The sequence below is a fragment of the Hirundo rustica genome, chromosome 9 (genome assembly GCF_015227805.2).
Source record: "Hirundo rustica isolate bHirRus1 chromosome 9, bHirRus1.pri.v3, whole genome shotgun sequence".
Classification (NCBI taxonomy): Eukaryota; Metazoa; Chordata; class Aves; order Passeriformes; family Hirundinidae; genus Hirundo; species Hirundo rustica.
Genome location: NC_053458.1, coordinates 26,759,358 through 26,820,305, shown reverse-complemented (window position 1 = coordinate 26,820,305; position 60,948 = coordinate 26,759,358). Strand labels below are relative to the sequence as shown.

Sequence of the window (60,948 nt, the reverse complement as noted above, 5' to 3'; positions counted from 1 at the left end):
GATGTTTCTTTGACCTCAGCTGCAGGACAGCTCTCTGCCTCCTGCCCTTCACTGCAAAGCTGGTGATGGAGAGCCTTTTCACTGGGCATCACTGCCACATGGGTACCCCTGCCCGTGCTGCCTGCCGGCTGCCTGGCACCTGGCAGCAGCCACACATGCAGGGCACAGATAAGGGTTTGCCAAACAGGATGTGTGGGCCATAGATAACACTAACATTATCTCACTGCTTGAGCGACAGGGCATAAACAAGTGACTCTGCCCACCTGGGGAATCCCAGGCGGCACCTCTGCCCTGCCAGCCAGCCAGGGTGGGTACAGGGTGCTGGGGTGCAGCTGCACAGATGTGCCATATCCAGAGGCAGCCCTAAGTGACAGCCAAACCACCCAGCCTACAGCTCCTAGGAACTGTGATTGCTCCACTTGCGCCCTGCCTGGCTCTCCATGGCACTGTGCATCGCTGGAATGCTGAGAGAAGCCTGGCCCTGACCCAGTAGAACCCATCCTCCTGTCAGGACAGCGGTGCCAGCCACATGGCTTGGTGTGGGGGCAGCCCAGGCACAGGAGGCATTGGCAGCCAATGGACCAGGCCACCCTTACCCTGGACACCAGCAGTGCTTTTGTCACATGTCTGGTTTAATGCAGAGATTTCAACCTTCTCCTGTCTCACACAGCACACCCAGAGCCAGATTCCTCTGCCTGTCACCTCTGTCACCTACTGTGGACTATTGCCTGCTCCCCTCCCTGAGCAGCACCAAGATCCATGTCTCTAGCCAGGGCAAAAGATGCCCCCTGCAGAGCAAAAGATGTCATCTCCTCTGGCTAGGAAACCCTGTGGCATCTCCTCCAGCAGCCACAGAGCCCAGCTGTGTTTCACACGAGACAGAAGTAACTTTGATGACATTCTTCGCCTTCTGGCAGGCCAGGGCTGAGCTTTCCTCCTCTAGAAGTTCCTTTCTCTTTCTCACCTCCCTGCTTCAGTACACGGCCTGTCTGGCTTGGCTGCTGCCAGCGATGCAAGAGGCACCCTCCCAGGTGATGATTTCTCCCTGGGATCCTGGTTACCTTTCTGCTCCAAGGAGTTACTGTGTTGTCTATTTAGATTAGTGATTTATTACCTGCAGGTAGGGCAGGCACTGGCACAGCATGTTTTAATGTAGTTTTTATGTCTCAACCACCTTGCTTTTGTGGATCTACAAACTGCCCTGTCTGCACTGCCCCAGCTGTTGCAAACTGCTGGGCTCTGCCCAGTGCAGCATCCCTTCGTGTGTGACCCCACGGACAGGGTAGCCCCATTTGAAACGCTGCCTCTGTGGCCATCCAGATCTCCATGCATGGGGTGGGTGGCCCTTGCTGAAGCTGGCTCTGCCTGAGTCCTGACTTTTGGGGCAAGCCCCTGCAAGAAAGAAAACAAAAGCTAAAATAATGTCGGGAGGGATGTTCCTAACCACTTGTTGTCACCTTTGAAATTAATTCTTACTCCTGTGACCTCTTGCAGCTCTGCTTTAAGAACAAGATGGTCACAGACAACAATTTAACTGTGCTTCATCCACGGACAGAGGGGTACAGGCTTCTTCACATATAAGCAGCCAAAGCAAAAGGGTTTTTTCTCCACTTTTATGACAGGAAATGGCAAGGCAACATAGGCAGTGCTTTCCTAGCTTCCTTTTATTTTTATTTACCCTTAAGAAAAAGAACTATTTTGCAGAGAGACATTTTGGGAGGACTCACTGGCCCGACAGGAGGTGAGGCGGGACCTACCCCCACCCACCCCTGCTGCCCCGTGGGACTCAGGTAGCCCAGTCCCGCACCGGCACCGTACCTGGCTCCTCAAGGCAGGGCGCAGCTCCCCGGGCTGCCCGGCAGCCGGCCCTCCTCCGCCGCCTCTGCGGCTGTCACACCATCGTCACGCGAAGGCTTCCCGGTGCTCTGCAAGCCCTAGAAAGCCGCTTTTGCCCTCCAGGCACTGAGGTCCTTCGGCAGAGGCGCGGGGCCGGGAGCAGCGTCCTGACCGAGGGACAGCGGCGCGGGCGGCGCGCAGAGCTGTGCCGACTGCGGCGTCTGTCCGCTCTGCCGCGGGGGTGTCGGCACGGTACCGTGGGGGTGCCGGGGGCCGCCGTGCCGTGTCCATTGGCCCGCGGGCCGTTACTCTCCACGATGAGCCGGAGAAGGCCTGCGCCAGGGAAATCCATGATGACCACCCCCCAGCGCACGGGCTGCCCGGCCCGGCGCCGCAGGTGCTGGCAGCAGCGGGGGTTCACAAAGCGGGCCACCTCCTCGGGGCAGGTGAAGAGCCCGTTGCCGGAGCAGAAGGTGAGGTACATGGTGGCGGGGTCTCCACCGGCCGCGTTCTCCAGGTGCCGCCGCACCCGGGCCCACTTGCCCTCCAGTGAGAGCACGTTCCAGGCGTCGCTGATGCTCAGCTGCTCGTAGGGGATGCCCAGCACCTCTCGCGCCAGCGCCTCTAGCACCACTATCTTCCCGCGCACCTGCCCCAGCATCGGCACTTCCTCCCGGCACCACACGCAGCCCTGTCCCTCTTCCAGCAGGCAGCGGTGGAGCTGGGCAGCGAAGCCGGGCCGGGAGAAGATGGGCAGCTCCTCCTTGATGCGCATAAGCACGGCCTCGCCGGGGTGGGCGCGGAGGAAGCGCAGGGTGCGGCGCAGGACGCCCCGCAGGCTGGCCCGCTGGAAGGTGCAGAGGTGGTAGATGCGGAGCTCGCCCCGCGACAGCTTGCAGCGCACATCCAGGAAGCGTATACCGGCCGCCAGCTGGGCCTCCAGGCCCCAGCTCTGGCACCGCAGGCGCCGGCCGCCGAACAGGCTGAGGGAGTCGTGGGTGCCGGGGATGGAGAGGCGGGAGAGGGGCAGGGCGTCGGGGAGCTCTGCCATCCAGTCAGGGCAGCAGGCTGCCGGCTGGGGCACGCAGTCGAAGGCAGCGCTGCGCCGGGACCATGTCTCCATGCCAGCAGGAGAATGGGCACCCCGGCACCTGGCTGGGCCCCCGGAGCCCTGCTGTGGAGGGGAAGCAGACCATGAGCGGTGGGAACATGGCTCCCGTGCGTCCCGATCCCACGCTCCCCAGTGGCATCCCCACCGTACCATGAAACCCTAGAGCACACCATAACCTATAACGTACCACATGCGCCACACACACGTTGCTGCCTGTATTTCTGTCGCATTCTACTGCTCCCTTACCACCCTAAAGGACTCGTCCCAGTACCCCAGAGCCCTGGTACACCCCAGCCTCCCCCTCGTTCACCCACCTGGGTTTGCCTGTGGCTGTGGAGCAGAGCCCGACGGGCAGGGCGGCCGTGGGTGCCGGCGGCACACTGGCAGGTGGAGCGGGATGCCAGCCATTATCCCGGTGACAGTCGTGACGCGCGTCCTGCCGCGCAAATGGCACGTGCACCTGGGATTCATCCTCAGCCCTCGGCAAAGGAGAGCACTTGACACACCAGGCTGAAAAACCGCCTGGCTGATCCCGACAGCAGCCATTCAGGCCTCTGCACCTCCCACCCCAGGAATCAGGACAAACGGGATCGTGGTGCCGCGGGGCCCCTTGATGCTGCCCGTGGGAGTGGCTGTGCAGAGCCGCGGGATGCCCGCAAGCCTGCTCCAGAGTTATATCCAGGTGGGACCTGGACCACCCCGGTGATGACTGGAATCGTCCCTGTCAGAGGGACAACGCACAGACAGTACCCGGAGCAGGGGTCTGGGCCTGCCAGCACACTCCAGGACCTGCTCAGCAAGAGTTCCCAAAGAAGTGGGCTTCATCTCCTTACTCCTCAGGCACCAGGGACTGCTTCACACTGGAGTCACTGCAAGGCTGTTCGACGTGGCGGGGGGGGGGTAACCTCCCCCTGGCCAGGGGACACAGCTGCCGGGCACCCCGGTTGGCAGCACACACTGAACCCAGCGGGGTTTGGAGAGGAGCCGCCGGACAGGTCACAGACGCCTCCGAGCATCCCTCCAGCTCACATCCCCTCCGCCTGAGCGGGGCGGGCACAGGGATCCTCGGGGTGCCTTGCCACTGCAGGAACAGCCCGCGGGCACAGGCCAAGGGGCACCTTCCCTGCACGCTGTGCGCAGCGGTCAGGCTGAGCGGGGGTCCCTGGGGCCGCCCCCGCCCCGGACAACCCCGCCCGGCGCCGGGAACGGCTCCGCCTCGCGTCCGTCCGCGGCTGCCGGGGCACGGAGCGCCCAAGCCGCGGAGCCGCAGCGCGGCGGCACAGCCGCGCACGTCCGGGCCTGCCCTGGCCCAGGCCCGGCCCCGGCCCCGTCACAGGCCCTGCCCCCGGCCCGGCCCGGCCCCGCCCGCTGCTCTCGGCATGGCGACGGCGGCGAGCGGCGGCGGCAGGAGCTGCTTCGTGCTGGGCGCCTCTGGACAGACGGGCCGGGAGCTGCTGCGGGAGCTGCTGGCCCGGCGGGCCTTCACCCGGGTCACGCTGATCGGGCGGCGCCGGCTGAGCCTGGGCGAAGCGGAGGCGGCCGTGGTGCGCGGGCCGGGGACAGGGCTGCCGTGCTGGCGGGGTCGGGGCGGCGGCGCTGACCCTCGGCTTCCCCGCAGGAGCAGGCGGTGGTGGACTTCGAGCGGCTGGGCGAGCACGCCGCCGCCTTTCAGGGACACGACGTGGGCTTCTGCTGCCTGGGCACCACCAGGGCCAAGGCTGGCGCAGTGAGTGGGGACCCGCCTGACCCCCGGGCGAGCAGGGGTCCCGCCTGACCCCTCCCCTGCCTGCCTGTTCCCCGTCCCGCTGACCCTGCTTTCCCCCCGCAGGACGGCTTTGTCCGTGTGGATCGGGATTACGTGGCGCAGGCAGCGGAGCTGGCGCGGGCGGGGGGCTGCAAACACTTTGTCCTGCAGTCCTCCCAGGGGGCAAACGCACAGAGCCGCTTCCTTTACCTCCGTGTGAAGGTGAGGGGGCAGCTGGGGTGGGCCTCTGCTGCTCGTGCAGGAATCACAGGATGCTGGGATGCTCGGAAAGGAAGCAGGAGCTGAGGACTTGAGATGCAGATGGCTCTGGGGGTCCTCCTGCTGCTGCGGGCCAAAGGAAGGGGCTGGCTGGTATGCACAGCTATGCAACTGGCTGCTTATAAAGCAGAACAACACCTGCATGCAGCGTCTGTCTCCCTGCTCAAATTCCAGAAACATATGCTGGGGTCTCTATCCCAGTAACAGGTCGCCAACCTTAAGCTGGGATGGCTTCAGCTATATGGGGAGGCTCAGGGATTTGTCCAGGTGAGACATGAACTATCCCGTGATAGAAAGCCCAAAGGCTACCCAGGGAGGGCCACACCCATCGCAGAAGCTTTTTTCTCTGTATTTTGTGCGCTGCAGCTCCCAACACCTGCTGGACTGAGAGCTGCCGGCCAGCGTCTTTTGCCTGCTGGTTCCATCGCTGGGCTGGATGTTGAGTCCAGATGCTCTCCGGAGCAGCCTGTTGCAGTTTAGCATGATGGTGGCAAGGGCGCGCTGCCGACCTGTGGCCCATATCCACCTTGCCCCAGCTGCCTGGCCTGGGGAGCTGATCCCTGCCTGGCCCTTTCCAGCTTTGCATTGGCATTAGTGCCATCCTGCCCTTGGCTCAGCAGCTTTTTCCTGCCCATTCATGGGGTAGCAGGGATTGTGTTCGGAGTCATCCTTGTTTCCTTTCACCCTGCCTGGCTGCTCTGACAGGGAGAAGTGGAAAACCTGGTCAATGCTGTTGGTTTTGATCGCTGTACCATTCTCCGGCCAGGGTGAGTAGTGGTGGAGGAGGGAGGGTGCAGGGTGGAGGGTTGCCAGGGCAGCAGGGAGATGCTTCCCTGGGAGATGGAGGAAGGGAAAGGATACACGAGGACAGGGCTGGGGAGGGAAGTGGAGAATGTCACCAGCTCCAAATGCAGCTCGTGGATGAGCAGACTGCTTCCCAGTGCTGCAGGGAGCAAGCTCTGCAGTTTCCTCTGGCCCATCCCAATGCTAGTGCCATGTGCCATGCAAGGACAGCCTTGGGCTGAAAGCTCAGGTTGAGGCACATAGGTCAGAGCTTATCTCCAGATGCACCTTGACCTTATGCAGAGGGAACACTCACCTATGTCCTTGCAGCTGTACTGTGCTCTTGCTACCTAGGAGAACTGGAATTCTGCTTTCACCAGCCACAGTGAGGAAAGGAGTTTAGTGTCCAAGGGCTCAACTCTGTTACATTCCAAAGCCCCAAAACCGATGTCGATTCAGGGAGCAGGTCTGGGCCCTGCTGCAGCTGGAGAACTCAGTCTCTAGCCTTCATCCAGGATTGTTTCAGGCTGATCCACCTCACCTCCTTGCTCTGCAGGGTGCTGCTGTGCAAACGCCAGGAGTCCCGACCCATGGAGTGGATAGTCCAGCAGTTCTTTGGTGCTGTGGCTTGCGTGTTCCCCACCGCTAACTCAGTGCCTGTGGAAACGGTGGCCAGGGCTATGGTGGCCTGCGTGCTGCAGCCGGGCGAGGAGAAGGTGAAGGTGCTGGAGAACAGGGCCATCCATGAGCTGGGAAAGGCAGTGCCACAGCAGGGCACATAGAGCAAAAGTGATGGCAGGCATGAGCTTGGTTCAGCATTCGGATGCTCTCTGGGCTGAGAATGAACGCAGGGAGAGGTGTGGGGTGCTTGCATGGCTAGCATGGAGCCAGAGGTATTTCCACTTCTTTGTGTGGTGGCTGATTCTGTCAGGGAATCAAAAAATGCAGGTGCTGGCTTCTGAGTGAGGATAAACAATGTGCTCTGCTGCCTGGATCCATAACACAGCTACTGGTAAAGATGATGTAATCCAGGCCTTGAATAAAACCCTGTGACTGATCTGGTTGTGCTGGCTTTGTGTTGAAATAATGTCTGCCACCCACACACCAACAACCCAGCCTCAGCCTCATGTGCTCAGATCGTGCCACTTCAGAGGATATACACAGGCAGGTGACAGGCACAGTAAAGCAGAGAAGGCTCAGCCGCCTGTGTGGAGGCTGCACTTGACAGAGCACACGGTGGCACCAGTGCTGCTTGGATAGCAGAGCTCCTGGATGCTCAGCAGCAGCTGCTGAGGCGCTGGGAGTAGTGGCTCTGCCTGCAGCAGGTCTCTGCAGAAACTCGTGGCCTCATCTCAGGCTGCAGAGGGACTGTTTTAGGGACGCTGCTGTTCACACATAGCCTGCCAGTTGGTATCGTAGTCACAAAAACACTATGCAGATACTTGCATGGACTTGCAAATACCTTTCCCTCTGGGCTCTCCTTCCAGGCACAAATGAGCCTGAGCCCAGCACTGTGTTCCCAGGAGTGCTCTGCGTGTGCAAAAGTTGAGGGGGGGACACTTTGGAGGGGGATTGCTCCTGCCCAGGTGCCAAAAGGAGAGCAGGTTCCTTCTGTGGGCGTGGAGCAGGCATGAGGAGCAGTGCAGTGTCCCAGGCATGGCCCTGGCTGTTCTTAATCCTCATGCTCGGGGTCGAGGAACTCGATGGGATGCAGAACATACGTGACTCCCAAATTCCCTGCTGGCCAGGATCCCAGTGCTCTGGGTAACACTGCTTTCCAGGATTTTCTCTGACCTCATTCACGTCTCCTATGTCAGTGACTTGGATGTGGCAAATGGAGAGAGGCTAGATCTCATCTCCTTCTTCTACATGAGAATTTCCATCCTTGGGTTGGGCCTCAGAAGGTTGGTGGAGGAGTGAGATGGTGTAAGGACTGAGACTAGACAACTCCTCAGCCACATGTGGGGTCAGTTCAAAGGGGCCACAGAGCCTCAGCCACTGATAAGACTGTCCCAGTGAAAGCAAAACAACACCTTTAGGATAGTATTTAATGCACAAAGGAAAGTGAGAGGTAGGCTGGTCAGCATCATGTAAGTGTGAGGAGCAAAAACGCTGGTCACCTGCAACACTGGGTTACACAGGCATAGTGCACTCAGTGCTCAAAGAGATTTTTTTTTTAAGAGGGCACGTGCTTATACAGTGGAGTGGAAATGAAGACCTGAAGTGCAAGCTGAAGTGGTAAGACCTTAAAAGAAGTGAAAATTGAGATGACGGTATAAAAAATAAAGAATTCAAGCTCTGGAAAGTTACAGGTGAAAAGCCACAGAAGATGTGAGGAAAGTATCCTAAAGGCATAAATATGAATTATGACTATGTGAGAAGCAGAAAGTTTTCCAGGGAGGCTCAAGGACAGCATGTGATCAGGCTCCATAGGAAGGAATGAGCCATCCCAGAAAGCCTCTGTGAGTTACTTGCATTGCCCTTTGCTCTTAGGGAGCTCACACTACCATCATTCCTTAGGGGACACACATTTGCACAACTGTCCCAAAGCATGCAGGGGGAAAAAAAAATATTTTTAACCCCATTTTTAGGACACGTGGTTAAAGGTCTGCCAGAAGGAGCACTCAGATGAACGGCCAAATACTCTCCTGGGTGAGAATTGCTGTGATCCTTATACCAAAAGGTCAATGTTGTTAAATATGATGCTAGTTCTTAAAAAATTCCAGTGGGAACCAGGAAACTGCAAAGCAGCTAGGCTGCCTTCTATAAAAGGCACATTGCTAGAAAGGATAATAAAATCTGGAAACAACAGGGCCAAGGATAAATTGGGTGTAATGGGAGATTCCACATGGCTTTTGAGGGGGCAGTTGCAAGGCACAAGCCTGGAGCCCTCTTGGAGAAAACCAGCCATTGTGTACACAAGACAATCTGCTCCTCAGAGTGCACTCAGATATCAAAAAAGCTCTCCCAGAAGGGCTCTTAAAGAAATTAAGCTGTCATGGGAAGACAAGGAAGGTCTGTGTAGTTCCTTATTGGAAATATTTTCTTAGCACTCCAAAGCCTTGAAACACACAAACCAAACATTTCTTGCTGGATAAAGGTCTGTGGAAAATGCAAGCTATTTCTATGTAATCCTTGTTTCTCCTCAGTGGTAACAGTGTCTTTTTCAGTGTTTCAGATAAATCTGTGTTAAAATGCACAGCTGCAATCCCAGCACACAGTATATCTTCCTTATCACCCTCCCACATGGAGTTTCCTCACACACTTTGGACCTCAGTTCCCCAATTTGCTCTGTGCACTCCTTAAACTCCACCCCAGAACTTTGGAAGAGATTTTAGACCTTCAGCCACTGAATTGCGGCAGAGGGGATTTGCCCACCCTGGACTGAAAGAGGTGAAGGAGACAAAAGTCTGCAGGGAGCAGACCCAGTCCCTCCAGGGGGTCCCACTGGGCAAAGCTCCGGGTTCCTCTGGGCAGCAGGAGGCCTGCAGAGATGGAGTCGTGTCCTTGGCATGCCTGGAGGGGTTCTCTGCCTTCCAAGGGCATGCAGCCCTGTGCAGCTGGGGGCAGAGCAGAGAAAGGTGCTCAGAGGCTGCTGGACAGCATTCACACACACCACCTGGTCCCACAGACCCAGCCTCTCCTGGGATTCTGATGCTGGCTTTATTACAGAGGATTAATGGTGAAAGGATAGCTGCAGTCCCAAGGGTTCAGAAGTGGAGGTTTCCCAGGAGGTCCCATGGCCCTGCTGTGACAACCCAGCCGGCCCCTCTTGCCCAGCCCATGCTGCCACCACCTTCCCTTGGAGCCAGGGGCTGCCTGAGCAGCCGGCAAAGCCTCCTGCAAACAGCACCACACTTCAAGGGAGCTCTTCAAAAGCAGTCTCTGAGCTGGCTGGCACTGACCTGGTATTCAGTGACATCCTGGTGATATCCCTGCTAGCAAATGCATGGCCCCGATGAACCCTCTGGCCCCAAGAGCACTGGCAAAGCCCACCAAAAGTGCAGTTTGCAAGGCTATGTTCCTTCAGAGAGCAGGGGCTGCACCCCAGCTGCTGGGAGATGGGGCCACTGAGCCCTGTGCTACCCCTGACTGGGGTGAGGCACATCCAAGCTCCTCCTGAGTCCTCTGGGAACAGGGCAGAATGAGAACAGCCTGGAAAAGTGAAGGACCTCCATCCTCTGTGGCTGCTGCTCTTCCTTTCCCCACTCTGTGAGACATGAGGGAGGCTGGTGGGCACCTCCATGCCAGCAGAGGGAAGGGCAGCCCACCAGACCCCAGATCTGACCCCTTGCCTGAGTGCATCCTGTGGGCTCTGATCAGCCCAAGCCATTTATTATCTGAGCATCCCAGCCTCTGAAATTGTCAGCTGCACTTTTTTTCATTTGGTTTCCACTAAAACCCAGAACAAAGCCAGCCCAAGCTCTCCAGGGAGACACAGTTTCCAGCAGACTTCCAGCTATCTCTTACTGCACTCAGATGCCTGAAATGCAGACAGCGTCTTGCTGCATAATCCAACAACAGCCCCAAAATTCAGCCAGGAGCCAGAGGCAGGCAGGCAGAGCTCTGACACAGCACAAGAGAAAGGGGCGCAGGAGCTGAGCTTAAATGTAACGCTGGGTTTTACCCAGGGAAATGATGGTTGTTAGTGCACCCGGATGTGGACAGCCAGGTTGGGAGCAAAGTCTCTATTCCCAGCTGCCAGTGTTAAACAAAGCACAGACATGCACATTTTCATAGTCACCCAGGAGCCAAGGTCTGAAACAAAAGTCACTGTTAGCTACCACCACTGCTGAAGTGGGGGATATTTTGACATTAGCCATAGCCTTGAAATCAACAGCAAGACTTCTCATAAGTACTTTTATTTTTCTGAAAGTCCTATTTTTCACTGGAAAAATATCACTTGAATGAAGCATTTCTACCTAGCTCTTCTGAATACTGACCTGGAGCCTGATGCATCATTAAACAAAACGCTGTGGGCTTCCTGAAGCCCCCTAAACATCACCTTGGCCCTTCCAATTCGATTACATGACCTCACCCCAGAAAATCCACATTTTTCTTCCCTCCGTGTGAGCTTTGAGAGAAGAAAACAAAATCCAGAAGCCGCCGGGGCCAGCTGCATCAGGCCGGCCGGCATTGGATACGGGGCTGGCGAGGGTCCAGCTCCGGCGCTATATAGGAACGAGGGAGGCAGCTGGGCTGCAGACGGAGCCTCTGCTGCCCGCTTTGGCCGTCACTCACACTCTTCTCACGGCCGAGGAAACGACAGCCTGCCAAGATGTGCAAAGGATTAGCAGCGCTGCCCCACACTTGCCTGGAGAGGTGAGAGCGGCCGGGATGCGCGGGATGCCGGGGACTGCCTCCCTGCAGGGCTCTGCCTGCCGGCACAGGGGCTCTTCTTGCAGCGCAGCCCCGTGATGGGCATCTCTTACGGGGACTGGGATTGTCCAGCTCTGAAGGGACGATAAGGGAAGGGAAGCTTGCTGGGGGTGTCTCAGTGGGTGCTGCGAGTAGCTGAGATCCTCGGCGGGATGAGCGCTGACTCGGTCCCAAACTCCCCAATCTGCCCTGGGGGTCATTCTGCTGGGTGAGTTTGGGCTGCTCCAAAGCCAGCCCTCCCCTACTCTGGGCAGGAGGGCTTTATCCTCAGATCTTAATTTCTGCAAAACATGGAGGAGGAGGGGAGGAAAGAATCAGGACAGAGGTTTTACCTTTCTGAGGTGAAAACAGCCCTGTCTCCAAAGTGCCTCATGATCCTCTTTCAATTGCCTTCGAGGTGCTCACATGTGGAATAGCCAGACCTGGCCCCTCTCATGAGGCTCAGCCTTGTACAGAGCACCAGCTCTGCTTCCCCTGTGGCACCCATCCTCATCTTCATCTCTCCCCGCTCTGGTGATCACCCCAAAACCTGCGCCTGATGGTGGCAGAGGCTCCTCTCAGCCCCTTGGGAGGCCAGGCAGGCTCCAGCCCCTGGCCGTTTCCCTGCTGGTTGGAACCTGTCCTCTCCTCTGCTCCTACGGGCTTTGGAGGGGGTCCAGTGAGAAGCAGAGGTGCAAAGCACCTGTAGTCTCACTGCAGCAGCAGGGCCCTCAGTGTTTCACCTACGGAGGAAACTTAGGAAAAGACTCAAGTGAATCCCCTCAGTAAGGGTTCCCTAGCACCTGCAAATGCCTTAGCACGGGTTTTTGGATGAGAGTGACAGTGGGAAGTTCACTGCCCTGAGGGGAGCTCCAGAGAAGTTTTAGCTGAAATCGTGTCAGCAGGGGGTGATGCTGCTTGCCCAAAAGGCAAATTCTCATCACAGGCACAAAGCAGGAGCGCAGGCCTGTTTGTTTTTTTGATGGTTTTGTTGTTGGAAACTTGTCTTTCAGTCATCCTATGAATCCATGCTGACCTTGCCTGCTCCCCTGCAGTCTCCTGTGCCCATGGGCAGCCAAGAGCACTCTTCCAGTTGTGGGGGATCCACATGTTTCTGCTCTGCTATGGCCCTCGTTGTCACTCTTCTGGCACTTTTTAACAGTACATTTTCTTAATAAAGATTTTCTCCCACTGCTGCTATGCTGCAATGCCCTCACACCTTCGGTCTTGGAGGCTTCACTCACACTTTGACACGCAGAGTCAGGACTGCATTGTGCATCACCTTGTGTTGCTCTACAGAGTTCCCCAGCTGCTTCACCGCAGGTATCACGAGACCCTCCTGCAGCTCCTCACAGCTTGCCCCAGGTGCCATACCCGGGGGCTGCAGGATCTGCTGCTCAGCCACTGACCCCTTCTGCCGCTGCTCGTGAGGTTGAACGGTGTGACTCCCCCAGCACAGGTGTGTGCCACCTCTCCCACACTGTCACCCACGGCCTGACCTTCCCCTGCCCATCACGGTGCTCTGCCGACTCTCGGCTCTCCCCACAGCACGTGCTTGCTGGCCTCTTCAGGGAGGGACGATAGGTTGAAAGGAATCTCTTCCTATGGCCAGAGGAGCCTTGACTCCTCTCCAATAGACCATATTTGTCCATGTGTCCAGCACGGGTCTGACAGGGCTGCCACTGACATGCCCGTACAGCATCAGTCTTGCAGCTTTATGGCTCCTCAAATCCCCTCCGGAGGCTTTTGCACGTGAAGGGGCATTTCCTCTGCCACCTCCCTGCCCTCAGGCACAGCATCACCTTTAGCTTTCAGCTGTGGCTTTAAACTCCTTTGGGCTTCTATTTTTGTTTTGTTTTTAAAGCTGGAGTCTCTCCTGGTCCTCCCCAGCAGCCCTTCTTGCTCTTGATATGTTTGACAGAACCCATATTTTCTATTAATGCTTCTTGGAAGCTATTTCTCAGACTTTTTCTTGGCTTGCTTCCATATGTTCTCACAGTTAACCTTTCACCATTTACAGTCCTCTTGCTTTTTCTCACTCGGCCATAGCCTCTATTTTTTTTTTAAGATGCTCCTTTTGTTTATAGCTGCCTTCGCCCCCTCCCCCCCTCACTGTTTAGCCTTCCCTGAAGCCTTGCTTGAAAGCTTGTAATCCATCTGCTGGAGAACGCCAGAATGGTGTCTTTAAATAGCCCTTCCCTCCCTCAGCCTGCAGGCTTTCAGCCTGCTCCTGTCCTTTCTCACTTCCTTTTAACAATCTTCCTTATCTCTGCTGTCTCTACAGATGTCATGAAGGTCCCAGTGCCAGGGAACTGCTCTGGTGCAGGGGGGAGGCTCTTGCTGCTGTCCCCACAGCTGCAGGGCTCAAGCAGGGTGGGCAGCTGCTGGGGGTCCCTTGGCAACACCATGGGATCGAGCAGGATGGGAATGCTGAGGGCCTCAGTGACTTTTGAGCCTGACAGCTCTTGGCTGTAGGTCGCAGTCAGAGGATGGTAGTCAGAGAGCAAGGTTTTGAGTCAGGTCTGAGCACTTGTTGTGTGAAGCCACCATCGATTGCATCCAGACCTCGGGTAGGTGTTGGCCACATCCACACCAGGGCAGGGGGTCCCCAGGTGCTGCTCTGACACCAGCAGAGTCCCAGTCTTGTCTTCCCAGCTCCTTGGGTCATTCTGGGCTAAGTTTGGCTCTTGGTGCCTCTGCTCCCAGCACAGCTTGTGTTATCCTTCTGCCTGCTCAGGAACTCCTGATATCCACTGTCCTTGGTTCCAAGGTGGGCAGCCCCCCAGCCCCTTGCTTGTCCCCCCTGCTCCTGCCAGATGAACCCCCCATGATGTGACTCACGGTCCAGTTGCTTGGAAGGGACTGTCCCTGCTGCACAGCACCTGGCACTGGCAGGGGTTTGACCGTGGCAACATCTCCACTCCTCCCTCCCGTGTGTTGGAAGAGGGACAAGGTGGCGCCCAGCATTTCTGCTCAGCCCCACCTGAGAGATGCTCCCTGAGCCCATGTGTCTCCTTCCTGCACGAACCTGTGGCAACAAGTGCAGCTGTCTGGGGAAGCAGAGCCAAGGGAGAGGCCAGCATGTCCTCTTGGCTTTCCTGCGGCACCCTCTGCACCTACCCATTGCTTTGGTGCTAAGGGGGATGCCCACTTCCCCTGCTCCCTGTCCCTGCAGCTGTGCCTCCCCAGGGGTCAGGGCCATGCCAGATGGTCCCAGTATGGCAGTGCTGGCCAGCGGGGTGCCGAGGGGCAACTGAGGCTTGCCAGAGAGCCAAGCCCAGGACATCAAGAGCCAGCTCTGGCTCGGAGCACTTGTCTGCATTTGACTTATTTACTTACAGCAGGACGAAGGGCAGCATCCCTGTCCCAGACACCTCAGTGTGGGAGCATGGCGACCTTGTCACCTGTTTCCTGAGGTCCTGAGCTTTGCAAGGTTCAGGTTTTCTCAGGAGCACCAGCAGTGGAAGCTGTCTCTGCAGCGGCTGACGCTGTCCCTGACAGCAGCGGTGTTTTTGGGTGTGTGCTGCCCTGTGCCGTATACTGGTGGTCCCTGCAGCCCCAGGCTGGGCTGCTCTCTCTGCCTGGTCCTGCTGCCCACCTCCATGCAAGGGTGGCTGCTCAGAGGCACGTTTCTGTAGCAGAAATGAGGGGCAGCTGGCATGGAGCAGAGCAGAGCAGAGAAGACAGCCCTGTGCCAGGTCTCCAAATGTCGCTCATGGGGACTGGCGGGTGGAAACCAAAACACAGAGAGTTTTACAAGGAGGGAAAAAAAATCAAAGGAATTGAAATGAAATAGCAGACATAGCAATGGAACAATCATCCACATAGGGCTTGTGAAAATAAACAGCAGAGAGGAAAATTGCAGGGAGCCCTGAAGATCGGGAGCTGCAGCTTGGCTTCGCTGGCCATGCTGAAAGCTCAGCCCAGTCAGCCTGTGAGGAGCAGTCTGTCCCCTCTCCTTCACCTCCTTTGCCAGCAAGATGACCTGGAAGTCACCAAATGTCACTGTGCAGGGAAAAGCCCTGTCCTGCAAAGGTGGGGACTGGAGGTGGGGGAGTCTGTTTTCACCCCTTCAACCTCATGCAGCACACCTGAGTGTTCCCTGCAAAAGCTGGGCTTGCTCTTGCTACCACCCCTGAGCTGCAACAGGGGTGAGGGGAGCCTTCTCAGCAGTTTTAGATGCTTAGGACCTAGTTACTACTTGTATTGCATGAAAGGGAACTTTTTGGGAGACATCTGGGCCTGCTGCCAAGCCCCAGGAATCCCTCTTTTCTCTGCATCCTCCAAATGGAGGTCTGGAGCTTGGCCTTGGTGCAATAGGAAGTGGCAGTCAGCCTTTGGCATCTTCAGCTCCTGAAACCTTTTTTCCTTCTCTCTGCCCAGAGGAGGCAGCGCCCAGGAGGTGCCTGTTTACAGGACCCTTCCCATTGCAGATATAAGGCTTATATATCACTGCTAAACATGCTATATGTCCATCTAAGGGCTCTGAGTGCTGTCAGCAGTGTGGGGCTGCGTGGGGTGGCACCACGGGGCAGGTATCCCCCAGCACAGCACCCGCACTGCCTCTTCTCTGAAGGTTCACCTCCTCACCAGCCCTTCTTCAAGCTCATCTCTATAGAGACTGGGCGCTGCAGACACGTCCCTAATTCAGCCCCAGAGCAGCCTGACAGCGCTGCTGATACAATTATCCTGGCCACAGACGGGGACAGAGCGAGGAGTTCAAGATCAAGAGCTGCCACTACTGCGCAGCACCTGTTCAGAAACGCTACAGACAGGCACAGCCTTTACAGCATTAGGGTCCATTTGTTCACCTGGAATTAGAGTGGATGCAGGGCAGGGACTGTGAGCGTCCCACTGCCCCCTTCTTCTGCCTGACCTGCCTCTGCTCCTCCCTTGCTACAGGGCCAAGGAGATCAAGACAAAGCTGGGCACACTGCTCCAGAAGCCTGACTCGACCATCGACTTAATCATCCCCTACCCCGAGAAGCCGGAGAAGCCACCCAAGGCCCAGAAGTGAGTGCTGCGTAGGGCTGGGCTGCAGCGGTGCCTGTGCCCAGCCAGTGGGGTGGATACAAGCCCTTTGGGGATGCAAAGGAGCTGAAGCCCTGCTGTGGGCTGGCACAGCAGGCTCTACGTGGCAGACAGCTCATGACATGCTCCTTGCATTCTGCCTGCTAGGTGCAGGCTCAAGAAGTTATGTCAGGGCAGCATGAGACATGTCAGGCAATACAGCTCTATGGAAACTAGATTTCCCATGAAAACTCAATTTACTTTTGATGAGATTTCATGTTATTTGATGGAGGTTTTCCCAGAGGCATATGGCACTTGGACTTCTCTGAGTCACCTGCCTGAGCCCAGAGGTACCAGCCTTTGCAGCCGTCTGGCTTTGGGGTGGCAGCGTGTCCCTGAGTTGGGTGCACAACCTCGAAGCACAATGCCTGGCTCGGGGCAGCTTTGTGGTGATGGGACCTCCTCACCTTATGGCCTTTGGCTTGACCACTGCTCTCCAGCACCGAGCTGGTGTATAATACTGGCTTATCAACATTATTTAAAGCACATGGAACACTCATTATTTTGCCTTCCAGTCCAGGCTGCGGGGAGTGATATGCAGGGGGATGTTTGCCAGCACGGTGCCTGCCTGCCACAGCGCTACCTGGCAAGAGCTGTCCCTGCCAGGGAGGGCTGGCAGAGCCCAGTGGATTGTGTGGTTCTCACTCCACTGCTGCCATGCCCCTGATGCCTCTGTGACAGAGACACATTTGTCTCAATTAACCATCCCTGCAGAGAGCTGGAGAACATCTCCATTCCATCTGGAGGAGCTGTTTTCTCCTACACTGCATCATTGTGCAGCCCTGGCATCACTCACCTGTCAGCATTTCACTCGCAGTTAATATCATCCCAGGGACATTCAGATAATGGGAAAGTGAATTTGGTGGTTTCCAGGAAATCTGGATTGTGTTAGGTTGCTGCAGTGATGCTCTTCTTCACTGGGGTGAGAAGTCGCCTGACAGGGACATGGGGGCAGGGAGAACTTTGATCCTTGATGGAAATGCAAACACAATTCAAGGTCCAGAAAGTGAAGGATAAGAACCCCCTGCCATGGTGCCTACTGCTGATGGTTTGGTGACAAGTGAGGGCTGGTAACCACCCTGAGAAAGCCTCTCCTTTCCCTGCTGCAACCCCTTGGGCAGCGTGGCTAGGCATTGGCACCTGTACTTCCCCCAGACTCACCACAGAAGCTTCTGGGGCCCCAGAACCAGGACAGTCTGTCCTGCCCGTTCTCCCTTCCGCTTCCAGGGCTGCCCTGCTCAGCCAGGGGGTTTCAGCCCCCATGTGTGGCCCCTGCAGCAGCAAAACAAGAGAGTGCAGCGCTGCCTGCAGGGTGTGGAGATGGTCCACAGCCAGCCCAGCACTCAGTGCTGAGCAGGGGGCATCCCTTGCCCTCCAGTCAAACGCTGGCAGCGATGCAGGGAAGGAGCTGGGAGCCCAAGGCAGCTTGGTCAAAGTCCTCGGAGCTTAAATAAAAGAACAAAAAACCCACAAGAAAAAAAAAAGAAAAAAAAAAAAAAATCCAACCAACCAACCAACCAAACCAAAAAACCCACACCCACAAAACTCTTCAGTCTCACTGCAAATATCACATTGCAAAATATATTAAAACAAAAATAAAAAAAGAGGAAAAACCGTGCGGATGGAAAACGCCGGCGGTTTCCAGGGGGAAGGGCGCCGAGCCCCGTGGCCCGGCGCGCCGCAGGGCGTGGGAACGGGCCGGGCGGGCTGTGGGAGCGGAGGGCGCTGACCCCGGCCGCAGCAGCCCCCGTGGCCGGCGGGGAGCATCTCTCCCCACCCCAGCAGGAAAACACAGAGATGCTTCCCAGCCGCCCGCAGAGCCCCTGCTCTGCGTGGGCGCTGGGGCGAGGAGGAGCGCTGCGGCTGCAGAAGGGACTCGCTTTGCAGCTCAGCCGCTGCTCTGCTCAAGTGCGGGGGAATTCGCCCTCCTCGCCCCATCCTCACCCTCCCTGCACTCGGCTCTGCCCCGGAGAAGGGCGCCTGTGCTGTGATGCGGCAGCATCCCTATTGCAGTTTCAGCCTCCGCCCCGAAACTCTCAGCAACTTGTTACTCTGTTCCTCCCCATTTCTAAAGGAGTTGTTTAAAAACCGGGAGCCCAGGAGGAAGCTGTGGGGTAACCACGGACCACCTGGGCTTCCTTTACTCTCCTCAGGCCATCTCCAGAGGAGGCTCTGCAGTGGCGTGATTCCTTGGAGAAGCTCCTGCAAAACCCCTGTAAGTTCACACCTCCCCGTGGCTGGTCACCTCCCCTCTTTCCACGTCCCTCGGGGGGCTCAGTGAGGGTTTGGCCCCTCTTGCACTGCCAGTGCTCAGCGAGGTCTCACCTCCCTCTTGCCCCCCCCAGATGGGCTCGCCAGCTTCTGCAGCTTCCTGCGCTCCGAGTTCAGCGAGGAAAACGCCGAGTTCTGGGTGGCCTGCGAGGACTACAAGAAAACCAAGTCCCCCGTGAAGATGGCAGAGAAGGCCAAAAAGATCTATGAGGAGTTCATCCAGACTGAGGCACCCAAAGAGGTCAGTGGCCATAGGCAGGAGATGGTACTGGGAGAAATGAGGCTGCTGCCTTGTCAGCCTCCATCCCAAGGGAGAGCGATGGCTGCAGGGCGCCTTGTGCCGTGGCTGAGGGGCTCGGAGGGCTGTATCCTTGTCAAGGGGGAGCCCCATCCCCTCATGCTGCACTCTCATCCTTCACAAACCCGGAACCCCTGCTGGCACGCTCAGCCTCTGGTGGGCTCTCTCCAGCCACGGGCACCCCCAACTCATGCCTGTCCCCTGCTTCCCCACAGAGGCATGACATCAATCATAAGGGCTGACAATGTACAGTAATCTTCCTCCCCAAGACAGCTTTGCAGCAGGACAGAGCTCATCCTGACAGCTTTGCCACCAATGCAAAATGAACCCGCTTCAGTCCCTCCCCTCGCCGTTTGCATGATTGTTGGTGGGACAGAGCAGCACTCAGCCCTCCAAAGGCAGGCTCCCATCCCTCTTACACTCTCATGACAGGTGAACATCGACCACTTCACCAAGGCTGTGACCATGAAGAACCTGGTGGAGCCATCACCAACCAGCTTTGACATGGCCCAGAAGAGGATCTTTGCCCTGATGGAAAAAGACTCCCTGCCCAGATTTGTGCGGTCAGAGTTTTATCATGAGTTAATCAAGTAGCAATGCAGCAAGGGCTGCACGAAGCATCCCCACTGCTTCTGTCTAAACACCCGCCCCTTCTCCTGCAGCCGCTTTGCTTTCTTGTTACCGCCCCAGAATAGCACCCAGGGGTGTTGCTAAACACCTCCCCCCATGCTTTGGACTGTCAGTTGTCCTGGTGTTTCCTCTCTTAGCATCTCATTCCTCTCCCACAAAAGACCAATTTGCAGAAACTCCCTGGAATTGGGACCCAGAAGGGTGAGGGAGCAGCCCCAGCTCTGCAGTGACCAGGAGCCACAGGGCCAGCTGACACATCCCTGGTGCTGTGGAGCTTGGCATTAGCTGGAGGCTCTGAGGTGCTGACTTTGCCTTCTTAGGACTCCTTAGAACATGATCATTTTTCTCCCAGTGTTGCCCATGTTGCTGGTTTGCCCCAGGCTCGCTCCCAGTTTCCCGGGGTGCAGCTGCTGAGACTGCTCAGCCGTCCTGCAGGTGCTCCCCTCCCTGGCCAAGGCGAGCTGACACACACCCACTGCCTGATTGGCATCACCTTCCTGAGGGAAGCAGCAGGCACCACGACAGCCGCCCAGGGTGGAGGGCACGGCAGGGGCAGCAGTGACACGTACAGCAAGGGTGGCACTGTGACAAGGATGGCAGGGACCGCTGTACGGCAGGGCCGGGTGCTGCAGGGCACGCCTGGCTGGCACCAGGGGTGAGCAGGGCGAGCCTGGGGCATTGCTTCCCCAGCAGCTCCACTCGGAGCCAGCCTGCTTGCTTCACTCTGAACAGAAAAACAAGAAGCTAAAACTGTTGGTCCAAAACACCGGGACTGTTTAGCAACCCAGAACTGCTCTCTCCAGCCTTTGCACGATGCCCTGAGCTCGCAGGGCACATCCTCTGCCACATCCCAGTGCACAGCTCTCCTGGTGTGCTGGGATGGCAGCTCCAGGGGCTGCTGCAGGGCTCTCTTGTCTCAGTTGCTCCTCTCTGCAGTAGGCATGCCAAAGCAATACTTCTGCACAAACCCAACACAGGGCATCAAGCACAGGAGGAAGGGAAGCCGTGCTGGGGGGAAAAAAAGCTGAAATTCCAGCTGTTCGGATCCAAGTTGAAAAATCCAAACCAAACACAAAAAAACCAAATCTGGAAACTCAAACCCATCACTGGAAACATGAAAAATAACCCCCTGGCTTCTAGAACAGAGTGCAGACCCTGCTGAGTTTGTATAGCCTGCATCACTCTCTCCTGTATCCTTCTATCTGCCTAAGCCATATGTTTCCATAGGCTGTCTCTAAAAAGGACCAGCTGCCTTCTAATGGTTCAAAGCCAGCCCTCTGCTCACAGAATAAATCACACCTGAGGATGGGGCAAGGGCATACATGAAAAACAGCCCCCAGGATCTCATTTCAGCCCCGAGGGAAATGTGATAAACCCCTGATCCATGGGGCCTGGATGGTTCATCCCTGTGTTGGTTTCCTGGTGCATCATCCACAGGGTCATGGCTTGCAAAGAGCTGCTTCAGCCAGCAATCTGGCAGATGCCAGCAAAACATCCATGGCCCTGCTGCCCACTGGCATCCCAGACCAGTCCCCTTCCCCAGGCTCAGCCTCGCTGCAAGTCATGGGACTCCACGCAAAATGCAATAACATAAACAACGGATTTTCCAGCCTCTTCAAGACTTGCAAAATCTGATCAAAACCCCACCAGCCCCAAATATTTACACGTTGTCACTATAGCAATGAAGAAAAATACATCCCGAGCTGCAGGAAATGGGCTGTGTTTTCCAGGCGGGAGTGGGGAGGCAGGGGAAGGATGGAGGCAGTCACAAACGTGACTCTTTTTTTAAGCTGTGGAGCAAAAGGCCTGGGAAAGTCAGTGCTGGAGCAGCAGGGGTGATGCTCAGAGGCATTCCCCCGGGGAGAATGCAGAGGGTGGTGGCTTGGGTGATGCTGAAGAGCCCAAGGGAGCCCATGAGCAGCAGGAGGGTCCCATGGAAAGGGCACAGGACCCCCCGGCAGTGTCTACCATTCAGGTGGGCAAAAAAGGGGAGGCAGAAGCAGGGCTGGGTGCAGGATGGGGGCTTCGCCAGCCCCTCTGCAGCAGGGTGCTCCCCTCACCTCTGCCTGCACACGCTCCCTGCACGCTCCCAACATCTCCATGAACTGGTGTCAGTAGAAGCGGGGTCAGCACGTTCAAGCTCCTCATTTAGAGCGTGACTCAGAAATGCAACACCAAACGACCTTCCCTGAAGAAAGACCTGGATCTTTCATTTCTACTTAATTTTTCGGTGGCTATTTCCAGATTCCCTCACACGTTTCACAGTTAAATGCCACCGCCACCAATGCCATAGTGTTGGGATGCTGCTGGAGGCTCTTGCTACGCACCATCAAACCCTGGAACGTCACTGCTGCGGCAGCGGCATGTGGGGCAGGGAGACGGTGTCTAGGTATGTATGTGCTGAAAAGAAAGGTGCAGGCTGGAGTCAGGAGAGAGGAAACAGCTCTGTTGGCAATCCCTCCCTGGCTCAATTTCTGCTAAAATGCTTGAAGTCTACTTTGAGGGCTGCCAGTGATCTACCATGTGGCCAGAAAATGTGGCCACTGAAGCCTTTTGGAGCTCTAGGGAAGTTGTGTTTGTGTAGAAAGGTCGTTTGGCTAATTGCTCGGGCAGGCTTGCCCAGAAAGGTGTCAACACCTGTACCAACCCCACGGCCCAGCTTTCCACAGGCCCAGAAGTATTTACTATTGGGCTGATGCCAACCGTCATATTTCTGGTAGGAGATATTTCATGTATTTTATCACTATATACAGCAGTACATAAACACAACATGTACATCTATATTCCTGTATTCATGTATACATGTACACACACATATATTCCTGTATCATGGGCATCTCGACTCCCCTGAGAGTCAGAGAGCTGAAAAGCAGGGTTTCTGGATGTGTGCTTGGGGTCCATCACAGAGAGGAGTGTGAGTGACCAGACCATCTCGAGGGAAACCTTGGCGATCCAGCTGAGCAAACACAAAGGCATCCTCCAGGACCACCATGTGCCTGTGGCATCTGTGTGCCATCCTGGCACCTGGGCTCGTGCAGGAGGCAGGTCTTGTGCTCCCCAAGGGACCCCTATCCCTGCTGTGGGGCAAGGCAACCCCACGCTGCAGCCAGGGGCATGGGGCACCGGGCACTGCCTCCACACCACCCTGGCGCCCGCTTCTTGCCACAGGCACACATGGAAAAGGGCTCCCTGCAGCTGCATTCCTCAGAGGAACACCAGGAGATGGTTTGATGTGTGTTTTATGGTGACTTCAGCGACCTGGAGCCTTGCACCTCATCAATCACAGGACGAACCGCCCAGGTCTTGCCCTGCATGCTGAGACTGGGATCTGCCAGGGCGACCCAGTCCCAGACTTGGGCACTGCCAAAGCCCAGTGGCTGAGGGTGTCCTTGCGCTCATCCAGGCTCCCCTCAGGCCTTGGTCACTCCCTGGAGGGTGCTGCACGCTGTGGCCAAGGGCTGGGGCAAAGGCAGGCGGGCACATCAGCTCCTCACACCCGGGAGCTGCAGGTTTTCAGTCTGGAGTTTTCCATGGGATTTCAACTGGAGATGTTCATGTGGAGAAGATGTGAAGTGCTGGTGTGCAGTGAGGAGTTGTGTTAACCCATATTCATGTACCACTCAGTAATCCACACATAAACATGTATTTCTGCTACTGTCTCCATGGTCTGTTCATTTTGTCTCTTTGAAGGTGCAGCATTTTCTTAACCACTACAGAGCACTCCCAAAACTTGTGCTCAAAAGCCTCTGAGAGCTTCTGCTGCAATGATGCAGGGGTTTCTCAGTAAACTGGAAAGGGAATAGCCTCAAGGCAGGTGCAGCACAGGCATCCCCAGCCCCACTGCTGCCTCAGGCTTTGGCTCCCAGGGTCAGCTCCTGCTCCTATAGCAGCAGCTGGGGTGCCTCAGAGCCCGGACTGAGCAAGAACCAGCCCTGCTCCCTGCACTCACAGGGCATGGCCGAGGGACGGGCTCAGCTTTGAGATAAAATGTGTCCTGTCTGCTTGGGGTTGCAAAGCATCTGCATCAGAGGAGGGCTCTTTGATGTTCCCTGCTCCAAAGCTGTCAAGGGGGGGGCCTCACACCCACCCCCTACCCTTGGTGAGGATGGCTAATCCCCATGCTGAGCTGATGGTCAGGCAAGGTATAGACCTACAAAAACCCCATATTCTCCAGGCTCATGGTGCTGAAGGTGTCTGAAGGATGAAATTGTTGTTGTTCCATCAGCTGTTGCAACTTTCCGTGACTTAAAACAATCTCTGAGTGAAGCCACTTGTAACATAACTTTTTAGAGCAACCTCGTCCAGTGAATTGGATCTCTGTGCATTTTCTTTTGTTCACATAATGGCATTTTAGAAGGGACTAACACAAACATTTTTATTTAGACTGCATTCATCATTACTTAAATATCGATACAGTTTTTGCAATAGTTACCAAGAGTTCCCAGTACCAGGGGAAAATAAAACATAGCCACATGCTCGGCTATGTTCAGCGCTTTAGCAAGCCTCTCCATCTCTTAGCTGAACATGCATGGTGATAGGTGTTAGTACATTGAATAAAATAAAACATATGTTAAAAAAGAAGTTTCTCTATGGGCCTGGAGAGCCGCAGCCTCCTCCTGCCATGCCAAAACCCCGTGTGAGAGCTGTTGTCTGGACTGGAATGCAGAGCGCAGGATACATAGTGGCCAGAGCAGCAGTATCTAATGAAGGAGGGACCAAGGCTGGGGGACGGCGAGATGCCTGGTGCTGCAGCCCACGGCGGCAATCCTGCAGCTGCCTCCTGTGCTTCTCACTGCAGGTCAGTGCCAAAGCCCGCAGCAAAGGCCGTGTCTCACCGTGGCAATTAAAAAGTAAGCTGCCTGCTGGCAAAGCCCTGGAGCAGTAACGAGATAGACACATTCCTCCTACCATCTTCAGGAAAAGTGAGACATGCTGCTACTGAAATACATAAATAACACCTTAAGAAACTCCAACATTGTCAAGTATGCCCAAGCAGGGCCTTTCCTCCTCAGATACGGTGATCCTATTCCCTCACAAACTGCTCCTTTCAAGCCAGGACAGACAAACCCGAGAGAAGGAACACATTTCTGTTCTGCTCTGCTGGCTTATTTAACCTGGGGGCCTGAAGGTCGCAATTAACAGCATAGGAAATAATGAGCCTGCCCCAAAGTGACAGCTCTGCACAGCCCTAGGAAAGATCCTTGGCCGGCATAAACGTGCTGATACGGAGGGAGCAGCGGCCAGAGGGAAGAGCTTCCCGTGATGAGCGAGGGAGGCTGAGCTTCCCTGCAACCGTGGCTGTGATGCTTGAGGGAGGCTGTCCAAAAAGTTTGGGTCTCCCTTCAGGAAAGGAGCTCTTCCTGTGCCTGATACTGCAATGCAGCACAGCCTGAGCTCTGAGCAAACGCTCCTGACAGCCTGGACATTTGGGAGCTATGAACAGCTAAGGGCCAGAGCCAGCCCTTTTCTCCTAAACCATTGCAGGCTAGAAAGGGGAGATCACAGTCCCCAGCGCTTCCCTTGGCTTCCTCGCTGCCCTGCATCTCGCTGGGTGTCACACGGTGACCTTGCCCATCCAGCCCCTCTGAGGGCAGAGCCGGGGCTGGCACACAAGCTCCCCAGCACCCTCCTGGGCTGGCAGCGCTCGCAGAGCCCACGCAGCGACCGCCCCCAGCTCCTGCCAGACACAGACCCCAGCGCTCCTACACCGACCCGTCAGAGGAGGGTTTGCTACACACACTGAGCCTGGATTGGGTTACAAATGCTGGCTGTTGCATGACATGGGGTACAACTGGGACATTAGACAGCTATTGGGGACAGCTCTGTTGCTTCATGCCAATGAATGCTTTTGCTGCCGTATATTCTGCAAGAGCCTGCCCCGCCCCTGCCTTGACGCAGGTTCAGGCGCACTGAGAGATGATGTTGGAGTTGCAGTCTAAGCTGTGAGCGTGGTTTCTTTTGCAGTTTTCGGGCCCACAGCCAGCACCAGGTGGGCTGACCAAGTCCAGGTAGTACGGGGACTTGAGGAAGCGGCGGTAAGAATCCTTTTCCATAAGGGTGAATATTTTTCTCTGAGCCTCATCAAAGCAGGACAGTGTGGGCTCCAGCATATTGTGGCTCGTCTTCTCCCGTGTGCATGAATCCAGGTTCACCTGTGGGCCAAAGAGACAGCGTAAGTAGAACCTGTCCCAGAAGGGGCATAGGAAAGGGAAAACCCAAGTGTCTCTGCCATGTGTGCTTGATGAGCAGCTGTCCGAAATGGCTGTTTGACAGCCTGTAGCCTCAGCAGAATCTGTGCAGCTGGATACCAATGCATCCCTGCCACCAGAAGAGCTGTCAGGATAGGCTGAAACACGCCCCTCTGGGATGCAGCCAGCCAGGAAACTCAAATTGCATGGCAGCAGCTGAAACATTGGGAATCCTAGTCCTCTTGGACTTCTCCCATTTGAGTGTGTGCATGGAATGGCCATGTGGTTGTAACTAAAAACTCCTCGTCTTTATCCAGGTTTAATATAAAATCAATAAAAAACCCACCATGTCCTTGTTAGCCAGCAGAGAAGCAGAAGCCTTCATCTCTTGTGAAACTACTGACCTCTGCTTGCCTGTGCTGCTGGTTCAGAATTTAGGGTGGTGCCTTTGCCCAAGGAATGCCCCGTGCACGTACCTCTTTTGTGGCCTGCACTGAGATGAACTCATCATAGATCTTCCTGGCCTTGGGGCTGAGCTTGGCTGGTGACTTGGTTTTCTTGTACTCCTCACAACTGACCCAGAACTCAATGTTCTCCTCGCTGTACTCAGATTTGAGAAAAGCACGGAAAGCAGCCAGTCCTCCTATGGATTGTTCAGAGGAAAACCAGATCAGGCAAGACCTGTTGGGCCCTGGACAGTCGAACCCCTGAATCCCCAAAACAGTGATTGTGGGCTCTCCTTCCCAGAGCTGAATGAGGAGCTGCCCTGGGGCTGGCAGCAGGGACAGTTCGTGCACTCCGGGGAGTTCCATGCCTGGAATTCAGACAGGCTCCATGGGGATGTCACATGTGGGGGCCCAGCTGCCTGTTCCCACACTGAGACCTTCAGTGTCCCTGCCAGGGGAGCACAAGCAACTCGTGTGTTCCCAGGAGGCCTTGAGGAGGCAGCCAGCATGCTCCACAGACCCTCAGACCATGGGAACAGTGTGAAGGAAACCTCAAAGACATCCATTTAGCTAGCCCACAACTGATGGGAAGACAAAGTGTCCCATGGGCTCAGCTGCAAGTAATATCTCCACTTTTTGCTTCTTGTTGAACCCACCGCTGTGTGTCCCAGTCTTGCCCTCCTCTTGCACAAGGGCTAAACCAGTTGCCTTCACAAGAGACAGCACAGCAGTAGCCTAAACCACACTCACGATGCATTGGGATTGACCCTTGCCTTGGATCTGTGCAAGAGGCCCCTTCCCACCCCTCCCAGAGGAGGAAGTCTACGTGGCCAAAAGAGCTCCTGTGTGCCCCTAAGGAATGTAAGATAATGTCCTGTGTCCCCTCCCGGGACTGCTCACAGCACATGTGGCTGCAGGCAGCGTAAGAGCCCTCTTCACTTACTGTCATGATGGATCAAATTTTCCAAAGAGTCTGCCCATTTTCTGACTTCCTCTTGGCTCAGTCTAAGAGGAGACAAAGGGAGAAACATGGAGGTCAGTCAAAGAGAGCACAGAAAGGACAAATTTGGTTTGTTTCTCAGCACCGCTAGAAAATCTTTTTCCCTGATTGTTGTAAGAGCATACACGAGAGACTGGGAATGAAATATCAGCTTGTTTTACAGATACCCTCAGGGATCCCAGATCTAGCCTACCGTAATTTTGGTTTGCAATCCTCATCACCAGCCACAGGCTAAAAATGAATTTTCCTGGAAAAATTGCTGTGGAATTCATATTTACTTTGTGCCTGGCTACATATCTTGCTGGAGCACAGACCTGGAATCACTCTTACAGGTCATTTCAGTGAACTCCAAAGGGCTGGTTCCTTTAACCTGCCAGGGGAGCAGTAGCTATGTGGAGGAGAGGGATGTGGGAAGTAGAAACACGGAGGGAGCACATCCTGCATTCATTCCCTCTACCGTACTACACCCTGGGGTTCATTCTGTTCCAGGAACAAACCTTGGCTTTTGGAGTCCTCTTTGGACACAATATTGTGTCCTCGCAGCTTGGGGAGAGCAGTGATGCCCTGACAGGCTGCTGGCTGTTTTGTGTGCCTACACCTCTGTGCAGCTGTGTGGACCATTGCACAAATCCAGCTCAGAGAGGCAGGGATGCTGATTCTGCAATGTGTCCAGTTGCACTGGGTCTGGAATGGAGTAATTCCCCTGTGCAGGACACTGTACACACCTTCCCCTGTGCTCATTCATGGTGAATCATGGAAGTGGTGGCAGGACAGGACTTCTAGTTCAGCATTCTTCATGGAAATTGAAGTCCTCAGGACTGACAGGACTATCAACACCTGAGGGCTACTGCCACACTGGATCCAAGCACAGGTGATCAGGAAGAACTGGGAAGTAGCAGCAGAAACACCATGCGAGTCCAGCTCCGTGAAGGAATAAACAACATGCTGCACCCAGTCTGAGATTAGCTAGGTGACAGCAGCTGCTCTTACCTCTGGCTTGAAGATATCTTCTCCTTCTTGCCCTGGGAAGAGCTGTAGTCACAGGAATCTGACTTCTGCAGCAAGAAGCCCAGACGGTGCTTCATGTCTTTGGCACTGAAAGAAAAAAAATCAAGGAGGAGATGAAGACAATGCTTTGCACACCCTCTGCAGCCTCCTCTCTGCACAGGCTCCTCCAGCATTACTCAGTGACACAAACACAGGTCACTGACAGGGACTCCAGTGCTGATTTTCCACTCCTCGCATAATGAACATTTTTGTTTCTAGACAAATGCAACAATGCCAAAAGAAGTCATTTTTCATGTTCTACAGCTTCTCTCCGAGAAGGCGACCAGCCTGGAAGCAGGTGGCAAAGGGGGAGAAACTGCTGATTTCCTACTGTTTGCAGTGAAAATGTCGTGATAGGAAAGCATCACCATGCGGTGTGTGTCACCTCTCCTTGAGCTGATTTGCCTAGCTGCCGATGTGTGGTTCTTACAGCCTTACTAATCCTTTCCTGCAGCCCCTGCCACTTCCCCACCTCATTACCCAGCCACAGGAGCAGCAGGGCCATGCCAGGCCACCCCACCAAGCCATGACACAGAGGAAAGGGAGGAAGTCAGTGGCTTGGAGCAAGACTGTGGGGTGAGATCAGGAGATGAGCCAAGAGCTTCACCACAACCAGCCCACGCTGACTGCAGGCTGCTCCCTTGGCTCCACAGCAAGCTCCTCTGAAGATTCATCCTTAATTCTGTTCCACCTTCCAGCATGCTCAGGACAATCGTTTCCTCGTTTCCTCACAGCAGGGTCCAGATATGCAGCTGATACTGGCCTTGGCACCTCTTTGGGTTTCCTTCCAGCTGAAGAAGGAAAACCAGTCCTGCTTGCTCAGGGTTACAGGCCCTGCCCTACCCCAAGGTGCAGTGATAGCATAAAGCAGGAAATTCTTCTCCTCAGATCTGAGCCTGGAAAAGAGGAGGAGGCTGTGCCACAGGGCTGAGCTCTGGTAGCTGCTCAGCCCCCCAGCACTGCTCTGCTCCAGCACCCTGTCAGCACTCTGTCCTGCCCATACCTGATCTCACTGCTTGCCTCAGAAATGTTCCCTTAACAGCTCCAGCGCTCGAGGAGAGCAAAGGGAGCTCACAGCTGCTTTAGAGCAGGGTGCCTGTGGCCACCACCAACATCCAGGCACACCCGGGCACTCTGGGCTGCAGGGCTTGGGCTGCCTGGTGCTGTCGTGCTCCTTGCCCAGGAGAAGGAGACTGCTCAGGTCTGCAGGAGGGTGGCAGCAGGAGCAAACAAGACACTACTGCTTGCAGCCACTCACACAGCTTTCTGGGAGAGAGGGATTTTGCTGGGAATCCTGGACAGAGGTGTTTAAAATACGTGAACTGTTTTTCCTTGCATATTTTTTTCATTTTTTTTTTAATCCTAATCGAACGTTCCTGCAAACTGGAAGTGTCAACAGTTTTTCCTTGCATTTTCAGCCCCTGTTCTCAAACCCAACCACGAGCAGGAAGCTTTATCCTCCAGACGGCAGCCAGCTGAGCTTCTGCTCACACTTTCCCAACCCGCTGCACAGCTCCTGGGAAGCAGCCTCAGGAATGGCAGCCCTGCAGCACCAGAGACCCGCGTGAGTTTGGATGGGCTGGGTGAGAAGGGAGCATTGTGCCTCCCTCACGGGCACCTCCAGACCCCAGAGCACCTGAAAGGGTGTAACACCCCTCCAGGGTGCCAGCCTGGACACCCCTCTCACTGGGCTATGGGGCGGGCCATGCCTCCGAGGGCGCATCTGGGGCTGTTCCGGCTCTGCTCTGCTGATCCCGCACGGCGGGGTGCAGCCGGGTCCTGCGGGGATCCAGCTCAGCCCATCCTGATCGGTGTGACGAGCGCTGTGCCCCGGGGCGCAGCCGGACCCGGCCCGTCGCCGTCACCCGGGGAGCTCGGGCTGATCCCGCGCCAGCGGTGCCGCATCCAGATCCACCGTGCCCCGAATCCCTGCCCGCAGGCACACGGCTCTCTGGTCCTGCCGGGCTGCATTTCTGCGGGTGAAATGCATTTCAGGGGATAATCCATGGGTTTTATCCTGTCTGCCTTGCTTCCCCTTCAAAACAACTAAGGAAATTTAGCAGAGAGGAGTCGAAGGAGAAAAAGGGTTCAAAGACTGCAGCAGAAGCAGCTGACAGGAATATCAAAATATTGCAATGCTAAAAGCTGCCGGTTTTGATGATGGGGATGACGGGAGGGAAGGCTTTAGAGTTCCCACAGCTCAGTACAAAACGTTTCTGCAATTCTGCTTCCAGCTGGGAAAAAACCCCCAACAAAACAAAACCAAACAAACAAACCCCCCCCCCCCCCCCCCCCCCAACAAAACCCCCCCACCAACTCAAAACCAATAATTTGTAACCAATCTTGCAAAATAATCAGAGCCAAATCTGTCCTCCTGCCTCGGACACAAAGCGCAATGCATCAGCGCGTCTCCGGGCTAACGAGACCATTACCAGATGCTCAGAGATAAACAGTACCTTTTTAAGCAAGTGGCTGGCAGCGCAGCGAGTCCCTTGCACATCTTGCTCCCGAGGTCGGATCGGTATTCCAGGAAAAACACCCGTGCAGGAGGCGGCAGAGGCTGCGCACGGGATTCAGTCCGGTCTGTGAGGCAGCTGCGCTGCCTCGGCTCTGCTTTATAGCCTAGCTCCGACAGCTCAGCAGCACTGGGTGACCCAGTCAGGAGTCAGCACAGCAGCAGCACCCGTCCCCTTTTTGCCCACCCAAGAGGAAGAGGGTGACGCATAAAACCCAGACAAAGGGGTGAGAGAGATTGAAAACCTTACCAGAAACGAAGCTTGGTGTCTGACTGCAGAGGTGGATTCTTTTAAAAGGGCTCAAAAAGCTTTGGGGACTTCCTCTGTTGCGGGAGGTTGGAACGGTGTAGATGAAAAGCAGATTTTCACGGTGGGGAGGGGGGACGGGGACACAAACAAATAGTAAAAAAGGTCAGAGAATCAATTCTGAGAAGCGAGATCAGCTTTGCTGGTTCCTCTGGTAATTTCCTTTCCTCTTCTATTTAAAGTAACCTGGATCAAGAAAGGGACAAGAATTTTAAACAGAAAAGGTTTTCATAATCCCAACAAATGCAGAAAATAGAGAAACAGAGCTCCTAAGGAAAGAAGAATATAAATTCATCAGGGAACTGCTCAAGCAGATGAGACTTTCCAGTTTTATTCTAGAGTCATGTGAATATATATTTTTGGTGAGGCTGCAACAAAAGCTCGGGGAGGGGGGGGGGGAGGTGTGTGAAGCCCTATTGGAATATAAAATGTACATGTCTCAGCACACATATTTGAGGACAGCTCATGTACATGCGTGGAAAAAACGAATTTAGGAGGTTGGCAGCACATATGCCTTAGATATGGGTATCACTGCAACACTGCAACACTTCTCCATTTGCATTTGCAAAATCAAAAGCCAGACCTTGGGACTCTGGTATCCCCCAAGGAAAGATGGTTAATTAAAACAAAAGGCTTGACTGTGCCTGCCCAATCTTTGAAGCAGTTCTAAGGGTACTTTGTGCTAAAGAATGAACCCATGAGACATGTGTGGGGGTGCCTGCACTGCCCTGGCTCTGCTGTAGTTCCAAGGAGGACAGAATGACTTCTTTTCCTCATCCCTTGGATGGTGCAGAAGGCAGTTGCCCCTCTAGGGAGAGAGCAAACTGGTTGATATTTATCGAGTTGCAGCTCAGCACAGCCTGTACAGTCCTTATCAAAGAAGGGAAGGCTTTGGACAGATGGACGTGCATATGGGCTGCTGCATTTCAAGTCCTCCTGCTGTGAAATAAAGGAGCTTCTGATTAGCAGCAGGCTGCCTGGCCACACTACCCACTGCTGCATCCCCTCTCCCAGAAATCTTTCAGTGCTTTGCTCATGATCTGCAAAAGTTGCAGGATGAGCCTTTCCCTCCTGTTTCTAGAGTCTACAGCCGGCAGCAGAGAGTCCAAATCCCAGAAGAGTTTACCTGCCTCGGCATACTACATCCTCTCAGATCATTAATTGTGCTGAAAGGCAATGCTCTAATTAACTGTAAAACGCTTTTTAGGAGAGTGACTGTCCTGCAGCCAAACCGGAGGCAATGTGCCTGCAAGTCCTGCACTGTTTGGACTAAAAATCAGCTCCAGCTCGGGGTGGTGTAAAACTTTACCTGAGTGAATGCCCTCGTCCTTTTAGTGTTGGTGAGTTGACAGCACTTGGGTGGATCTGTGGAAAGCAACTGAGCACTGGCAGAGTTGGTCTCTCCTAAGCTCTCTGGTGTCTTCTGTTTGGGGAGAAGTCAAAGGGCAGAATATGGACAACAGAAAAAAGGTAACTAATTATTTACTAAATATCTAATTAATTTAATTTGGCTATCAAACTTGTGCCATGTTATTCGATGTTGTGCAATGACATTCAAACAATTCGAGAGCCCATCTGGCTGACACAATCAAGGTATTTTCAAGCCCTAACCTTGCCCCTCTCTGGCAAGGTCAGAGCTCTGGCTTGGGCAGGTCCCAAAGGCTGATTGCTAGAGCAAGGGACTTCTGTGCAGAACACAAAAATTCTACAGTTTGTCTGCAAAATGTTGTATAGTCAGATTTAGGAATGTCACACTTCTCTGTGGATTGCAAGCAGGTTTGCTGCGTGGCTGTAGCGACACTTGGATTCTGGCGTTGCTGACATCAGGTCACCTTGTGCATTCCCCAACTTCTGTGTGACCAGGCTGTAATCAGGAATTTCCAGCACTGCCATCACAACAGCCAGCCTAAAGAGCTTTGCAAGTAAGACCATCCTCCCTGGACTGGGCATGGAGACTCCTAGAAGTGCTGCGGTTGAAATTTCCCTTTTTCCAGTTCATTAACATTGATTGGCTCAGCCTGGCCCCCGTGAGAGGAGTTTGGCCTTGTGCACTGTTTCTCCTCTAAGCTGTGTTTCACAGCTCTTGCAGTTTAATATCCTCTCAGCTACTCCAGCTGGTCTTCAATCTAAAGTATCTCCTTCCATCTCCCACTGTCACAGGCAAGCTTCTTCTCCCAGGGTACAGAATGTGCTGTGCCCAACAGCAAACTCCCCTCTTCCTCTTCCTCTTCCTCTTCCTCTTCCTCTTCCTCTTCCTCTTCCTCCTCCTCCTCTTCCTCCTCCTCCTCCTCCTCCTCCTCCTCCTCCTCCTCTTCCTCCTCCTCCTCCTCCTCCTCCTCCTCCTCCCTGCCAGCTAGTGAGGCAGCAGCTCCTGCCAAGTTTTATGCCTGGCACGTCATCCCTGGCTTGCTTCACCTGCTCACAGAGGACTCAGTGGAGAGGATGGGCTGGGCTGCAGGACCGGGGGTGGGTCTGGGCCATCCCTGGGCCTTGCAGTGCTTTGGAGGCACCCAGTGGCTCTCAGGAGCCCGCGTGATCATGAACGTCTGTGGTACTCTCCGTGGCATCCCTCGCCCCAGCCCCCCTCCTCCTCCCCCCCCAACCTCATCCCTGCTGCATCCCCGGCAGCTGAAAGGCTCCTCTGAAAGGGAGCTTTCCCTCCCACCACTGCCAGGGAAGAACGTCACACACGTGTGCTCGCCCCCGTACACGAGTGTGTGTGGGATGTGTCCCTGGGCTCCGCCGCAGCCAGAAGCAGCCCGTGGGAAGAAGCAGGGAGCTGCTGCTTCCGTGGTCATTGCCCGGAGCTGAGCTGCCACAGGCTGTTGCTCTCCCACCCCAGTCCCTTCCCAGAGCAGCTGCTGTGGGATGGGAGTGCACCAGGAAGATGCTGCTGCTTTGTGTCACTGGGAACCGGGAAGGTGACGTGTGACGATGTGCTGCTGGGCCAGGGCCTCTCCTGCCTTCCCCTGACAGCCTTGCAGGGGCTGTGACCCACTCTTGCTGCTCTGCCATCACTCACGGTCCCACAGACCCAGCCAGGCACCTTGGGAAGGGGTGAGCAAATGCCTGGGTGTGCGCAGTGGACACTGGGCAGGGCGCTGCCCATCTATCCCATGGCCATCCATGTCCAATCTGTGTGTGGCAGACAGCATCGGTGAGGAGCTGGAGCAGCTCCCACACAGCTGAGAAGCACCAGCCGGGGTGGCACTGGTCCCCAAGCCCCCAGGCTGCAGAAACCCTCTATGTGTAGGCACTTCGGTGACACTTCTGCCCAAGCGAGTGGCCCCAGTGCTGAGCCCTGTTGTGGTGAGGGGACCTGGACTGCTGAACTCCTCGATGTGCTTCCTCCACAGCCTCAAGCACTCTTGGCACAAAATCCCTTCCAGTGCAACCACCCACTGCTGATATTTTCTCCAGTACACCTGTTGGCAGGTAAGATTTCCTTCTAGCACTGAGGGCTGCATCTTACCCACGCAGGCATGTGGCTTGTGTGAATTACAGCTGGGAGCAGAGAGCCCTGGATGGAGCATTGGGATCTGAGCTTGGACGGATGAACTGAGCACGTGTCTGTGCCTGACACTGCAGGCAGCCACATTTCCTGTCCCAGGGCACTGACTGCAGCCTGACCTCCCTAAGAGACACGCAGAGAGGCCACACTCGATCCCATAGGGTCCCCCAGCCGGTGCTGGGATTCCCAGAAACACTGTCCCACAGCACAATCTGAGGGAATTGTCCTTTCCCATGGCTCTGCAATGCACTGTGTGACTTCACGCATGGCCTGGCTCTGGCGGCCAGCCCCCGGGGGCAGCTTGAGGGGCGGCCTTCTCCTCCCAGAGCAGCCTTGTCAGGAGGGATGAGTCACCCTTCTGCAATACGGGTCATTTGCCACTTGCACAGAAACTTTCTCGGGCGCACGGGTGTACCTCCAGGCTGACCCGGTCCCCTTTCTGCTCTGCACGCACAAGGCAAAGCAGAACTCTTAAAGGCAAAGCAGCTTTAGTCTGCTGTCGTAGCTTCTTGATGAGCCTGCTCTTTGAAATGATGCTCTGTATCTGTTAGCACCTTCGTTTGGAACCTCCCTTAGCCCCAGCTTCACGCAGTTCATGCAGCCAAATATGCAATCCAGACAACTTCCCCATGCTCTTGATTGTTTCCTGCTTATATGTCCACCTACAACGTCAGCGGCTGTAGGAGTCTCCTGGGTGTGTGGCCAGATGGGACAGGTGGTGACGAGAGATCTCTGGAGTCAAGGCTGCTCTTAGAGCACGTGGTTTATTGCATGGGTCGTGAGTGAAGGGGCCCTGCTGAGAGCTGCCAGCCGCAGCTCAGAGCAGGCCCGTGAGAGAGAGAAAGAGAGCTAGGAGAGAACTGAGGGGGCGAAATCAGAGAGTGAAGAACAGGAGCTAAGTGTAGTGAGGAAAATAGCGTAGTAGAGAGCCGAGAGGAAGAGAAGAGCGAAGATCAGAGAAGAGAAGCGAAGAGAGGAGAAACAGAGCAAAGAGAGCGAAGTTCCCGCTACAATACATTACATCCTTTTCCATACTGAATATTCTAATTTACACTAACCAATCTAGTACAAGATACAAATCCTATAGCATTTACATACAGCCTATAAGAAGCATTACATTACCCTATGTGTTACACTTTAAACTCTAAGAGTTGCTCTTCGAACCCCTCTTGCCAAGCTAGCAGGGTCTGCTCTGACCCTTGGACTTTCGGTAAAGAGAAGGGCATTGTTAAATCAAGGGAGGATTACCTTCAGCTGGCCATGCCATTGTTTTCCAGACATTCAGTAACTAGGACATCTTAGACATCGAAACTTGCTTTCAATTCTATTTCACTTATAGGTTTCATATTCTCAAAACCTAAGCAGTCATATTTATAAGGCTTTCTAGTTTCATCCTCCCCAACAAGTGGCCTTTGGTAATTTCTAAGGGCTTGGAATTTCCTAATCATTCCGAGGGGGTCGTATTTTACTTTGCTTCAACCCCAGGGTTTTGGGCTGCCTACTTGTCCTGTTGCTGCCCAGAAAAAAATATTTCAGCTTGTGTCAAAGGAAGAATTTTGTTCAGCCCAAATGGATGGGTTTTTGGTTTTTTTTTTTTTTTTTCCTTTCCTGGTTTGGATTTGATAATGAAGTAAGTGGGTTTTGATGTGATGTTTTTTTGGTGGGTTGTTTGTTTGTTTGTTTGTTTGTTTGTTTGTTTTTCTTGATTGGTTGGTTGGGTCTTTTTGTTTTGTTTTGTCTGGCTATTGCTCTTTTCTCATGGCCATCAGACCACAGGAAAGTCTATTATTTGAGTAACTTGTCTTCCAATTTCCCAAATCTCTGTCTCCTCATCCATTTTGATTAACAGCCTCCTAAGCATTTCCTGCTAATCACTAAGACAGTTTGAATAACACTGCACTAAAAACCAGTCAACATATGGCTGTTGACTGATGCTTTCTCAATACAAAAAACTACTTTGAAATGTCTCATTTAGCCATTTTTAGTGCATTAAAAATGGATTTTATGATACTTTAGGCCAAATATTGATAGCATATCATATTCACTCAAAAATCTATTTCACCACCACAACTTCCTCATGAAAAAACTATTAAGCTCATTATATTTTTCCATTAGATCATATCATCTGGCATCAATGACATCACCACCTTTTCCAATGTGCCTGCTATTGTCCGTACTAACAGTGCTCCTGCTCTCATCTACAGGTTAACAGCTCTGTGACTGGACAGCTCACCCCTTCTTAGGGAACCACTTCAGTCGTGAAGACTAATCATGAAGAATCATTAAGGCCGGAAAAGACTCTGAGATCAGCGAGTCCAAGCTTTCACCGAGCACCTCCCGCCAAATGAACATGGCACTGGCTGCCATGTCCAGTGACGGTGACAGTGACTTCACCACTTCCCTGGGCACATTGTTTGGATCTTTAACGACCCTTCCAGTCAAGGAATTCTCCCTGATGTCCAGACTAAACCTCCCCTGGTGGAGCTTGAGGCCATTTCCTCTCATCCTGTCACTAGTGGCCTGGGAGAGAGGTCCAACCCTCGCCCAGCTACAGCCTCCTTTCAGACAGCTGTAGTGAGTGACAAGGTCACTCCTGAGCCTCCTTTTCTCCAGGATACACACTCACATCTCCCTCAGCTGCTCCTTATAGGACTTGTGCTCTCCAGAACTTTCAGCACCTTCATTGTCCTTCTCTGGACCTGCTGCAGCCCCTCAGTGTCTTTCTTGCAGTGAGGGGCCCAGAACTGGAAACAACACTTGAGGTGTGGCCTCACCAGTGCCCAGTACAGGAGGAACAATCCCTTCTGTGGTCCTGCTGCCACACTATTCTTGATCCAGACCCACCATGCCCTTGGCTTTCTTGCCCTCCTGGGCACAGCTGGTTCATGTTCACCCACTCTTGACCAGCACGTTCAGGTCTTTTTCTGCTGGGCATGTTCAAAGCCACTCTGCCCCAGCCTGGAGCATTTCATGGGATTGTTGTGACCCATAGGGAGAGCCCAGCACCTGGCATTGCTGAGCCTCATGCACTTGGCCTTGGCTCATGGATCCAGCCTCTCCACATCCCTCTGCAGAGCCTTCCTGCCCTCCAGCAGACCAACACTCTCACCCAGCTTGGTGTCTGAGAGCTTGCTGAGGGCGTACTCAATTACCTCATTGATAAAGACATGACACAGGACTGGCCCCAACAGTGAGCCCTGGGGAGCTCCACTGCTGACTGGCCACCAACTGGATGTAACTCCAGTCACTCTTTGAGCTTGCCCATCCAGCCAGTCCTTAACCCAGTGAAAAGTGCACCAGTCCAAGCCCCAGGCTTCCAATTTCTCCAGGAAAATGCTGCGGGGAAAACCAGAAAGCATGGCTTATTTCCAGTATTGTCTTATTTTAAAATGAATGGAAAATAAACACTCTTTGTCCTGAGAGCTCTTTAGCCTATTCCTCCAAGAATCTTAGTGCAAGCCAGTTGCACTTAGCTGATACAAGACTGTGTGGATCATTCCCAGGGCTCTGCAGCCTCAGGCAGGGAGACACTCCACTGTTTTTGCAATGGACACTGAGATGCTGTTTATTTAAATACACAGCTCCGTGTTCCTTCCTGCTCTTCACCGGCTGTTTGCACTGACTGCTTGAGGCTTACTGGGAAACCTCCTGTTCAAGAGGCAGTTGAGCCAGGAGCTGTGATGGGCAGTGGTGGGAGTGCTCAGAGTGACCCCATCGGTCACCGCGTTTGCTCACAGCCAGTGGCTGGCACACACCTCTCACTCGTGGGCTGATTGCTTCACCCTAAGGTATAGAGGAGGAGGCATAAAGGGAGGCAGGAAGAGAGTTAATGCGTCAGAAATTCAGTTGTCTTTACGTGCAGTGTGCAACAAAACCACTTCTCGTGCCTTCTGCACCCTAGCAACCCAACTGTGCAGCGGCTCCTGTTCTCCAGCTTCAAAAAGCCCAACCCTTCAATGGGAGCGAGCTATCTTCTGCCTAGACAAGTACTGCAGGATGAGTTACAAGCTACAAAACGAAATCTTTCATCACTGCAGATGCAGTGGGATCTACTGTCTTAACCTCAGATGGGCCTTTCTTGCACCTTTCCCTCTTATCTTCGCAGTGGCAGCTTAGCAGGATTAGAGGAACAAAAGCTGGAGCTCTATCGACTCGTGCAAAGCCCAGGGGAAGTTTTCTAAGTGAGGTCGTGGCTCTGTGTCCCAAGCACTTTGCTTGCTGCTCCGGTCCCAATTTACCTGATGAGTTCTCTAAGCCCACTCACAAAAGGCAGCTTGGAAACAGCAAGCATCTGTCAGAGCCTGTCCCAAGGGTGTATGTCTGTTATTTAAAAGGTGATGCCTGACAAGCCTGTGAGTGGGGGGGCAAGAATCACCATCTCAGGCTAAAGAAACACAAAAGCAGGGGCAAGTGACTGCAGCAGAGACAGCACCTCTTGGCAGCATGCTGCATACAATGGTTGGGCTAGCTGGAGAAGTAGGAAAAGGTCTTCATGGGCCCCAGCTTGAGGGGCAGTTCTAAAAGGTGCCAGGTGCCCAGTGGATCAGTCGGCCCTGATGTGCAGCTAGTTTAAACCTCACAAACAGGGAGAAAAGGAAACGCTGACAGCAGTTGATCCTTGCCTGAAGTTTCTTGACCTCTGTCTTGGAGGTGACTCAGACAAATAAAATTGAGAGTGGCAAACATCCAGCGTAGCAAAAATGCAGAATTACTATCCCCAGAGAACGCGAATTGCTGCAGAGACTGGTTGCATGGGACTGCATACCCTGTATAACAGACATGCAGAGGCTCCTGGAAAACAGACGCTCTTTGCTGAGCCCTGTTTTGTCAGGACATCTTACTATTTAAAATTCATGTTGCAGGAGTGCTGAAAATCCGAGCAGACCTGAGTTTCACTCTGCCACAGAGGAAGATTTTAAAAACAGAAAAAGAGCTGTGAGCAAAATCTATGGTACATGGTACACAGCTGTGCCCTGCAGCTGATGCTCAGAGGTACAACATTTAATGCCTTATCATTTAGAAATGTCTGTTTGTTTTTTTTTTAGAAGAGGACATAATTGTTTCATGTTGTTACATTTTATCCTTCCGAACTTCTCAGCAGTATGCAAGTGGCTGAGATTTTAGTGTCTCTAATGAAGCCACTGTTTCTGGTACTTCAGATGCAGGCTGGATGCTAAAGACTGCAATTACTGGCTCAGCAGGTGAGCCTCCAGTAAGCTGCTATCCCAAGGCACATCCATGCTTTGTTATTTCAGCTAGAAATAAGTTTTAACACGAAGAGAAAAATTATGGGCTTCAACATGTGTCTTGAATTGAGCCTCCAGTATATCCATAAGTGGCTCGTCTAACACAGGATCCCTTGGATCACACAGGAATCTGACCAACACCTCTTGCAGCAATCCTAAATGGTCATCCACGGAGGACTTGTGGTCCTAAAGATGTAATGCCAAAAATTAAAGGAGTTACTCAGTTGGATAACCTTATAAATGGAGCCACAAAGGTACATTATGGACCTGGACTTCCTCAGATGCAGTATGTACAGCTCCAGGACACTGTCTCTGATCACTGGAGAGACAAGCCAGCTCTAAGGACATGCATCACACTGAAAGGAGTCGCAATGCTCAGTATTCTAGTGGTATAAATTGACTGCCATCATGCACAAAGGGTTTTATATTCCCTAAGTACAGAGTGTTTATCTTATTTGTTCATCATAAGAAATTGCAGTTTGTGACAAACTGTGTTTCCCCGTTTTGTGGAATAATGCTGCAGTCCTAGTCAGCAGCAGCTAAACCTCATCCACTGAAATCTGACATGAGATTGCCACTCAGCCTAATTTCCCTAATGGACTTGTCCCACCTGGAAAGGATTGCCAGACACAGACTCTGGGTTGTTATAGGAGAGCATCAGAAGACCATCAAAACATGCCCAACATCCCATCAGCCAGCAGATCCTGACTGGGCATTGCTTGTCCTCTCCCTGTGTCACTGGGACAGCTGCACACCACGGCCACATGCCCAGTGCATTCACCTCTGCTCCAGAGGGTATGCCCTGCCCTTAAGCTGCCACAGGACACTAGCTGTATTTCTCCCTGTCCTGCGAGCACCAGCACCTTGGGGTGCCTGTGAAGGAAGGGCCAGGCTGAGAAATGGGATGGAGACACCCTGGCTGGGAATGGGAAAGGCTGGGGTCCTAAAAGCTGGAAAGGGAAAGAATAGCCAGTGATGTACAGAAGGAGCAGGAAGGTCTGTGAGGAGAGGCCTCTGAGATGAGCCATGGGAAGGAGGAGGACACGTCCCATGGCATCTGGACAAGACAATCCTTGGGAACCTGCCCAGCAGCCAAGGATCTCCAGGGACATTCAGCTGTCTCTGGAGGGAGCGTCTGCATGTGCTGAGTGGCCTTGCTGACCTGCAAGAGGGGTCACAGTGAACTGAAAGCAGCACCCTAGTGCTTTAGGACAGTAGACCCTGATCTCTAGGAGAACTGTGCCACACGTGGGCTCCAAAATGATTCTTCAGCTCGGCAACACCCAACCATCCTTGCTGTCATCTTGTACTTGAGAGTCATCATGGAGAATCACTAATATTATGAGTAGGAGCAGCTAAATATAGTGCTAATTTAACAAGAATGAGAGATGAATTTTGAAATGAAGCAAGAAAACCCAGAAACCCCTCACTGTCACTATATGCTCCCACAGCTTTCAGGTATGCTTTGAACAGCAAATGCTCTTGCTGTTTGTTAGGCAAAGAAGCAAATTGCTTGTGACAGTGGCAGGTGCCTGGAGGGCTTCATATTGATGTGACTTCTTTTTGCCCCCTCTTCCTCCAACATACCTTGTTGCTCTCCATCTTTTAACCCTGTTTCCTTCAACCAAAATATGTGGAGCTGAGCTGCCAGCAGGTGTGCAGAGCATCTGGTAAGCCATCACATCAAACCTTCCACTGGCATCAACAAGGCAACTCTCCCTGTCTTTTTTCAGGCTCACCCTCCGGGTGCTGCAATTTCTGCCACCTGCAGAGGGTCTGTCCTTTCCGATGTGGTTTGTGCATCTGCAGCTCAATCCGTCAATAAGCACTGCGGATCTGTAAAATCTTTAACAACTTGTTGATGAGAGACATGCAGAAGGCTCAAGAGTGGAAACAACCAAGAGCTCAGGCTGCCGTGATACCCCATCTCCTTCATCTGGTGCAAAAGGTACTCCTAGCTGCAGGAGGAAAAGAATCTACTTGCATCTCGCCAGATTAGCTGCCTAGAGGCTTCTCAAAAGCTGCAGGAGCTCTGAGTTTAACTTTATCTTAGGAAAAAAGGCCATTTCCCTCTCTTCATGGGGCCCTTTGAGCAGTGTGAGCCCCTGCGCTGGTGCTGTCTCTCACCTGTGTCACACACATGCTGGCTCTCCCCACACTCGGCACAGCCCGGCACAGCCCCTGAGCAATCCCTGCCCGCCGTGAGTATCATGCAGAGGAAGCGGATCATTTCAACTCTCTAAATTGCCCCGGAGGCTTCAGGGGGTGCCTACCCCTCCTGTTCCAGTAGACAAGGGCTCCAGGGAAGCTACCTTGAAATCCGAGCTGTGTTTAGAGTGACAGGCAACTGATGCAAAACAGGCTCAAAAGGCACTTTGGAAAAGATAAATTGGGTAGAGAGAGGTCTGGCTCACCCCTCCCACAGCCACAATAAAGTGCTTGATGTGTCCCTTCCCTGCACTTGATCACGTTCCTGCTGCCTGTGTTTCGTATTACGCAACTGATTGACTTTGCGAGATGTGAGAACAGAGCGTCTCCTCGCCCCGCTCCCTGATGGGTGCTAAGTGTGTTAGACTGGGAGCGTGGAGCAGAAATCAAAACAAGCCCCGAAGCCGCCTGGTTTCCCTGCTAACCGCTGGCGCTCAGATCCTTGTGCTACAGTAGTCTGAAGGCACCACCCTAAGCATGTTCTACCGGCCCGCAGAGCTGTTCTGCCGCAGCGTCCCAGCGAGCACTGGGATGCTTTCTGTACCGAGCAGAAACCGTGCTCGAACAGGACTTTTCTCTTTGAGGGTTGACGAGCGCCTCTCAAAGCAGACTCGGGTCTGTGAGATGCGAAGGAAGGCAGCAGGAAGCACTGAGGCCGGCTGTCTTGCCAGTTGCACCCCCACCACACAACGTTAAAGCCACAGCGGTATGGCCGAGGGCACGACCTGCTGGAGAAGTGCCCTAACCACTCGGCGTGTGCCTCAAGGAATTTCTCATGAAGGCTCAGACTGCTCCCGCTCGGAATTCCACTGCCCTAGAGCCAGCATATCCCCCTGTAGCACCTTCAGCCTGGTGCCACAGCCCCAGGGATGGTCCTCAACAAGGACTTTCCCACCGTGATGCTCATACTAGGAGAGAACAGTGTCTGTCAACAGATGACCCCCACACTGTGTACCCTCATGTCCGAGGTACATCACTGTAATCCTGCTGAGCTTCTCAGAGTTGCTTTGCTGCATGAAATCTGCTGCTGACAGGAGTGGGTTTGCTGCTGTATTTTTCCTTTCCCCTAAATCCAGCCTTTACTTACAGCTCCTGGATAATAGAGGCTGAACCTCACTCTGCTTTTTAAATTCTCCAGTACATGCATGCTTGGTCCAAACCCCACCAGGGCAGTACAGGAGGCAGGCTGGACTCTGTCAGCAGCAGAGACCAAAGCAGGTTCAAATTCTGAAGAAATTATCTCTAAAATCCTGCTTGTCTTTGTTCTGTATGAGTCACACAAAGTACATAGGGGAAGGGCAATGGGGATAGCTCTAAAAGCAGGATTTTCTTCCCCCACTGCAATTCCCCTCTCATATATTACCTAGAGTTGTTCATAAGAGGGAAGGGGAAGAATATTCTGCCCTCAGCCCTAGACCAACAGAGTCTTGCAGCAAACAATTCGGTCTAAGAATGTCTGCTTGGTATCACAACAAAACAATAACAGACCCGGAACCCAAAATCTGGTATTATTATAGAAGGACGCGGAAATAATTCCCAGCCAAAACTCCACCAAAAGTTTTATCCAGCTATTGTCTGTTCTGCAGCTGCTAATGCATTTTCAGTCTACCTGTTTCATTACTGGTGCAGAAGCATGACTATCTCAGCCAGCCTCCACTGATGAACTAACTGGCCTAATTATCCAGGGTTTGCAGTTCAGTGAAGCAAATACTTTGTTTAGCAGCAAGTACGTCAGATCAAAACGCCAGGGGCTTGTCTGGAGACACTCTCACCATTCCCAATCAGTCCAGAATCCCCAAATATGCAGCCATGGAAGGGTAGTGCTGGAGCTAGCCATGTAGAGTTTAGAAGCAGTTTAACCACAGACTGGAAATGAGGAAAAGCATGGAGATCTAGAACATGAGGGATCCTGCACAGGGAACAAGGGGAGAGGGGGCAGAGCGTGCCATGCACACAGTCAGGCTGCTGAAGGTCAGTGCAGGATGAATGCATGAGACACAGAAGCTTTCAATCAACGACATGGCTAAGCAAGATGTTTTTCCCAGGAGGTAAAAGGCCACAAGGCCACCAGGCTGGGACCATGCTGGTGAGAGCACAGAACAGTGTGCAGAAAGGGAGCCTCAAGCTGCACACACTGCCCTTCCTGCCACCAACAGCACAAGCTGAACTCTTCAGATTTGAGACTTATCTGCTTCTCCTAGTCTGGACACATTTGCTTTCCTGGTGGCCCATCAGGAAAAGCAGTGGTGTGTGAATTGCTGCAACCTCCATGACATTCTCTGGGTGGGACATGGGGTCTTGTGATGCCTTGTCTGTGCTGTGATCTGACCAGAGTGCAGACCTTTTGATCATGCCATAAACACATTCTTCAGTTTTACAACCAGGAATGGCATCCTAGAAACCCAGTGCTGGGAGCAGTGCCCTACCTTATGAGTACAGGTCATTCTTTCAATCCCCACCCTGTTGTGTTTTTCCCCCATTCTTTACCTGGACTACAATTCAGGCTTCACTTCAGCCTTAATATTTCTGTTACAAATCCCTTACACACCTAGATGTGGGCTAATCACTGTGCTCTGCCTTCTTCAGACATTCAGCAAAAGGCTGGAAGATGGGTACTGCTCTTCAAGGAGGCTGCAGACTGACTGGAAAGAGTCCAGATTGCAGACCTAAAAGGTAAGATGGAAGAATGAGAGTTTGTTCAATCTAGAAGTGGGCAGACCAGAGGGACGCAGGGTAATGATACATGAAGTACCTAAATATCACAGCCATAAAAGGCTGCAGTTACAGAGGGGAAGATGATAAACTGTTAGCGTGTCCATGCTGGGTAAGGGCAAGAAATGTTTGTCCTCAATTACACCAAGTAAGGATTGGATTAGGCAGCAGATGAGATTTTTCCAGCTGTAAGATCACGAAGTACTAGATTGGGTCACCTGGAGAACGGCTTACAACACCACTTTGAAGAGCTCCCCCAAAAAATATAATTCATCTGCCTCTGCCTTGGAGGTTGGTGAAGCTCTAGAGGGCCTTTCTGCATTCCTTCAGAGAGAGATTTTTTAGGAGATAGTAAAACAGGAGTTTTAAAATTCAGCTTTGGTCTCCGTGTTCGTGGAGATTTGTGGCTGAATGTTGGGTGCATGGCATGTCCTAATCCTAATGATCCCATCTGGCTGCCTCAGGGACAAACACCCAGCTCTTGCTGATTAGCAGGGACCCACTGGCTCCGTGCAATCCTCACCTTCCCAAGCTTTGCTACCTTTTGGCCACTGCTATAAGCCAAGCTAGGCTGCATCATCAAAACAGTTCACTTTTATTTTGTTTTTTTTCTAAATGGATTTTCACCAACTCTGGGGCAAAAAGAAGTTGAATTTCTGGCTGGAGACAGCAGCTCACAGTGACTAGCCCCAAGGGAAAAGATGATATCAGTGTTTCTGAGTTTCCAGTTAATTGTGTTTACTGAAGAATACATAACATTAGAGTGCCTTGAGCTTTGGCCAAGTCTGTAAAAGTAAATAAAGACAATTCCAGCCTAATGTTAGAAAACTGACCCTTGGATTATTTCTGAGCTCACTTCTTCCGAGAGCTAGAATAAACCCTGATGTGTGTGAGGTGAAATAAGGAGCACTGGACTCATACCTTATTATTTCAGCAAAGAAATGTGTTTGCTTTAGTGAGAAGGCACCTCTCCTCCAGGTGACAGGCCCAAGACACAGCAGCCCCTTCCTACCAGGGCTTGTCTGGTGACTCCTCTGCAGCTCAGCAGACTTCCAGTGACCTTCTCAGGAGGACATGCTGTGTAACGAGGCACCAGAAGGGGAGATGGCCCCCAAAAAGGGGACAAGGCAGGAGCTGAGGATGTCCCCAACAATGGCTGTGTCCTCACTGAGGGTACCATCCCACAGCACCTGAGCACAGCAGGTTGCACAGGGACCAACCAGTAGCCACCCACAGCCCTGGGATGTATCAGAGCAGGGGATATTGAGAGAGGCCTAGCAGCAGATGGGGTTGGAGACAGAAGAGCCTACAACAGAGCTCAAGTCTTTAAATGTTTAAATGGAGCTCCTGGTCCATGAGCAGAGGGTGTGGCTGGGGGCCCAGGTGGGGCTGCCTGGGGTAGCTGAGTGTGTCAGTGCCCTCAAGGGCTCTAATACACTGCTCTGCACCCTGAGCCTGCTCCTGGACAGCAGAGCCATCTCTGCCCTCCCTTGGGGAGCTGTGCTCTGCCCAGAGGCTATGGCAGCCATCAGGTGCTGGCCCGTTCCTCTCTGATCCTTTCCAGCCTCTCTTCCCCCTGGCCAGCGCTGCCAGCTGGGGTCCCACTGACTCCTCCTGTTCTTTATGAGCACACCTTGCAAACTGCTCACAGCAGCCCTAACACGGCCCTTTCTGCCCAGTACAGCCCCATTAGCCAGCAGCTCTCTCCTTGGTCTTTAATGATTCAAACCACAAAGCCATTCGTCATGCTACGTCTTCTTTCCCAGCGAGTAAAAGTCAATCAGCATTTTCAGCTTTGCTCTGAAACAGCCTGGCTCCCTCCTGCTTCTTTATGCTACCAGGAAACCATCTACAGTAATGACTTCCTTGGATGTCTAGTGCTGTGTTGCAGTGAATTACAAGCTCTCTGAACTTCCCTCCCTGTGTACCAAACATCTTACACAGAAGCCATGTTTTGCCACCATAAATTCTGCTATGAATCGGATTTTGAATGTGTCATATGGCTGGTTTTAAAATTTCAATTCTTGTACTCAAGAAAAGAAATACGATTTTGGCTTCCAGACCTTATTTCCTATTTTGAACATGCAAATCTTAATCCTGCCTTAGTAGAGGAATAAACCCGTGAAAAACAAAAGCTCCAAACGATCTGCAGAGTGAAAGCCCACGGGTGTCCTGTGGTTGTCGGTGAGCTCTGGCCAGCACCTGGTCACACAGCCCAGGCTCCCTGTGAGTGATGGGCTGCAGCCCACAGGGGTTTCAAATGAGGGGCTGTGCAGAAGCAAATCACCTCCAAACACAAGCTCAGAGTCTCTTGTATTTGTCCGTGTTAGGATGTAATAAGGCATTAAAACTTGACTGGCTCATGATAATTGTATTAGAGCTGCAAGGGTTTTAAAATTAAAAGACAACAATGTTCCTAAAATGAAAAATTCAAAACTATCTATCATGTTGATACTTTGATTTGAAGGAAGAGCCATTAATCAGAGCTAATTGAAATGAAACAAGATTAAAAAAATTAAATTATTTAATTGCCTGGCCATTTTTAATTAAAGAAAGCAATCTAATTATTAAATAAAATCAGATGCGCTTAGGTTCATCGCCGGCCAGCAATGAGTTTATACATCTGCTTAAATTTCATAGAATCCTGGAATGGTTTGGGTTGGAAGGTTTGTTACACCACCCTCTCGTGAGCAGCAGATTCACAGCAGGTGAGTGGCCTCCCTGAGCTTCTTGACTGAAGTTTCCCACACACACACACACACACACACAAAATCACTCACACCCACGCAGGTACGTGTCAGCATCCTCCCTTCCATGTTGTGGAAGAGCTGTGAATGTCTCCTTCTATTTGTAAACATCCCCTCTTGGGGCAGTTTGTGGAGCATCACCTGCCTCAGAAAGCCCACGCAGTAATTTGTGTTCTGCGGCTCAGCGGCAGGCAGAGACGTGGGCTGGCCTTTGAGTCCGTGGCGCCCTTTCTGGCACCCTGTTGGGCAAGCTCCAGGCAGTGCCAGGCTCCTGGTGCTCTGCTGAATGTGCTCCCTGGTACCCACGCCCCCTGGCTGGATGGGGCTGGCCCTGGGGAGCAGCACCTGGGGCACAGAGCAGAGCCTGAGTCACTTTTGGGGAGAGCAGCCACGGCTTGGATGGGGTCGAGCACGTGTGCCAGCGAAGCGCTCAGGAGGGTTTTGCTCATCTCTGATTCAGCCTTGAGAGCGGCTGGCAAAAGTCACTGGGCCTGGCTTCGGGCCCGGTTCACACAATTAGAAAAGTATTAGCTGAACTTAATAGGAAAATCAACATTAAGCAGATAGGAGCTGGTACCGTTGTTAAAGACTGTGTAGTGTTTTTTCCCTGGCAGAGGCCCAGGCTAATGGAGGGCTTCCAGCACCCAGAGCAGCCTCCAATTGAAGGCTTAATTGGCCTCTGAAGCCACTCATATAGTTACAAACTCTTCTAATGAGGCATGAAAAATACAAGAGCCGGGGACTGGGACATGGAGAGAAGAAATTACCTCATTCATCTCAGAAAACAAAGAAAAGCTGCTTTGCCTTCTTCCTTACATTGAAATCTTCTTTCCAGCTCCTGCGTGGACAGCAGACTCCTGTCAGGTGCCAATTTCCAGGGCAGTGCTAAGACCGAGGGGAAATCCGACACAAGACAAAACTTTTGCTTTCTCCTGGCTGTGGGGGACACCTCTCCAGGCCCCTCACCCCCAGGTGGACACTGGGATGGACTTTGACTGCCCACTGCTGGTGTGCACAGCAGAGCTCTGCCTGCAGCAACACAGCTGGTTTGGCAGAGGATTTTTTGTTTGATTCTGCTGCAACTTCAGCTAAATGCTCCCCCTTGATTTCTGTTCAACAGCTGCTCCCTGGAAAATGAGGGTTCTGCCCACAGCTCAAGCACAGCAGCAGCATCTGTAGCACCTGGTTCTGCCAGAGTCACACCATTTCCCAGCCAAAGCAGGGAGCTGCAGCCCCTGGAACGTGTGTCCTGGAGCAAACTGGTGGAGAGTCCAAGGTCCAGCTCCCCAGATGCTGTGCTGGGTTGAGGCAAAGATCAATGGGGTTTGTGCTGATTGTTGGTCTACGATTTTCTGCTTCACTGGGGGCAGTTTGTGTGCTTGTTTGTTTTCAGCAAGACTCCCAAGTCTTACTGACAGAGTAACTGAGGTCTGGAAGGGAGTCAGAACCCATCTGCTCCAGTGCTCACAAAGAGCAGGGAGAGTTGGCACATCCTGTATCCTTTCTACAGATCAGGTGACATCTGGTCCTACTGAACAGAAACTTCAATCAGAAATGTTAGGAAGGATCCAGAAGCAGTTCAACTTCAGTCAAGAAGGCTTCCTCCCTGTACATACAAGAAAAACAGCTGTACCAGCACCACACCCAGCCTTGTCCAATTAGTCACGACATCATCCCAGCTAATTAGCCTACTCAGAGCTTTGCAAAGCCCTAGTAATATTGCTCATTCTTTCAGTATCATTTCAGACCACACTGCACCACTTCATCTTATATTTTATCCCAGTGTTTATCACTAAGGCCAGGGTCAGGACCTGTGTGCATCCGTCACCCACACCTCTGTTGCCAAAGCTCACAGCTGCTACTGCAGGGAGAGGGGAAATTCAGGAGAAAAATTCCAACGGTTTTGTAAGGAAGGGGTGGCACAAGGACTACCAGGGCTGCCAGAAGGGCAGCAAGGAGGCAGCAGTCATCTGTGTGCCTGCTGTAGGGTAGGTAAACACCACTGAGCATCACTTTGGTGCAGGCTGGTTTTCACCACACCTTGTGGCTACACACACCTTGGCCTTCCCTCTTGGGCCTTGTGTCTCTCTCCTTGGAGAGCTCTGGTGCTCATTTCTCACGTGCCAGCACACACCTCACACAGTGTCCTCTGCGTCACTTGGACTGGGCAGAGAGATAAATTTCCATCCTCCCCAAGAAACTGATTTTGGCTGGACTTACTCAGCCTCCTGTCACTGCTGTGGCATTCATCTGCAGTTACACAGTGAGAGGTGGACACTGCTCACTGGACCGCAATATTTTTCACGTGACTAACATGGTTTGCCAGCAAATCCTTTCCAAGGATTCTAGCCCTGCACAGGTCAGGCTGTGTCAAGAAATGCTGCAGGATAATTTCACCCAAAGCATTTGTGATCTTAGGGGGCACCAGCCAATCTGCTGAAGCAGGCAGTATTCAAGACAGGGAGAGCATCCTCTCCCACCCAGGAAGACAGTGATTAACAGCTACAGTTTCCCCAGCACAACCTGGACACAGTCAGCCCCAAAGCAATTACTTTTTCTTTGGCTTTGCTGGCTTTTACTTTAACAGCTAAAATGCTAACATTTGATCAAATCATGCCTGGCTAGAGCAAGACCTGTCATGGGCTTAACTGCCCTCAAGTGATAATAAGCAGAAAGTGCAGATAAATAAGGCACCTGAGGAGAAGCACGTTTTGCAGCAGCCTGAGTGAGACTTCAGAGAGGCTCACCCGTGCACAGGAGGCTTTCCCTCACATGTCCTAAGTGCAAGCCTGGGATTTTGCTTTGAAGCATCTGCTCTGGCTCTGCTCCAAGGGCTTGCTGGGGTTCCCTGTTTTCGGCTCTGCTCAGATCTCCATCACACCAGCTAAATGAGTGCAGCGTGGCAAGTGCTGAGGCAAAGCAGTGCCAAATGATCCTTCAGAAGCCAGAAAAGGATCCCAGCTCCCAGCCCACCTGTGCTTTTACAGCAGAGATGATGCGGTTCCCGCACCCACTCAGCCGCCAGATAATGACTCCAGGTGCAAACATCAAGATAACAATTCTGTATTTGGCCACGTCTGCACAGCCTGGCCACAAAAGCAACAGAAACAGAAACAAAGAGGGTCTGTGCCATCAGCACAAATGGAGATTTATCATTGGGGGGTCTGTCACTGGAAGAGGGTGACCAGGAAAGCGGTTCGTGGTCACTCAGCTCTAAACACTGGAGATCCAGCAGCAGCAGCAAGCAGATGATGGGAGCATCAAGATCATTCTCAGCAGGAACAGAAGGGTTCTCTGATACAGATGATCTCTAAACTGAGAGTTGATGGTCTGAGTTTGCAGAGTCACAAGGGCCAACCCTTTTGTCGCCCAGGCAGTGACAAGGATCTTCACATCATGACACATGTCTGGGATGAGTTGGTGTGAACCAGGCAGCAAAACTGTAGGTACCAGGGAAGACTGAAAGGAGGTTGGAGCCAGGTGGGGTTCAACCTCTCCTCCCAGACTACTTGTGAGGACCAGAGAACAACATTTTAAGCTGTGCCAGGGGAGGTGTAGATTGGATTGGATTGTTCTTAGGAAGAGCTTCTACACAGAAAGGGTGATTGGACACTGGAATGGGCTGCCCTGGGAGGTGGTGGAGTCACTGCCCCCTGAGGTGTTTGAGGACTGGGCACAGCACTCAGTGCCATTTTTTGGGTGACAAGGTAGTGGTGGGTCATGGGTTGGACTCGCTGATCTCAGAGGTCTTTTCCAACCAAATTGATTCTGTGATTCCATGTGTCTCAGCAGGGATCTGGTGGAGATGTGGGATGGACACATGGGGGTACCAAAGCTGCTCTTTCTGCTGGCTGCAGGTCCGACCCTGCTCACAGAGAGCTCTAAACCTCGGAGGTAACCCTGACAAGGCAGGCTGTGGTTAAACCACCTCCAGAGAAGAAATGGAGTGTGCTAATGAAAGAGAGGGTGGGAGGGCTGGGAGGAGCAGTGCCCAGGGCAATACCAGGAGCTGCCGTCCCTCATCCCCCATGGCTGCGCCTCAGCCTGTGCCCTGTGCTGGAAACCAGGCTCGGTGTTTCCTGGGAAACCCCAAACAACTGTCGCCTTTCACCAGGGAAGAACATTTCCCAAAGAGTGGACCATTGCACTGATTATTCCTTAGTCCTTAAGAAAGGCTGCTCTGCACATTGCTGCTGAACCAAGCGCCCCTCACCAGATAAGGTACCGGCAGCAGAGGGACACACACAGCTCTTTTGGCTTAGACTGGAGAGCGTGTGGGATGTTGTTTCCCAGACAGAGGCGTTCATGTCCCCTTTTTGCGAGGGAGAAAGGACATGTCAGAACTTTTCCAACAGAGGGAGCACCGGGACAGCCGTGGATACTGTCACCCATCACCTGAGGTGCCTTATTTTGGCGCTGGAAGAGCTGGGTGCCCATATATCCATCCTCTGGGCAGCATGTATCTACACCGTCAGGATGAGGCTGGGATTTGATAATCAGAAAGCAAACGTTTTAATCCTGGAGACCATTCTGGGTTGAAAACAAAAAACAAAACCAAAAGCAAACACCCCCCCCAAACAAACAAACAAACAAACAAACAAACAAACCACCACCACCCCCCCAAAAAAATCCCCTTAGCCTCAGTGAAAATCTCTAAATTAGGATTTGAAAGGTGCTTGTGGATCAAGTAAAGCAAAGGGTCTCCTGCTCTGCACACCTTCCTTAGGAATTACAAAAACTAGCTTGTGGTAACTGCAAACTGAAGTGGAAATAGTTTCATGCATGCCACAAGGACACTTTTCAGATCAAGGGTCTGTCCTCAGGCAATCTGTGCTTATTGGCAAAGATGAAGTGCAACATTTGTATTAGATTTGGTGACCACAGCAATACCAAACTTATTAGAGTTTCATGTTTATCAAACTGACAGCACAAGCTGATAAATGATCACCTGTTTTCACTCAACAGAGAGACCAGAATAACTCCCTTGCTAGTGTGCATGCTGAAACTGCAAATATCATGCTTTCTCTGTTTTGAGGAAGCATTTTTGGCAAGCTTTGAAAAACTTATTTTTGTGATTCCAGTTATTCTAGCTGTGGCACAAAACAAAACCAAACCAAAAAACCCCAAAACAAAACAAAAAATCAGAGGAGAAAGACAGGAACAGCAGATTGGGCCTGATGAGAACCTGGTGTGAAAACCAGAATTCACCAAGGACAACTCATGTCAAAGCTAAGAAGTGTATCATCAAACCCACAACAATCATGAAGCATGCCATGACTCAGGCTAAAAGCCTGAAAATTTTGAGGAATGGATAGTGCCTAAATGGCAAGGTCTTTTGTCACAGTCATAACAGCACGGGGTAACAATGTGGAATTCATCAAATCCATTCTGCTGCCTAGAGTGCAGAATGAAGGATGGGTTCAATTGTTCCTGCTGTTGCTGCTCACATCTGCTGGGTCCCAAGATGTCTCAGACCTTTGCCAGGTCACACAGTCTCCAACACAACACCACAAACGAATCAGATAAGGTTTCTTGCATGACTGGAATTAAACAGTCACATTCACTTTACTGGAGCAAAGCCCCATCTCTGCTCTGCCTGAAGCTTCGTGAAGGCTCTCTAGGATTCACAGCCCTCAGCCTCTCTCTGTGTTAGGCAACCAGCAAGTTTTCTTGAGGGTTCCTGCAAATCTGAAGAAATTGGAAGGCAGTTTCAGGAGAGCTGCTGGTACCCTGCCTGATACCTGGTGACAGAAGGTTTTTGTTGGAAATTCTGGCATTACAAAGAGGAAGAGAGACTATGACTTATTGGTAAAGACTGACAAAGAGTGTCCCTGCCTCGAAGCCAAACTCCTCATTAAATTTCTAAGTTTGGGGGTAGTAAAAGAAAACTAACTGCAAAACTTTCATAATCTAGGAAATAAAACTGTCCCAGTTTACATTTTAGAACACAGCTTTTTTCAATCCTCAAAAATCAGTTGAACCTTCCTGGAAAATTTCTCAGGCATTCTGAAGATTGCACTGAAATGTGATGTAACATTATTATTTTTACCTAATTTTTGTGATGAATGTCTTTGGGTAATTACTGAAGAGAAAAACCAGAGTGACATGTAGCTTTTATATCTTCAGATGCTGTCTTCTTTGGACAGACTTCAAAGATAATATATTTACATACTCATATGGAAGTTTAGCTATATATTTTCAAGTTTTTTGGGTACCGATATTTTCCTACTCTGATGGGAAATCCACCATACCACTTTGTAAACCCTAGGACAATTTGCCTCAGCTAAATCAGGATAGGAGTGTTATGGGGAAGAAGTAACAATAAAATTTAATAATATATAAGATGAAAAAAAAAAACCGACAGAATCACTGTGGAGATTTGATAATGCCTGACCTGGTAGCTCAGCCTGGGCTGCAGAATCCCAAGATATTCCTGATACTCTGACTGGAAAAACAGGGTAAGGACATGCCTGGCATCGAGTATGTTGGTTCTGTTCAAACCACCCAGTGGTTTAAGTGGGCTCAGTCCTGATGCAACACAGATTTTATTCTCTTGTGTGCTGTAGGAGAGCTTGATTTTATGGTTAATAGTCAGAATTAGGATTAGGAGTCACATGTACATGAGCAAGCAACAGTCCCACACCTTTCCCAGAAGGACCAGAAAACTCTCAGCCCAGTACTTGCTGCTGTTTGCTCCGTTGCCACGGCTTGATAAAATTTCTCTCTTTAAAACAAAACAAAACAAAACAAAACCAACCAAACAAAAACACAACAACAAGAAAAACCAACAAATCCCCGGGTTTCTGTAGGACAGAAATAAATCCCGTAGTGCAGAACTCCAGTGGGAAGGATATTTTGGGCAGGATTTAGAGAACATTCCTGCCTTCAGTATTTCCTATGCATACCACACTGGGAAAAAAAAAAAAAATCAAAAATCCCCCCACATTTTGAAAGAGGCTTGTGATTGTGGAAGGTGAGCCTTTCCGGAAGCTGGTCCTTAACACGCCACTGTCTAATGAGCGCTGATGTCAGAGAGCTGGCTGCAAACACCGCGGGGCTCGGCCGAGGAAGCAGCTGCCTAAAGATTAATGGTGACAGTGATGTATGGCACATGGAAATAGCACTAATCAGAGATGCCGGCCGGGAACCACGGGGCGGGCAGGAAACGAGTGCGTCTGAGAATTTTGCAAACTCACTTTCTTATTCTGACCATTAAAAAAAAAAAAAAAAAATTATATATATATATATATATATATATATATATATAAATAAATCAGTTTCGCACGGACGTAAACACTTTCCCCGGCAGAAGTTCTGATGAAGCTACAAAGACTTCCAAGCCTGTGGCACTCTTGAGTTTTCATCGGGGATGGCTTTAAAAAAAAAAAAATCCTTTTGCGATGCCTGGCTGGCCGACCCTGAAAGCAGAGTCTAATGTTCCTATTCTCAGTGCTTCGTAGCTGAATCAACGCAATTTTGTATCCTTCCTTTTAAAAAGCAGCAGCAAAGGAGGGGTTTTCCACGTGAGTTGTGTGCGGGTGTGCAAGGATCCTCCTGATCTAACTAAGGAATCTCACATGCCAAGCCTCTCCCTTGGGATGCATCTTTTAAGGGCACCACTAAGCGAAGGCCCTGAACCAGCGGACAGCAAGCTTTTCTACTCGACATTTCCAACACATCTCTTTTCCTTCCGGATTTGCTTCGTGGGGAAGAGATAACAAAACCAACCATAACTTGGATCAGATTATTATTAAATTCTAGGTCCAGTTATGGTTTCCCATGAGGAATAAACAACATAGAGGTGTGATAAATTGGTCAGAAGTGACTGAAGAGCAGAATTATTAATTAAAACCAAATTAATTCAAAACAAATAATTTTAATTTCAAGTCTTCAAATGTCTTCACATGAAAAATAAATATGGAAATTCATGTTTTCAGCCTGTGCTCTTCAGTGAAGTTTATTTCCATGCTTATTTCTTCCTGTAAGAAAAAAACCAGTAAAAATACTATCGGTTCTGGGGTTTTTTTGTGTTTCGTCTCATAAAGATTAAAGTTGCTTCCCTTCAGCAGGAACAACAAAAGTCATACCGGTAAGATTGGATTTGAATAAGAACAGGGCTGTGGAGGAGCCCGGGCAGTGCCAGAACACAAGAATGGAAAGGGAGGAGGCAATTTACCTGGGAAGCAATTGCATTTACCTGAGAAGTAATAAAAAGAGCTTGGAGAGTGGGATTACTAACAAAAGAGGATTTCCCCTTGTGCTCCAGCGCTTTGTGCTGAGCTGAACTGCTCAGTCGGGGCTGCACTTCCATTCAGCTGTACTGATTCAGCCGGAATCGCTCAGAGACTCCCTGCAAAAAAGAAACATGACATTCTCAGCGTGTGATACAATGCCCTCGTTGCTAACGCTGTCAGTGTTTCTTTCATGGAGGGCGGCTATTGTGTCTATACAAATCAGGCACGATCTGATTATCAGCTGTGACAGGACCTCATCAAACACCAACAGAAGGCAGTGCACTTTTCAGCCAAAGAACAGGAAGGTCCGAAGGATCAGGACGTCACCTCATCATCCTGCACTTCATGGTCTATTCAATTTGACTTTTTTGTCACATGAAGATTGCTATGAAAATACATTGAGTATTCATCTAACAATTGAAAAATGTATTTCTGCGAGTAACAGAACATTAACTCAATACTGTTCTCGCATTTCAGAGTGACTCTTGATTTGAAGACTTAAAAATCTTCCCAACAGATTTGTGAATATATTTCAGTGGTTAGAGAAACGGTTGGGAATCAGGACATTTAGTTCTCATCACAAATGTTTTTTTTAAGAGCTTTCTAGATCTCTAGGCATGTAACCAGCATCATATTCTGGGTCTGCTTTCTCCGGTTTTAAAATAGCTTATTTGTTTTCCTATATTGTCATCTTGCGGCACCCAAAACAGCCCAGAAGCATTTCCAGGGTCATTCATACTGTTGCTATAACTACTGTAGCCCACAGTGCAAAACAGGAATGCTCATTAGCACCAGCAGCAGCACTGACATAACACAGGCTGACTTGGAGGCAATTTGGCTGCTTCGTGGCCTAGATTTAATATTAACTTTCTATAAATGGGGCGGGGGGGAGTGTGGGTGTGTGGCAGGGGGAAAGATTGTTTGTGATTATTCCCTCCCTCTCCACAATCCTCCAGATTTCCAAGTGAATTCTTCGGAAGTGCACAGCACACTCCTGCAGTCAGAACTGACATGATTGCTGCAGTCTAGTACAGGAATAATTCAAGCATCTAAGGCATAAAACTCCTTTAGGGTCATTGAAGAGTGAGTAGGAGAGGCCCTTCAGACCATGGCTGGTGGGTGCTGAAAGACTGGACACAGCTGCTCATCCCCATCTAGAAGCTGCCTGGCACAGTGACCGCTGATAATTCACTTCTGAATTATATTCCACGCTCCAAATCTTTCTTAAATCAGCTTAGATGGACTGTGGAGGCTACAATTAAAAATGTTTACTGGGAGCTGAAATCAGCAGGTAATAAAGTTGTGGCAGACAAGCACAGACAGTATTTTATACACATAACAGGTAAAAAAAGCTCATGCGACCACCACAATTGCAGAAAAGTGAAATAAAATCATACAGTGCAGAAAAGTGAAATAAAATCATACAGTCTATATTTATTTACTTATCTGTAAAGGGCAAAATAAATTATTAAACACAACTGCATTTAAAGCCAGTTTAAAATATGCATAATATGATGCACAAGGCTTCTCTGAAATTGAAAATGAGGTTTAAGCTGTAACCCTGCTTCTCACAGTCCCTTGGGTTACAAAAGCTAGTTGTGCACTGTTTCCCATTCAGTCTGGTTTTAAAATTTGTATCACACATGTAGCACATGAGAGGTTTTCAGTTTTTCAGTCTTAAAAAATAAAAAAATCACCATACACAACATCTTTTTGTTCTTTTAAGGTTTCACAAATTTGGATTCGTAGCAGAGTTGGGGGTTTTTAAAAATTTCTTTTGAATATCAGTGTCTCACAGGCCCATCCTCCTCAGTTCCACAAGAAAAAGGTCACAGTGGGACTCTCACCGGAACTACCTGTGTAAGTAAAACACAACAAAATTATGGGAGGTAGTGAAGTCATGTCTTCTCCTCGAAGCTCAGTGAGAAATCAAAATGAGACACTGCCATTAAAAACATGAGAACTATTTCATTCTTAATTAAATAACTACTGCATTGTCTTGGTTTGAAAAGACAGGTATCTGGTAGGGAGAGGTGAGGCCTCTCTAGGAATGGGAAATTCCAATCTCTTCCCTCAAAGTTATTATAATTTAGAAGATAAAAGAGGCTTTTTCAGTCAGAGCTATGGGGAAAGGAACAGTGGACTCATGCAGCCAGCAGTTGCCCGTCTATCCTCTCCAAAACCGAGAGCAAAAGAAGACCACCCTCAGCTCCCGGAGCCCCCCCCCCCCCCCGAGCCTTTCCCTCCCCACCAGACTAAGTGATCTACCTCTTTTGTGTGGGTCAAGTACCAGTTAAGCATCAGTATTTAGTCTCTTAGCAACTTATGGGGGGGGGGGGGGGAAATTATATAGGAAAATTTAACCTCCAACTTGCATTAATTTTAACCCTTTCCAGTGCTTCATTCAGCTAACACTGGAGATATTTCTTTATTAGATGTATTGTTCCTATGATACCTCCAGCAGAAACTGAAGATAAAGCCAAGAAACCTAATGGACATCAGACTTGTATGTGAAGAGGTAATTTGTGCTGATCAACCCCAAAGATTAATACATTTTTGCCTTATGCAAACTGAAATGAGAAGTTTTGGGTCATTTAGTAACAAAGTAAGATTTAAAAATCCACAGTAGGTTTTGTTTTGTTTTGTTTTTTTTCCTAACTAAAAACTTCCTATCCTGGGTGGGAGGTTGCAAATAAAAATAAATCCACAGAGAGAGAAGTTAAAGAGGGATTGTTTAGGAGGCAAACTGGAAATTAGAATTGGGTGGTTGTAATTTCTGAAGAATGGTGTAAACATTAAGATACCTGCTTGCAAATACTGTGAATGATTGGTCAGCCAAAGCTTGGAGGAGACGCTGAGAAACTCTGAGTTTGAAGTCAGCATGCTGTGGATGGAACCGTGTCCAGCACATGGCACTGAGGCTGCAGAGGGCAGCTTAAGGGTGGATGGGCTGCCTCAGGGAGTACAAGATAAGGTTGGGATGTTATTCCATGTGACATTTCTGCCAGTAAGGTTAATTTTAGGAGCCTCGGGCATGCAGAGGTGCTTGAGAGCACAGGCTGGTGTCACCCTAGGCCGAGCAGGAGCTGAGCTGCACAGAGCAACCACCGCTCTGGGCTGTGGTTTGCAGTGAGAGCCCTGCGAAGCTGCAATGTCACTTCCCCAAGTGACGAGGGCACAGCCAGGGCTGTCCTTACACCCTGGCGTGGGCACAGCTGCAGTGGCCCGTGCGGAGCCACCTCCTGCCACCATCTCCCCTGGACGCAGGGCTGGGGCTGGCCAGGGCAGCCCAGGCTGCCGGAGCATGTGAGAGCCGGAGCCAGTGTGGACCGGGGGCGAGGGAGCGCAGGGAACCTTGCCGGAAGCTTCTCTAGAGGAAGATGGAGAACCCGCTCCTTTTATTCCCTCAACTCAGCATTTCTGCTTCGAAGGATAAACCCTACTGCAAAGTCATGAAATCAGCAATTAAGGACGAGCCACACAAGGCAAGCAAGCCTGGGTAAGTGTTCGGGTCACGCCGACCCTTGGAGTGTTCTGTTTACATGGAGCACTCTTCCAGCACAGCTTGTTGGGGGGAATTTAGGGCACAGCTGATTTCATTTTTGACATATTTATGAGAACTCATGAACCGTAATCCTAGAAATTGTATGTGTAAAATATGAACTCTTTAAGAAGAATTATCTCAAAGAACTCATTTTTTTTTGAGGACAAGAAACAAATCAAATTAATGATCTAAAAATACTAAGAAAGAGGGGTTGCGAGAAGTTCTGAGAAATGCTTCTCTAAAGCCTGAATATGATCCGGGAAAGCTTTTTTCAAAAATTTCAAATGACAGGAAGCAATACTTCCTTTTTTCTTTGTGAAACATTAAAAGTAGAAGATGCTGAACCAACTGTTTATGTTCTCTAATAGGAAGTTTGGCCCCTTCATCTTTAAAATAAATTTAAAAGGATGTTGAAAATGGAGATGTTTCCATTTTTCTTTGCCAGTGCTTCATATGTAAATTTGTGATAAGCTATGAAGAGAAAAACATTGATGTGAATTATATATGTAGGAGAAGTAACACCAACATTACTGTTAGTGAAAATAGGGAGATCTATAAGGCAGAAGCAGGGAATGCTTCAGCGGGAAAGACCAACTTTCTAAAATGTTTCTTGAAAAGCTGCTCCAATTCTGTCGTAGAGCTAAGCAGAAGAGAAATAGGCTGAGCCTGCTCCTGCAGAAACCTGAATTCCATGAAGGTGATCACCTTGGCAAACCTGGGAACCTGACAAAAGGAGCAAGGTAAACAATGTAAAAGACTGAGGTGGCTGGGGATTCCGTCTGACAAGCGCCGGTGTGACTCAGGCTGTTTCCTGTACCTGTGTGTGTGCGCTCAGACTGGGCAGGGTAAGACTTTGGAAAGTGTAACCCAGGCATGCAAACACTACAGAATCACCTGGTGTGCATCAAGGCAATCAGCAGTTATTTTCACACCACTGGTCCCCATACCCTTGCAGAGAGGTTTAAACCTTGTGCCAGCAGCCTTGGTAGGAGTCCACTGGCTGTATAGAGCAATGATCAACTCAGAAATGCAACTTGCAGGAAAATCATACAACTCCTTGCAAAGCAAGTTTTTCAAATACTTCTGAGATGTACAAATGCCATAGGTGTGTTAAATACTGAATGCAGAGTTCCTCAGCGACTGTAGCAATTGGTTGAACACTCTTGTCTCCAAAATTCATACACCCTGGTAGTATTGTCCCTAGTATTTACCATAAAGATGCAGGGTACAATCTTGGGTTTGCTGACTTCCATAAGTGTTTAATTCCTCACTGCAATGGAGTACCAAGTTCTCACTGAGATATTAAGAATTATGTTTGTAGGTCCTGCCTGAGAAGCAGGAATATGTAGAATTCTGCAACACCATGGCCTAAAAAAATGTACCGGCCCTTTATTTCCACCACAAATCACCCCAGAACACTTCAGTGCCTGCAGTTTCCACTTTCAGGACCAAGCTGCCTGCTTTGACCAGAGCTGCTTCTACAAGCCCTTGTAATCAATGAGCACATGGTAGAGGTCACCTAGGGGCCCAAATTCTGCTTCTAGAACCCATGGCAAAGTGGCAGTGGAGGGGGTATCTAAACATTCCCACCGGTGCATCTGGATAACCAGGCCGTGTTTACTGCTCACGTTTTGAGATATCCTGGCTACAGACACTTGAACCCGTTCTAAGATTGTGTCTGTAAAGAGAAAGCAGAGCTGCCTGCACACAGACAGTGCTGCCTGGCTCCTATACCCCAGGTATTTATTATAAAGTACAGCCATTCCCTGCATTCTCACACTCTGCGAGATGGCACTTTCAGAGCACTAACCATTCTCTGAAGAAGTTCCCCTTTGTAACAGACCACCACTTCCTCACTCAGCC

At 51.6% G+C, this 60,948-nt stretch overlaps 5 protein-coding genes across 7 annotated transcripts in view; 3 read left to right on the top strand and 2 right to left on the bottom strand.

The window, feature by feature from the left end:
• Positions 1-1,934: 1,934 nt before the first annotated feature.
• LOC120756599 (1-phosphatidylinositol phosphodiesterase-like) lies at positions 1,935-4,016 on the bottom strand. The gene is given in 3 exon segments (XM_040073136.1): positions 1,935-2,056; positions 2,059-3,010; positions 3,262-4,016. Coding segments are annotated over 2 exon segments (1,023 nt in total). The 5' UTR covers positions 2,960-3,010; positions 3,262-4,016.
• A 310-nt stretch (positions 4,017-4,326) lies between these two features.
• Positions 4,327-6,810, top strand: HTATIP2 (HIV-1 Tat interactive protein 2). Its single transcript, XM_040072946.2, has 5 exons — positions 4,327-4,491; positions 4,566-4,673; positions 4,776-4,913; positions 5,676-5,737; positions 6,310-6,810. The coding sequence occupies exons 1-5, from the start codon at positions 4,327-4,329 to the stop codon at positions 6,533-6,535; spliced, it is 699 nt and encodes a 232-aa protein (XP_039928880.1). The 3' UTR covers positions 6,536-6,810.
• A 4,131-nt stretch (positions 6,811-10,941) lies between these two features.
• On the top strand, positions 10,942-23,039 carry RGS5 (regulator of G protein signaling 5). The gene is made up of 5 exons (XM_040072968.2): positions 10,942-11,075; positions 16,014-16,124; positions 18,335-18,396; positions 18,527-18,693; positions 19,183-23,039. Exons 1-5 carry the CDS (start codon positions 11,032-11,034, stop codon positions 19,342-19,344), a joined length of 546 nt encoding a protein of 181 aa, XP_039928902.1. The 5' UTR covers positions 10,942-11,031; the 3' UTR covers positions 19,345-23,039.
• Positions 23,040-23,728: 689 nt separating this feature from the next.
• RGS4 (regulator of G protein signaling 4) lies at positions 23,729-31,127 on the bottom strand. Of its 3 annotated transcripts, none has more exons than XM_040073291.2 (5): positions 30,827-31,127; positions 28,005-28,109; positions 26,958-27,019; positions 26,045-26,211; positions 23,729-25,532 (listed from the first exon to the last, which is right to left on the bottom strand). In XM_040073291.2, the coding sequence occupies exons 2-5, from the start codon at positions 28,097-28,099 to the stop codon at positions 25,281-25,283; spliced, it is 576 nt and encodes a 191-aa protein (XP_039929225.1). In that variant the 5' UTR covers positions 28,100-28,109; positions 30,827-31,127; the 3' UTR covers positions 23,729-25,280. The 3 variants fall into 3 exon arrangements, with proteins under 3 accessions (XP_039929225.1, XP_058277764.1, XP_039929226.1); XM_058421781.1 differs by having other exon boundaries at positions 30,518-31,124; XM_040073292.2 differs by lacking the exons at positions 26,045-26,211; positions 30,827-31,127 and adding an exon at positions 30,518-30,790 and having other exon boundaries at positions 25,462-25,532.
• A 27,658-nt stretch (positions 31,128-58,785) lies between these two features.
• Positions 58,786-60,948, top strand: part of RGS18 (regulator of G protein signaling 18) — an 8,355-nt gene continuing 6,192 nt past the window's right edge. Inside the window, exons 1-2 of the mRNA XM_040073288.2 lie at positions 58,786-59,040; positions 59,724-59,825. Of these exons, the coding sequence (XP_039929222.1) occupies positions 58,922-59,040; positions 59,724-59,825 (221 nt within the window). The 5' untranslated portion in view covers positions 58,786-58,921. The remainder of the gene's footprint in view (positions 59,041-59,723; positions 59,826-60,948) is intronic.

Coding starts and splice junctions, on each gene's coding strand:
- HTATIP2 (XM_040072946.2), top strand. CDS start 4,327: ATGGCGACGGCGGCGAGCGGCGGCGGCAGGAGCTGCTTCGTGCTGGGC. Junction 4,492..4,565: donor GCGAAGCGGAGGCGGCCGTG/GTGCGCGGGCCG, acceptor GCTTCCCCGCAG/GAGCAGGCGGTGGTGGACTT. Junction 5,738..6,309: donor TGTACCATTCTCCGGCCAGG/GTGAGTAGTGGT, acceptor CTTGCTCTGCAG/GGTGCTGCTGTGCAAACGCC.
- RGS5 (XM_040072968.2), top strand. CDS start 11,032: ATGTGCAAAGGATTAGCAGCGCTGCCCCACACTTGCCTGGAGAG. Junction 16,125..18,334: donor AAGCCACCCAAGGCCCAGAA/GTGAGTGCTGCG, acceptor TACTCTCCTCAG/GCCATCTCCAGAGGAGGCTC. Junction 18,694..19,182: donor AGACTGAGGCACCCAAAGAG/GTCAGTGGCCAT, acceptor CTCTCATGACAG/GTGAACATCGACCACTTCAC.
- RGS4 (XM_058421781.1), bottom strand. CDS start 30,561: ATGTGCAAGGGACTCGCTGCGCTGCCAGCCACTTGCTTAAAAAG. Junction 28,110..30,517: donor CCAGCCACTTGCTTAAAAAG/GTACTGTTTATC, acceptor TTTTTCTTTCAG/TGCCAAAGACATGAAGCACC. Junction 25,533..26,044: donor CAGTGCAGGCCACAAAAGAG/GTACGTGCACGG, acceptor TTTGGCCCACAG/GTGAACCTGGATTCATGCAC.